Below are 69,706 nucleotides of genomic sequence, written 5' to 3' on the forward strand. Positions count from 1 at the left end.
ATGCAATGACTGATGAAAAAATAAATAATTATCTTGTTTATGATGACTATTTAAAGCCTTCTGTTTATATATTACTGTAGACACCCTCAAATACACTTTGAGGTAATAAATTAAAAGACACTTAAAAAAAGTTCCAAAGGCAATGTTTTATACTTGCAATACAAATCTGCATGAGCAAGTTTGCGAAATGCATTTCTGGAAAGTGTGAAAAAAATGTATTTCTTGGGAACAAGTAGATTGAGGTGCTCTTGTTGCTTTTTGTCTGTGTTCTGCTCTGTCGAGGGATGGAGGAAGGGCGGGACCGAGAGAACAGACAAGCCCCAACACGAGGCTTAAAGGATTAAGTTCATTCTCACTGCCAGTCCGTTCGTCACCTAACCGATGCCCTCCACCATGCAGCCTTCTCAATGTGCTACCGTGTTTTGTGATTGGCCGATCCAGTCCACTGAACAATAATAAGAAGGATGAGTGACTCCAGAGAGGGGCTCCAGAGGAAATATCCCCGGGCTAGGAGTAGATTCCTATTGAAACTTAGTTCAAGTTGCATCGGCCTTGTTCCCACATAGATGCACTTGGTGGCCGACATAGGTGGCATATGCGACTTATGTTACTTTTTTCACAACCATTGCTTGATTCTAAGCGTCTTGCATGGACACTTATGGATTACCAACCAAGGAAACGTTCTGGATGATGTCACAGACATCCATCCCAGACGGAACATTTGTTGACAATATGAAATGTCTATGACCTTGTATAGTAGACTTTTATAGAAGATTTTTTGATTTTTTTAATATCAGCCCATTCAAGTGTTAAATCAGTGAGCAAGTTGCTCTTATACACTGTAACTGTAACTGTTCAAACTCTTCAGGCATCAAGTTTATCTTTGTTCCTAAAGTCTTTGTTCAGACTCCCTTTTTATTTATTTTTTAACCCCGGGTACTTGTGATACAGCCAAGCTCCATGGAGGAGCCTGATCTTGTTAAGAGTCTTTCATGTCAAATCAACCTCTTCTTCCCCATGTTTGTCCTTCGTATTATCTCCTCAGAGGTCCACGTTGAGATGGTCAGTGGTTGGTTGATGATACACAATACAACTAGGGCCTCCAGAACTACAACTAGGGTCTCCTGAACTACAACTAGGGCCCCTGAATCCACAATACAGGACCTCCAGAACTACAACTAGGGCCCCTGAATCCACACTACAGGACCTCCAGAACTACAAATAGGGCCTCTGAATCCACACTACAGGACTTCCAGAACTACAACTAGGGCCCCTGAATCCACACTACAGGACCTCCAGAACTACAACTAGGGCCCCTGAATCCACACTACAGGACCTCCAGAACTACAACTAGGGCCTCTGAATCCACACTACAGGTCCTCCAGAACTACAAGTAGGGCCTCTGAATCCACACTACAGGACCTCCAGAATTACAACAGAGGGTGCCCAGAACTACAATACAGAACCTCCAGAACTACAATACCTCCAGAACTACAATACAGGACCTCCAGAACTACAATACAGGACCTCCAGAACTACAATACAGGACCTCCAGAACTAAAATATAGAACCTCCAGAACTACAATACAGGACCTCCAGAACTACAATACAGAACCTCCAGAACTACAATACAGGACCCCCAGAACTACAATACAGAACCTCCAGAACTACAATACAGGATCCCCAGAACTACAATACAGAACCTCCAGAACTACAATACAGAACCTCCAGAACTACAATACCTCCAGAACTACAATACAGGACCTCCAGAACTACAATACAGAACCTCCAGAACTACAATACAGAACCTCCAGAACTACAATACAGGACCTACAGAACTACAATACAGAACCTCCAGAACTACATTACAGGACCTCCAGAACTACAATACAGAACCTCCAGAACTACAATACAGGACCTCCAGAACCTAAATACAGGACCTCCTGAATTAAAATACAGGACCTCCAGAACTACAAATAGGGCCTCTGAATCCACACTACAGGACTTCCAGAACTACAACTAGGGCCCCTGAATCCACACTACAGGACCTCCAGAACTACAACTAGGGCCCCTGAATCCACACTACAGGACCTCCAGAACTACAACTAGGGCCTCTGAATCCACACTACAGGGCCTCCAGAACTACAACTAGGGCCTCTGAATCCACACTACAGGACCTCCAGAACTACAACTAGGGCCTCTGAATCCACACTACAGGACCTCCAGAATTAAAATACAGGACCTCCTGAATTAAAATACAGAACCTCCAGAACTAAATTACAGGACCTCCTGAACTCCAATACAGCACCTCCTGAACTACAATGCAGCACCTCCTGAACTCCAATACAGCACCTCCTGAACTACAATACAGGACCTTGGGAATCTCTCTGATGAGTAAACAGAGACACAGGGCTTGTTAAATCTGACTGACTAGGAGAGTGGCTCTGTGAATGGATCCCACAAGGATTCATTATGGCCATAGATAGCTGTAAGGACCAGAGTGGCTCTGTGAATGGATCCCGCAAGGATTCATTATGGCCATAGATAGCTGTAAGGACCAGAGTGGCTCTGTGAATGGATCCCACAAGGATTAATTAAGACCATAGATAGCTGTAAGGACCAGAGTGGCTCTGTGAATGGATCCCACAGGGATTAATTAAGACCATAGATAGCTGTAAGGACCAGAGTGGCTCTGTGAATGGATCCCACAAGGATTCATTATGGCCATAGATAGCTGTAAGGACCAGAGTGGCTCTGTGAATGGATCCCACAGGGATTAATTAAGACCATAGATAGCTGTAAGGACCAGAGTGGCTCTGTGAATGGATCCCGCAAGGATTCATTATGGCCATAGATAGCTGTAAGGACCAGAGTGGCTCTGTGAATGGATCCCACAAGGATTAATTAAGACCATAGATAGCTGTAAGGACCAGAGTGGCTCTGTGAATGGATCCCGCAAGGATTCATTATGGCCATAGATAGCTGTAAGGACCAGAGTGGCTCTGTGAATGGATCCCACAAGGATTCATTATGGCCATAGATAGCTGTAAGGACCAGAGAGGCTCTGTGAACTGAACTGGCCTTCTTCTCTGCAGAAGAAGAGTATTTTGCTCATAGGAGGAATCGTTTCCTATTACTTGTCCCTTGGTTAGGCTAATTAGGGGTTGCATAGGTTGGTTACTGTAAAGCACTTTGGAACAACTGCTGTTTTTAAAAGTGTTTATAAATATATTTGATTGATAACATATTTTGTATTGTCACACATGGTCATTTAAGTAGAACAGAAATTTGACTATGTGACTAGCAAAATTCATAACATTCAGCTATAGGTACACTACATTACCAAAAGTATGTGGACACCTGTTGGTTAAACATCTCTTTCCAAAATCATGGGTATTAATATGAAGTTGGTCTCTTCACTGCTACAACAGGCTCCACTACACTGGGAAGGCTTTCCACTAGATGTTGAAACATTGCTGCTATAACAGGCTCCACTACACTGGGAAGGCTTTCCACTAGATGTTGGAACATTGCTGCTACAACAGGCTCCACTACACTGGGAAGGCTTTCCACTAGATGTTGGAACATTGCTGCTACAACAGGCTCCACTACACTGGGAAGGCTTTCCACTAGATGTTGGAACATTGCTGCTATAACAGGCTCCACTACACTGGGAAGGCTTTCCACTAGATGTTGGAACATTGCTGCTACAACAGGCTCCACTCTTCTGGGAAGGCTTTCCACTAGATGTTGAAACATTGCTGCTATAACAACCTCCACTACACTGGGAAGGCTTTCCACTAGATGTTGAAACATTGCTGCTATAACAACCTCCACTACACTGGGAAGGCTTTTCACTAGATGTTGAAACATTAATGTTATTGTGGATGAATCTCAGCAGTGAGGTCGGGCACTGATGTTGGACGATTAGGCCCGGCTCTCAGTCGGCGTTCCAATTAATATCAAAAGTGGGTTGCGGTCAGGGCTCTGTACAGGCCAGTCAAGTTATTCCACACGGGTCTCGACCAACCATTTCTGTATGGACCTCGCTTTGCGCACGGGGGCGTTGTCATGCTCACACAGGAAAGGGTGTTCCCAAACTGTTGCCATGTTGTCATTGTATGCTGTAGCGTTAAGATTTCCCTTCACGGGAACTAAGAGGCCCGAACCATGAAAAACAGCCACAGACCATTATTCCTCCTCCATCAAACTTCACAGTTGGCACTATGCATTCTGGGAGGTAGTGTTCTCCTGACAACCCAGAATCATCCGTCAGACTGCCAGATGGTGATTCATCACTCCAGAAAATGCCTTTCCACTGCTTCAGAGTCCAATGGTGGTCAGTTTTACACCATTCCAGCCATTGCTTCCAGAGGCAGTTTGGAACTCGGTAGTGAGTGTTGCAACCGAGGACAGACGATTGTTACGCGCTACGTGCTTCAGCACTTCAGTCCTGTTCTGTGAGCTTGTTTCCACTTCACAATAACAGCACTTACAGTTGACCGGGGCAGCTCTAGCAGGGCAGGAATTTGACGAACTGACTTGTTGGAAAGGTGGCGTCCTATGATGGCGCCACGTTGAAAGTCACTGAGCTCTTCAGTACGGGCCATTCTACTGCAAATGTTTGTCTATGGAGATTGCATGGCTGTGTGCTCAATTTTATACACCTGTCAGCAACGGGTGTGGCTGAAATTGCCCAAATCCATTAATTTGAAGGGGTGTCACATACTTTTGTATATATAGTGTATATGGTTTAAGTTCATACTGGAGAAAAACAAACATCATCAGCCGCACACGCAGAAAAGCTCAGTAGTTCATTTAATGCAAGTGGCTACCCTGTTTTGGTAACACAAATGATTCTCCTTATTCCTAAAATCTCTGACAAAACATGGTACATAAAACTTTGATACTCACCCATGTAGACTAATCTGGAAATATTAACCCCAGCCTCCCCGTGGGATAATTAGCGTAGAATAATTGGTCGCTAATTTGTTTAGTGCAAAAGGAGAGGCCTACTAACACAAACAATTGCATTACAGTTAGCGGCCCCAATTATCTGAAACAACCCGGGATTTTGTTGTTCAGCATAGAGTTATGCAAATCTGTGCTGTGAGTTGCATTGTTGCACACATACATGACTGGAGAGGCCTGGCTGGCCTAGCCTGTAAACACCCTACCTGCATTCTTCTCCTGCCCCACATGTCCCCCAGCACCAGATCACTACATAAAGCCTAGGTTAAAGGGAATAATCCCATGGAAGACCTCGCTTTGTCACCTCACTTCTCTGAAACAGAGAGGGGGGACGGAGGGATAGAGGGGGAGAGGGGACCAAGAATAAGTAAACGCAGCTCCAAATTAAATCCACAACACTGAATGGACCTTTGACCTCTGGTTTCAAATGGAGAAGAGAGAGAGGAGAGAAGGAAACACTTTATAACTAGACTGAAACTCCTTACAGAACCAATCAGCCCCTCTTTTAGGCTTTCTAACTCTAGACTGAAACCCCAAACAGAACCAATCAGCCCCTCTTTAAGGCTTTATAACTCTAGACTGAAACCCCAAACAGAACCAATCAGCCCCTCTTTAAGGCTTTATAACTATAGACTGAAACCCCAAACAGAACCAATCAGCCCCTCTTTAAGGCTTTATAACTCTAGTCTGAAACCCCAAACAGAACCAATCAGCTACTCTTTTTAGGCTTTATAACTATAGACTGAAACCCCAAACAGAACCAATCAGCCCCTCTTTAAGGCTTTATAACTCTAGTCTGAAACCCCAAACAGAACCAATCAGCTACTCTTTTTAGGCTTTATAACTCTGGTTCTGGGGTTTCAGACTACAGAGTTCTTTTTAAAGCCTAAAGGAGTAGCTGATTGGTTCTGTTTGGGGTTTCAGTCTAATCAGCTACTCCTTTGGGCTTTATAACTCTATAGCCTGAAACCTCCACTAAAGGGCCCAGAGTGTTGTATTGCTAACTGTTCCTCTCTCTTCTCTTCCTCCGTACATTAATCTCCCCCCCCCCCGTTTGAGTCCGCGTCCTCCTCACCGGCTCCCCCTATTGTCACGCTCCTCATTGTAATGTGAGCCTCACTTCATCTCTATGCAACGGCAGGCAAGACTGTCTTCTCCTCTCCTTTTTCTCCCCTCCTCTCTTAATTGCCTGAGCTCAGACCACCAGTATGCTTCTCCTGCAGATGTCTCGACCCTTAATTTGCGTAGAGAGCACAATCAGACCCATCTGCTCTAGTTTTTCCTTTCTCCACTCCTACCTCCCTCCCTCCCTCCTCCCTCTATCCACCACCCTCCCTCTCTCTATCCCTCCTCCCTCCCTTCCCCCCAAAATCACCTCTGCACCCCCTCCCTAAATCTCCACAGTAAGCCCCTCGCCCCAACACCGAAAAAGCCACAACTCCTACTCCTCCCAATGAAAACCTTGTCAGCGTGGGGATTGAAAGCCTATCAAAAAGCTATAGAAGAGTAGTTCTGTGTTGAAGGGCATAATCAGAGGGTGGGTGTGAGACCAAGACCCCCTGCTAGCTTTAGGCTCTGTCAGGGGTGGGGAGGGGAAGAAAGAGGCCCAGGCCAGATAAACAGGGACAGATGGAGGGACTTTGGAAGGGAGGAATAATCAACGCTATGCACCGTGCACGATAAAGGTGCTGCGTGATGCCGCTGTTTATACAAAACAACATAAAATACATGGCTGTGAATCAGTGGATGCTCCTCAGAGGAGGAAGGGAAGGGTCATCCTCCATAGTGAATTTCATTTAAAAAAACTAAAAATAATGGAACATTAAAGTTATCTTTTTTTTAGATAAAACTATACTAAATATATTTACATCACCAAATATTTAAAACACTCCGTTTTGCAATGAATATCTACAGTAGCCTCAACATCACTCTGTAAGGTAGCACCATAGTGTAGCTGGAGGACAGCTAGCATCCGTCCTCCTCTGGGTACATTGACTTCAATATAAAACCTAGGAGGCTCATGGTTCTCACCCTCTTCCATAGACTTACAAAGTAATTATGACTTACGGAGGACGTTCTCCAACCTATCAGAGCTCTTGCGGCATGAACTGAAATGTAGTCCACCCAATCAAAGGATCAGATAATGAATCTTGTACTGAAAGCACAAATTACAGCCTACTCAAACACCTGGCTCAAACAGAGGGATGCTATGTTAGTTAGCTGGCTATGGCTATCAAACAGAGAGGGATGCTATGTTAGCTAGCTGGCTATGGCTATCAAACAGAGAGGGATGCTATGTTAACTAGCTGGCTATGGCTATCAAACAGAGAGGGATGCTATGTTAGCTAGCTGGCTATGGCTATCAAACAGAGAGGGATGCTATGTTAGCTAGCTGGCTATGGCTATCCATCAGAGAGGGATGCTATGTTAGCTAGCTGGCTATGGCTATCCAACAGAGAGGGATGCTATGTTAGCTAGCTGGCTATGTCTATCCAACAGAGAGGGATGCTATGTTAGCTAGCTGGCTATGGCTATCCAACAGAGAGGGATGCTATGTTAGCTAGCTGGCTATGGCTATCTAACACTGGAACTCTTCGAAGTCAATGTGGTTTTCTTCATTTATTGTCATCGGGGCCCACGGTTGTAACTGCTAAACTGCTTGCTGCTGACTGACTGACGTTAGTTCCAGTAACTATGGTGATTGTCTATGAATGTAGGCTGTGTGTAGCAGTTAGTGGTCGTGATATGAAGGTTTGGTTTGGAAAGGTTTTTTCGCCTGGTCACAGACATCTGATGTGAGGGGCACTGAAGTCCACAAGCGAAGGGGAAAGGTGAGAGGAAGAGTATGCATAGGTAGTTGCAAGAAGGAATTACATAATGAACTGTTAGTATGTGGCGGCTATGAAAGTGATCAGGGGTGTATTGATTCAGCCGATTCTGTTGAAAAATGTTTCTTAAACGGAATGAAACGGGGATAAACATATTTGAGTTTTTCCAATAGAACTACAATAGAGGACCTCCAGAACTAAAATACACACCTCCAGAACTACAATACCCCCCAGAACTACAATACAGAACCTCCAGAACTACAACACCTCCAGAACTACAATACAGGACCTCCAGAACTAAAATATAGAACCTCCAGAAATACAATACAGGACCTCCAGAACTACAATACAGAACCTCCAGAACTACAATACAGGATCTCCAGAACTACAATACAGGACCTCCAGAACTACAATACAGAACCTCCAGAACTACAATACAGAACAATAGTAAATAGAAACTTGTTTGCAACTGTTGTACCAATGAATACACCCTAAATCACCCTAAATCAGCTAGATGCAGGCAAGAGTGTGCAAGGCTGTATTGAATGTGTCACTGTCTGTCACCTTGGGTGTGTTCGCAAAAGTAATTGCCAGAGTGCGGCCATAATGTGCTGTCTTGTCAGACTGTCCGTGTCTCTTTTGAAGTGTTCAGTGAGGTTGATCAAGTGTTCTGACCTCACAACTTTAGTCAAGCACCCAAACTAATTGGCTAAAATTGTCTATCTACATCCAGAAACAAATGAGAGAACACCTCACTCTGACCATTGTACTCACCCTAGCAGAGCTGCTTAGGCTAATTTCACGTTACCCAGAGCGTTAGTGATTGTAATTGTGCTGCTGACAACAATTTAATTACGTTTTTTTTTTGCCAAAGTTTACTGACATCTGTCATATTCATAAATTCTTCAGTTATTCTGCTCTCTGGTACTCAGACGAGAGTGCTCTGAAATCGGAGTAGATAGCCAGAGTGAATTTTTCTCTCGAGCTATGCACCTACATTGTAAACTTTCTTTCATGAGCTAGGTAGTAGCAACCTCGTGGTTTGGATAGGGAACATTCTAGTATCATGTTGTAGCCTAAACCTATCCATGTTACACTGAACTGGGCGAATGGAATATGAATGACAGTCATCCAATATGCTGTAATAGAAATAAGGCCATGCTCATAAATATAAAACAAATCGCCCTCCCTCTTCTTAAACGCAACTGCTTGAAACAAGTGACACTTGGCCAAAGGATTCAGTGGAACCTCCCCTGCATGTGGTCTTCGGCTTGTGTCTATGACAACTACACAGATAACTACAAACTACAGACTAGATAAAGCCCATATACAGCAGAATGGTCTGTCTTTTCTTTTCAAAACTGGTTGAATGGCTATTTTCACCTATAGGCACCTGCAGCTTACCACAGGTGATATACATTACACAATAAATGACAATCATTACATCCAACCAAATTAATTAGGGTTTACAATAATTTATTTCCAGGCCATTTTCGAGACGTTGAAGTGAAAAATTATAATTTTTCGAATGCGTTTGGGTCCTGTGCAGTAAATAAACACAAACACAGGTGTAAACTAGACCAAACCTTTTTTTTAAACAATTTATATTGTTTGAAGAGGAAATAGTGACTCATGCAAAGTGCCAATGCATTGAACCACATCTGAACCATTCTTTTCCTATTTCGACCACTATCTGAAAAAATATATATACATTCTCAAGTAAAACACTCTATCTAATTTTATTGGTCACAAACACATATTTAGTAGATGTTATTGCAGGTGTAGCAAAATGCTTGTGTTCTTAGCGCCAACAGCGCAGTAGTATGTAACAACTCACAACAATATACACAAATCTAAAAGTAAAAGAATGGAATTAAGAAATATATAAATATTAGGATGAGCAATGTTGGAGTGGCATTGACTATAATACAGTAGTATAGAATACAGTATATACACATGACATGAGTAAAGCAGTATGTAAGGAACATTATTAAAGTGACTAGTTAGTAAATACAGTAGAATAGAATACAGTATATACACATGACATGAGTAAAGCAGTATGTAAACATTATTAAAGTGACTAGTTAGTAAATACAGTAGTATAGAATACAGTATATACACATGACATGAGTAAAGCAGTATGTAAACATTATTAAAGTGACTAGTTAGTAAATACAGTAGAATAGAATACAGTATATAGATATGAGATGAGTAAAGCAGTATGTAAACATTATTAAAGTGACTAGTTAGTAAATACAGTAGAATAGAATACAGTATATACACATGACATGAGTAAAGCAGTATGTAAACATTATTAAAGTGACTAGTTAGTAAATACAGTAGAATAGAATACAGTATATAGATATGAGATGAGTAAAGCAGTATGTAAACATTATTAAAGTGACTAGTTAATAAATACAGTAGAATATAATACAGAATACAGTATAAAGCAGTATGTAAACATTATTAAAGTGACTAGTTAGTAAATACAGTAAATAGAATACAGTATATAAACATTATTAAAGTGACTAGTTAGTAAATACAGTAGAATAGAATACAGTATATACACATGACATGAGTAAAGCAGTATGTAAACATTATTAAAGTGACTAGTTAGTAAATACAGTAGAATAGAATACAGTATATAGATATGAGATGAGTAAAGCAGTATGTAAACATTATTAAAGTGACTAGTTAGTAAATACAGTAGAATACAGTATATACATATGAGATGAGTAAAGCAGTATGTAAACATTATTAAAGTGACTAGTTAATAAATACAGTAGAATAGAATACAGTATATAGATATGAGATGAGTAAAGCAGTATGTAAACATTATTAAAGTGACTAGTTAGTAAATACAGTAGAATACAGTATATACATATGAGATGAGTAAAGCAGTATGTAAACATTATTAAAGTGACTAGTTAATAAATACAGTAGAATATAATACAGTATATAGATATGAGATGAGTAAAGCAGTATGTAAACATTATTAAAGTGACTAGTTAGTAAATACAGTAGAATATAATACAGTATATAGATATGAGATGAGTAAAGCAGTATGTAAACATTATTAAAGTGACTAGTTAATAAATACAGTAGAATACAGTATATACATATGAGATGAGTAAAGCAGTATGTAAACATTATTAAAGTGACTAGTTAGTAAATACAGTAGAATATAATACAGTATATAGATATGAGATGAGTAAAGCAGTATGTAAAGAACAGTAAAGTGACTAGTGTTTCATTATTAAAGTGGCCAGTGATTCCATGTCTATGTATATAGGGCAGCAGCCTCTACTAAGGTGCAGGGTTGAGTAACTGGGTGATAGCCAGTAAGTGATGGCTATTTAACAGTCTGATGGTCTTGAGATAGAAGCTGACTGAGTGGATTGATGCCCCCCCCAAAAAAGTGTTCATAATTACACACAAAAATAGCCCCCAAAAAGTCTGGATCGTGATTGATGAGTTCGACCAACATTTGCATCAGTTTTTTTTTTGACTCCAGATCTGAAATGATTGATGGTGTATTGAGATGGGACAGAATCCTATGAGTTGCTCTTAACTTGGAGTAGCTGCTTTGATTCTATCACTCACGGCACTCTCTGTTTTTATGCCTTTGTCTATCGTCCCAAAGTGGTGCAATGAGATGAGTGAATCCAGTGTTCCTCTCGCGAGCCGTTATTGTCCACTTTACAATGAGCGTTCATCTTTGTTGATGTGGGAATTTATCATCTACTCTTGCTGGTTTGACTGTCTAACAAAGACTAGTTTTAAAAAGATAAATAGGACACAAATAATAACCAATAACTTTGACATCTGGTTTGTCTTTTGTGATGTTATGTTGATTCTGTCTTCTGTTCTAATGAGCTGATGGCATAAACACCTTTGTTGCTCACATGATATGAACTGAAATAGAAATAGTCACATGCTGTAGTTTTGCTTGAATCCACCCACAAAGTGTGAGGGCCTCTATTGCTAGCTACTTAAACCTGTTGTAGACTCAATCACAATTGGTAACACCTACGTTTGGTTACATACCTATGTCACTACACAAATAAAATAAAATAAAATGTATTTATATAGCCCTTCGTACATCAGCTGATATCTCAAAGTGCTGTACAGAAACCCAGCCTAAAACCCCAAACAGCAAGCAATGCAGGTGTAGAAGCACATGTGTTCCATTTGGAATAAATGCTTCAACCTTGAGCAAATTCTCTGCTGCTCTGAAGGGAACTAACCGTCGCATGACTGCATTGGCAAAGAATTCAAAATGGCAGTCTTGTTGTAACATCCAATCATCACCATCTAATGCTATGCTGGGACCCAACAGTCTGATAATCACCATCTAATGCTATGTTGGGACCCTGCATATCAGAGATCAACTTCTACTGATTCTATAGACTGTTGAAAACCTCAAACCCAATTTCTGCAAATGTATCTTCTCCCTTCTTCACACTGAACAGTCGGATGCATTTGGGCTGTATCTGCTGGGATGGCCAGTGAAAGGGTATTGTCCAGGTCGGCTGGGCCTGTTAGCTATGGGGGCCTCTCCTGTCACTCAAAAGGATGGAGGAGACCAGGGACCACATAGAGACTAGGCCCCACTGGGGCCGTACCTTGCAGCCCTACACCGCCTTGTTACCCCGTCTGTCTGTCTGTCTGTTGCCCTGAGCGTAGCATTGGAGAAGAAGAAGAGGATGGCGTTCCCCTTCAGCCCACAGTCATGGTCTCCTCTCATTCAATGACAGTTTGTTCTCAATTAGCTTTGTGAAAATGTAAAGCCTTTTTAAGAGACTTCTCCACCACCGTCTGGGGAAGGCTTTATATTATATAATATTTATAAGGCTTTATATTATCTAAAAGATGGCACCCTACGCCATCATACCGATGTTTCAATTTTCTCCTCTCCTCGACTGTCTTTCTATTCTCATTTAAACTTCTCAATGACTTGCTTGTGTGGTTAAGTAGAAACTAACTAGCTTAGAAATCTCTCTAGATATCTAAAATCTTATTTAGCCTATATGGCCTATCGCCTACCGGCACAGATGAATCTAAATGTCACTATGTCCATACAATGGAACACTTACATCATGAGAGTACAACTGGTTAAACACAGCAGTAGTGATGCATTAAGCAGGCAGCAGATGGCACTGTGTTGTCGGTCTTACAAATGTCTTGGCTCACAAGTTGTGGACAGTCCATGCTTCTCCATTGTAGTCATAACCCTCTCTGAGTACATTTTTAAGATTATATATTGTCCCCAACATGATTGCCACATTACATTATTATTATTATTTTTTGCATTCGTTAGTTATGATGCACCGATTTCTAATTGTGAGGTAAAAATCGGAATAAAATATATAGATGACTGGACACCAATTGGTATGCAAAAGTATTTGTCAAAGTGATCTGTTCTCTGAATACTAAGGAACCTTAATAGGCTACAAATCGAGATTGATAAAAAAAATATCCATCATTCCTTATCAGCATTTTCAAGTATTTTCAAGTGAGGTCCTGGATTTCACAGATATGTCATTTCACTAAACCAATTCTGCCTTCAGAAGAAACAATTCTCCCCAAAAAACTGGTTCAATTCAGGCTCCTCTATTATCATAATCTCTTAAAAGTTGTCCTTTCAAAGGGCCTGTGGTGTGAGGGTAAGTGTGACGTGCTTTGGACCGCCACCACTCTTTGGCCTCTCTTGGCCTCTCGTGCCGAACAGGGGAGTAGTGTGGGTGGCTGGGTATAGGTGAGGGTGGTGCATAGCTAATAGGCACAGAGGGGACCAAACCAAGGGGGGGATCGAACCAAGGGGGGGATCGACCACGGTCGGTCGGTCGGTCGGTCGTGTTCTCTTCTCCTGTTCTCAGAGGCAGCCCCCCACAGAGCCCCCCCAACAGAGCCTGCTTCACTGTAAAGCACCGCCTTTTGTTGTCCATTTGTTTACCTTGCTTCCTCAAGTCCCCGGCGGCAGGACAATGACGCCTACAGCAACAGCTCATTCAATGCTCCTTCGGCTCCTTTATCCTCGGCCTCTGAACACTGGTTACCTCAGAGCCTCAGAAGAGTGAGTGATTAAGAACCCAACAGGCTATCTTACAGCTCACAGGCACAAAGGCACTCCACTTATCCAATAAAAAAAAGTGTTCCACACCAACTGACGTCCGTCAAACTGATGGTTCTGGTGAATTTGGCCAATGTGGCTAGTTCCCATAGTTTGTTGTTATCCTGACTGAAAGAAGAGGTACCTTGCATGATGTTGTTTCTGTTGTTGTTGGTGGTGGAGGTGGTGGTGGTGGTGGTGGTAGTAGTAGAGGTGGTGGAAGTATAGGTGGTAGTGGAGGTGGTAGTGGTAGTGGTGGAGGTGGTGGAGGTGGTGGTGGAGGTGGTAGTGGTGTAGGTGGTAGTGGTAGTGGAGGTGGAGGTGGAGGTGGAGGTGGTAGTGGAGGTGGAGGTGGTAGTGGAGTTGGAGGTGGTAGTGGAGGTGGTAGTGGTAGTGGAGGTGGAGGTGGTAGTGGAGTTGGAGGTGGTAGTGGAGGTGGTAGTGGTAGTAGTGGAGGTGGTAGTGGTAGTGGAGGTGGTAGTGGAGATGGTAGTGGTAGTGGAGCTGATAGTGGAGGTGGTAGTGGTAGTGGAGGTGGTAGTGGAGGTGGTAGTGGTAGTGGAGGTGGTAGTGGTAGTGGAGGTGGTAGTGGAGGTGGTAGTGGAGGAGGTGGTAGTGGTGGAGGTGGTATTGGTAGTGGAGGTGGTAGTGGAGGTGGTAGTAGTGGAGGTGGTAGTGGTACTGGTAGTGGAGGTGGTAGTAGTGGAGGTGGTAGTGGAGGTGGTAGTGGTAGTGGAGTTGGTAGTGGAGGTGGTAGTGGTAGTGGAGGTGGTAGAGTAGGTGGTAGTGGTGGTAGTGGTAGTGGAGGAGGTAGTGGTAGTGGAGGTGGTAGTGGAGGTAGTAGTAGTGGAGGTGGTAGTGGTAGTGGTAGTGGAGCTGGTAGTAATGGAGGTGGTAGTGGAGGTGGTAGTGGTATTGGTAGTGGAGGTGGTAGTGGTAGTGGTGGTTGTAGTGGAGGTGGTAGTGGTAGTGGAGGTGGTAGTGGAGGTGGTAGTGGAGGTGGTAGTGGAGGTGGTAGTGGTAGAGGTAGTGGTAGTGGAGGTGGTAGTGGTGGTGGTAGTGGTAGTGGAGGTGGTAGTGGTAGTGGTGGTGGTAGTGGAGGTGGTAGTAGAGGTGGTAGTGGTGATGGTAGTGGAGTTGGTAGTGAAGGTGGTAGTGATAGTGGAGGTTGTAGTGGAGGTGGTAGTGGAGGTGGTAGTGGAGGTGGTAGTGGAGGTGGTAGTGGAGTTGGTAGTGGTAGTGGAGGTGGTAGTGGTAGTGGAGGTGGTAGTGGAGGTGGTAGTGGTAGTGGTAGTGGAGGTGGTAGTAGAGGTGGTAGTGGTAGTGGAGGTGGTAGTGGTAGTGGAGGTGGTAGTGGTAGTGGAGGTGGTAGTGGAGGTGGTAGTGGTAGTGGAGGTGGTAGTGGAGGTGGTAGTGGTAGTGGAGGTGGTAGTGGAAGTGGTAGTGGAGGTGGTAGTGGAGGTGTTAGTGGAGGTGGTAGTGGTAGTGGAGGTGGTAGTGGTAGTGGAGGTGGTAGTGGAGGTGGTAGTGGTAGTGGAGGTGGTAGTGGAGGTGGTAGTGGAGGAGGTGGTAGTGGTGGAGGCGGTATTGGTAGTGGAGGTGGTAGTGGAGGTGGTAGTAGTGGAGGTGGTAGTGGTACTGGTAGTGGAAGTGGTAGTAGTGGAGGTGGTAGTGGAGGTGGTAGTGGTAGTGGAGGTGGTAGTGGAGGTGGTAGTGGTAGTGGAGATGGTAGTGGTAGTGGAGGTGGTAGTGGAGGTGGTAGTGGTAGTGGAGGTGGTAGTGGAGATAGTGGTGGTAGTGGAGGTGGTAGTGGAGGTGGTAGTGGAGATGGTAGTGGAGGTGGTAGTGGAGATAGTGGTGGTAGTGGAGGTGGTAGTGGTGCTGATAGTGGAGGTGGTAGTGGTAGTGGAGGTGGTAGTGGAGGTGGTAGTGGTAGTGGAGGTGATAGTGGAGGTGGTAGTGGTAGTGGAGGTGGTAGTGGAGGTGGTAGTGGTAGTGGAGGTGGTAGTGGAGGTGGTAGTGGAGGTGGTAGTGGTAGTGGAGGTGGTAGTGGAGGTGGTAGTGGAGGAGGTGGTAGTGGTGGAGGCGGTATTGGTAGTGGAGGTGGTAGTGGAGGTGGTAGTAGTGGAGGTGGTAGTGGTACTGGTAGTGGAGGTGGTAGTAGTGGAGGTGGTAGTGGAGGTGGTAGTGGTAGTGGAGTTGGTAGTGGAGGTGGTAGTGGTAGTGGAGGTGGTAGAGTAGGTGGTAGTGGTGGTAGTGGTAGTGGAGGAGGTAGTGGTAGTGGAGGTGGTAGTGGAGGTAGTAGTAGTGGAGGTGGTAGTGGTAGTGGTAGTGGAGCTGGTAGTAGTGGAGGTGGTAGTGGAGGTGGTAGTGGTATTGGTAGTGGAGGTGGTAGTGGTATTGGTAGTGGAGGTGGTAGTGGAGGTGGTAGTGGTGGAGGTGGTAGTGGTATTGGTACTGGAGGTGGTAGTGGAGGTGGTAGTGGTATTGGTAGTGGAGGTGGTAGTGGAGGTGGTAGTGGTATTGGTAGTGGTGGTTGTAGTGGAGGTGGTAGTGGTAGTGGTGGTGGAGGTGGTAGTGGTAGTGGAGGTGGTAGTGGTAGTGGAGTTGGTAGTGGAGGTGGTAGTGGTAGTGGAGTTGGTAGTGGAGGTGGTAGTGGTAGTGGAGTTGGTAGTGGAGGTGGTAGTGGTAGTGGAGGTGGTAGTGGTAGTGGTGGTGGTAGTGGAGGTGGTAGTGGAGTTGGTAGTGGAGGTGGTAGTGGTAGTGGAGGTGGTAGTGGAGGGGTAGTGGAGGTGGTAGTGGTAGTGGAGGGGTAGTGGAGGTGGTAGTGGTAGTGGAGGGGTAGTGGAGGTGGTAGTGGTAGTGGAGGTGGTAGTAGAGGTGGTAGTGGTAGTGGAGGTGGTAGTTGTAGTAGTGGTGGTGGTAGTGGAGATGGTAGTGGAAGTGGAGGTGGTAGTGGAGATGGTAGTGGTAGTGGTAGTGGTAGTGGAGGTGGTAGTAGAGGTGGTAGTGGTAGTGGAGGTGGTAGTGGTAGTAGTGGTGGTGGTAGTGGAGCTGGTAGTGGAGGTGGTAGTGGTAGTGGAGGTGGTAGTGGAGGTGGTAGTGGTAGTGGAGGTGGTAGTGGAGATGGTAGTGGAGGTGGTAGTGGTAGTGGAGGTGGTAGTGGAGGTGGTAGTGGTAGTGGTAGTGGAGATGGTAGTAGAGGTGGTAGTGGTAGTGGAGGTGGTAGTGGAGGTGGTAGTGGAGTTGGTAGTGGTAGTGGAGGTGGTAGTGGAGGTGGTAGTGGAGTTGGTAGTGGTAGTGGAGGTGGTAGTGGTGGTGGTAGTGGAGATAGTGGTGGTAGTGGAGGTGGTAGTGGAGGTGGTAGTGGAGGTGGTAGTGGTAGTGGTAGTGGAGCTGGTAGTGGTGGTGGTAGTGGAGATGGTGGTGGTGGAGGTGGTAGTGGAGGTGGTAGTGGAGGTGGTAGTGGAGTGGAGGTGGTAGTGGAGGTGGAGTAGTGGTAGTGGTAGTGGAGTGGAGGTGGTAGTGGAGATAGTGGTGGTAGTGGAGGTGGTAGTGGAGGTGGTAGTGGAGATGGTAGTGGAGGTGGTAGTGGAGATAGTGGTGGTAGTGGAGGTGGTAGTGGAGGTGGTAGTGGAGCTGATAGTGGAGGTGGTAGTGGTAGTGGAGGTGGTAGTGGAGATGGTAGTGGAGGTGGTAGTGGTAGTGGAGGTGGTAGTGGAGGTGGTAGTGGTAGTGGTAGTGGAGATGGTAGTAGAGGTGGTAGTGGTAGTGGAGGTGGTAGTGGAGGTGGTAGTGGAGTTGGTAGTGGTAGTGGAGGTGGTAGTGGAGGTGGTAGTGGAGTTGGTAGTGGTAGTGGAGGTGGTAGTGGTGGTGGTAGTGGAGATAGTGGTGGTAGTGGAGGTGGTAGTGGAGGTGGTAGTGGAGGTGGTAGTGGTAGTGGTAGTGGAGCTGGTAGTGGTGGTGGTAGTGGAGATAGTGGTGGTGGTGGAGGTGGTAGTGGAGGTGGTAGTGGAGATGGTAGTGGTAGTGGAGGTGGTAGTGGAGGTGGTAGTGGAGGTGGTAGTGGTAGTGGAGGTGGTAGTGGAGATAGTGGTGGTAGTGGAGGTGGTAGTGGAGGTGGTAGTGGAGATGGTAGTGGAGGTGGTAGTGGAGATAGTGGTGGTAGTGGAGGTGGTAGTGGAGGTGGTAGTGGAGCTGATAGTGGAGGTGGTAGTGGTAGTGGAGGTGGTAGTGGAGGTGGTAGTGGTAGTGGAGGTGGTAGTGGAGGTGGTAGTGGTAGTGGAGGTGGTAGTGGAGGTGGTAGTGGTAGTGGAGGTGGTAGTGGAGGTGGTAGTGGAGGTGGTAGTGGTAGTGGAGGTGGTAGTGGAGGTGGTAGTGGTAGTGGAGGTGGTAGTGGAGGTGGTAGTGGAGGAGGTGGTAGTGGTGGAGATGGTATTGGTAGTGGAGGTGGTAGTGGAGGTGGTAGTAGTGGAGGTGGTAGTGGTACTGGTAGTGGAGGTGGTAGTAGTGGAGGTGGTAGTGGAGGTGGTAGTGGTAGTGGAGTTGGTAGTGGAGGTGGTAGTGGTAGTGGAGGTGGTAGTGGTAGTGGAGGTGGTAGTGGAGGTAGTAGTAGTGGAGGTGGTAGTGGTAGTGGTAGTGGAGCTGGTAGTAGTGGAGGTGGTAGTAGAGGTGGTAGTGGAGATGGTAGTGGAGATGGTAGTGGAGGTGGTAGTGGTAGTGGAGGTGGTAGTGGAGATGGTAGTGGAGGTGGTAGTGGTAGTGGAGGTGGTAGTGGAGGTGGTAGTGGAGGTGGTAGTGGTAGTGGAGTTGATAGTAGTGGAGGTGGTAGTGGAGATGGTAGTGGAGGTGGTAGTGGTAGTGGAGGTGGTAGTAGAGGTGGTAATGGAGGTGGTAGTAGTGGAGGTGGTAGTGGAGGTGGTAGTGGTAGTGGAGTTGATAGTAGTGGAGGTGGTAGTGGAGATGGTAGTGGAGGTGGTAGTAGAGGTGGTAGTGGAGGTGGTAGTAGTGGAGGTGGTAGTGGAGGTGGTAGTAGAGGTGGTAGTGGAGGTGGTAGTAGTGGAGGTGGTAGTGGAGGTGGTAGTGGAGGTGGTAGTGGAGAGGGTAGTGGTAGTGGAGGTGGTAGTAGAGGTGGTAGTGGAGGTGGTAGTAGTGGAGGTGGTAGTGGAGGTGGTAGTGGAGGTGGTAGTGGTAGTGGAGGTGGTAGTGGAGGTGGTAGTGGTAGTGGAGATGGTAGTGGAGGTGGTAGTGGAGGTGGTAGTGGAGGTGGTAGTGGTAGTGGAGGTGGTAGTGGAGGTGGTAGTGGAGGTGGTAGTGGAGGTGGTAGTGGAGTGGTAGTGGTAGTGGAGATGGTAGTGGAGATGGTAGTGGTAGTGGTAGTGGAGGTGGTAGTGGAGGTGGTAGTGGTAGTGGAGATGGTAGTGGTAGTGGTAGTGGTAGTGGTAGTGGTAGTGGTAGTGGTAGTGGAGGTGGTAGTGGTGGTGGTAGTGGTAGTGGAGATGGTAGTGGAGGTGGTAGTGGAGGTGGTAGTAGAGGTGGTAGTGGAGGTGGTAGTGGTAGTGGAGGTGGTAGTGGAGGTGGTAGTGGAGGTGGTAGTGGTAGTGGAGGTGGTAGTGGAGGTGGTAGTGGAGGTGGTGGTGGTAGTAGAGGTGGTAGTGGTAGTGGTAGTGGTAGTGGAGGTGGTAGTGGAGGTGGTAGTGGTAGTTGTGGTGGTAGTAGAGGTGGTAGTGGAGGTGGTAGTGGTAGTGGAGGTGGTAGTGGAGGTGGTAGTGGTAGTGGTAGTGGAGGTGGTAGTAGAGGTGGTGGAGATGGTAGTGGAGGTGGTAATGGAGGTGGTAGTGGTAGTGGAGGTGGTAGTGGAGGTGGTAGTGGTAGTGGAGGTGGTAGTGGAGGTGGTAGTGGAGTTTGTAGTGGTAGTGGAGGTGGTAGTGGAGGTGGTAGTGGAGGTGGTAGTGGAGGTGGTAGTGGAGGTGGTAGTTGTGGAGGTGGTAGTGGTAGTGGAGGTGGTAGTGGAGGTGGTAGTGGAGGTGGTAGTGGAGGTGGTAGTGGAGGTGGTAGTGGTAGTGGAGGTGGTAGTGGAGGTGGTCGTGGTAGTGGAGGTGGTAGTGGTAGTGGTAGTGGAGGTGGAGGTGGTAGTGGAGGTGGTAGTGGAGGTGGTAGTGGAGGTGGTAGTGGAGGTGGTAGTGGAGGTGGTAGTGGTAGTGGTAGCGGTAGTGGTAGTGGAGGTGGTAGTGGAGATGGTAGTGATAGTGGAGGTGGTAGTGGTAGTGGAGGTGGTAGTGGAGGTGGTAGTGGAGGTGGTAGTGGAGGTGGTAGTGGTAGTGGAGATGGTAGTGGTAGTGGAGGTGGTAGAGGAGGTGGTAGTGGTGGTAGTGGTAGTGGAGGTGGTAGTGGTAGTGGAGGTGGTGGAGGTAGTAGTAGTGGAGGTGGTAGTGGTAGTGGTAGTGGAGCTGGTAGTGGTAGTGGTAGTGGTAGTGGAGGTAGTAGTAGTGGAGGTGGTAGTGGAGCTGGTAGTAGTGGAGGTGGTAGTGGAGGTGGTAGTGGTATTGGTAGTGGAGGTGGTAGTGGTAGTGGTGGTTGTGGAGGTGGTAGTGGTAGTGGAGGTGGTAGTGGAGGTGGTAGTGGTAGTGGTAGTGGTAGTGGTAGTGGTAGTGGTAGTGGAGATGGTAGTGGTAGTGGTGGTGGTAGTGGAGGTGGTAGTGGAGTTGGTAGTGGTAGTGGAGGTGGTAGTGGTAGTGGAGGTGGTAGTGGAGGTGGTAGTGGTAGTGGTAGTGGAGGTGGTAGTAGAGGTGGTAGTGGTAGTGGAGGTGGTAGTGGTGGTGGTAGTGGTAGTGGAGGTGGTAGTGGTAGTGGTGGTGGTAGTGGAGATGGTAGTGGAGTGGTGGTAGTGGTAGTGGTAGTGGAGGTGGTAGTGGAGGTGGTAGTGGAGAGTGGTAGTAGAGGTGGTAGTGGTAGTGGAGGTGGTAGTGGAGTGGTGGTGGTAGTGGAGGTGGTAGTGGAGGTGGTAGTGGAGGTGGTAGTGGTAGTGGAGGTGGTAGTGGAGATGGTAGTGGTAGTGGAGGTGGTAGTGGTAGGGAGGTGGTAGTGGTAGTGGTAGTGGAGGTGGTAGTGGAGGTGGTAGTGGTAGTGGTGGTGGTAGTGGAGGTGGTAGTGTAGGTGGTAGTGGAGGTGGTAGTGGAGGTGGTAGTGGTAGTGGTAGTGGTAGTGGAGGTGGTAGTGGTAGTGGAGGTGGTAGTGGTAGTGGTAGTGGAGGTGGTAGTAGTGGTAGTGGTAGTGGAGGTGGTAGTGGAGGTGGTAGTGGAGGTGGTAGTGGAGGTGGTAGTGGTAGTGGAGGTGGTAGTGGTAGTGGAGGTGGTAGTGGTAGTGGAGGTGGTAGTGGAGGTGGTAGTGGTAGTGGTAGTGGGAGGTGGTAGTGGTAGTGGTAGTGGAGGTGGTAGTGGTAGTGGAGGTGGTAGTGGAGTAGTGGTGGTAGTGGAGGTGGTAGTGGAGGTGGTAGTGGTAGTGGAGGTGGTAGTGGTAGTGGAGCTGGTAGTGGAGGTGGTAGTGGTAGTGGTGGTAGTGGAGGTGGTAGTGGTAGTGGAGATGGTAGTGGAGGTGGTAGTGGTAGTGGTAGTGGTAGTGGTAGTGGAGGTGGTAGTGGAGGTGGTAGTGGAGGTGGTAGTGGAGTGGAGGTGGTAGTGGAGTGGAGTGGTAGTAGTGGAGGTGGTAGTGGTGGAGGTGGTAGTGGTAGTGGAGGTGGTAGTGGAGGTGGTAGTGGTAGTGGTGGTAGTGGGAGGTGGTAGTGGAGGGTAGTAGTGGAGGTGGTAGTGGTAGTGGTAGTGGAGGTGGTAGTAGTGGAGATGGTAGTGGAGGTGGTAGTGGTAGTGGAGGTTGGTAGTGGAGGTGGTAGTGGTAGTGGAGGTGGTAGTGGAGGTGGTAGTGGTGGTAGTGGTAGTGGAGGAGGTAGTGGTAGTGGAGGTGGTAGTGGAGGTGGTAGTAGTGGAGGTGGTAGTGGTAGTGGTAGTGGTAGTGGGAGGTGGTAGTGGTAGTGGTAGTGGTAGTGGAGTGGTAGTGGTAGTGGTAGTGGTAGTGGTGGTAGTGGAGGTGGTAGTTGTAGTAGTGGTAGTGGTAGTGGAGATGGTAGTGGAAGTGGTAGTGGAGGTGGTAGTGGAGGTGGTAGTGGAGTTGGTAGTGAAGGTGGTAGTGGAGGTGGTAGTGGAGGTGGTAGTGGAGGTGGTAGTGGAGGTGGTAGTGGAGGTGGTAGTGGAGGTGGTAGTGGTAGTGGTGGTGGTAGTGGAGATGGTAGTGGTAGTGGAGGTGGTAGTGGTATTGGAGGTGGTAGTGGTAGTGGTAGTGGAGGTGGTAGTGGAGGTGGTAGTGGTAGTGGTGGTGGTAGTGGAGATGGTAGTGGAAGTGGTAGTGGAGGTGGTAGTGGAGGTGGTAGTGGAGGTGGTAGTGGTAGTGGAGGTGGTAGTGGTAGTGGAGGTGGTAGTGGTAGTGGTAGTGGAGGTGGTAGTAGAGGTGGTAGTGGTAGTGGAGGTGGTAGTGGAGGTGGTAGTGGAGGTGGTAGTGGAGATGGTAGTGGTAGTGGAGGTGGTAGTGGTAGTGGAGGTGGTAGTGGTAGTGGTAGTGGAGGTGGTAGTAGAGGTGGTAGTGGTAGTGGAGTGGGAGGTGGTAGTGGTAGTGGTAGTGGAGGTGGTAGTGGTAGTGGAGGTGGTAGTGGAGATAGTGGTGGTAGTGGAGGTGGTAGTGGAGGTGGTAGTGGAGGTGGTAGTGGAGATGGTAGTGGTAGTGGAGCTGATAGTGGAGGTGGTAGTGGTAGTGGAGGTGGTAGTGGAGGTGGTAGTGGTAGTGGAGATGGTAGTGGAGGTGGTAGTGGTAGTGGAGCTGGTAGTGGTAGTGGAGGTGGTAGTGGAGGTGGTAGTGGAGGTGGTAGTGGTAGTGGAGGTGGTAGTGGTAGTGGAGGTGGTAGTGGAGGTGGTAGTGGTAGTGGAGGTGGTAGTGGAGGTGGTAGTGGAGGAGGTGGTAGTGGTGGAGGTGGTATTGGTAGTGGAGGTGGTAGTGGAGGTGGTAGTAGTGGAGGTGGTAGTGGTACTGGTAGTGGAGGTGGTAGTAGTGGAGATGGTAGTGGAGGTGGTAGTGGTAGTGGAGTTGGTAGTGGAGGTGGTAGTGGTAGTGGAGGTGGTAGAGTAGGTGGTAGTGGTGGTAGTGGTAGTGGAGGAGGTAGTGGTAGTGGAGGTGGTAGTGGAGGTAGTAGTAGTGGAGGTGGTAGTGGTAGTGGTAGTGGAGGTGGTAGTGGTAGTGGAGGTGGTAGTGGTAGTGGTAGTGGTAGTGGTAGTGGTAGTGGTAGTGGTAGTGGAGGTGGTAGTTGTAGTAGTGGTGGTGGTAGTGGAGATGGTAGTGGAAGTGGTAGTGGAGGTGGTAGTGGTAGTGGTAGTGGTAGTGGTAGTGGTAGTGGTAGTGGTAGTGGAGGTGGTAGTAGAGGTGGTAGTGGTAGTGGAGGTGGTAGTGGTAGTAGTGGTGGTGGTAGTGGAGCTGGTAGTGGAGGTGGTAGTGGAGGTGGTAGTGGAGGTGGTAGTGGTAGTGGAGGTGGTAGTGGAGGTGGTAGTGGTAGTGGAGTTGGTAGTAGAGGTGGTAGTGGAGATGGTAGTGGTAGTGGAGCTGATAGTGGAGGTGGTAGTGGTAGTGGAGATGGTAGTGGAGGTGGTAGTGGTAGTGGAGGTGGTAGTGGAGGTGGTAGTGGTAGTGGAGGTGGTAGTGGAGGTTGTAGTGGTAGCGGAGGTGGTAGTGGAGGTGGTAGTGGTAGTGGAGGTGGTAGTGGAGGTGGTAGTGGTAGTGGAGGTGGTAGTGGAGGTGGTAGTGGAGGTGGTACTGGAGGTGGTAGTGGTAGTGGAGGTGGTAGTGGAGGTGGTAGTAGTGGAGATGGTAGTGGTACTGGTAGTGGAGGTGGTAGTAGTGGAGGTGGTAGTGGAGGTGGTAGTGGAGGTGGTAGTGGAGGTGGTAGTGGTAGTGGTAGCGGTAGTGGTAGTGGAGGTGGTAGTGGAGATGGTAGTGATAGTGGAGGTGGTAGTGGTAGTGGAGGTGGTAGTGGAGGTGGTAGTGGAGGTGGTAGTGGAGGTGGTAGTGGTAGTGGAGATGGTAGTGGTAGTGGAGGTGGTAGAGTAGGTGGTAGTGGTGGTAGTGGTAGTGGAGGAGGTAGTGGTAGTGGAGGTGGTAGTGGAGGTAGTAGTAGTGGAGGTGGTAGTGGTAGTGGTAGTGGAGCTGGTAGTGGTAGTGGTAGTGGTAGTGGAGGTAGTAGTAGTGGAGGTGGTAGTGGAGCTGGTAGTAGTGGAGGTGGTAGTGGAGGTGGTAGTGGTATTGGTAGTGGAGGTGGTAGTGGTAGTGGTGGTTGTAGTGGAGGTGGTAGTGGTAGTGGAGGTGGTAGTGGAGGTGGTAGTGGTAGTGGTAGTGGTAGTGGTAGTGGTAGTGGTAGTGGTAGTGGAGATGGTAGTGGTAGTGGTGGTGGTAGTGGAGGTGGTAGTGGAGTTGGTAGTGGTAGTGGAGGTGGTAGTGGTAGTGGAGGTGGTAGTGGAGGTGGTAGTGGTAGTGGTAGTGGAGGTGGTAGTAGAGGTGGTAGTGGTAGTGGAGGTGGTAGTGGTGGTGGTAGTGGTAGTGGAGGTGGTAGTGGTAGTGGTGGTGGTAGTGGAGATGGTAGTGGAAGTGGTAGTGGAGGTGGTAGTGGAGGTGGTAGTGGAGGTGGTAGTGGAGGTGGTAGTAGAGGTGGTAGTGGTAGTGGAGGTGGTAGTGGTAGTGGTGGTGGTAGTGGAGATGGTAGTGGAGGTGGTACTGGAGGTGGTAGTGGTAGTGGTGGTGGTAGTGGAGATGGTAGTGGTAGTGGAGGTGGTAGTGGTATTGGAGGTGGTAGTGGTAGTGGTAGTGGAGGTGGTAGTGGAGGTGGTAGTGGTAGTGGTGGTGGTAGTGGAGATGGTAGTGGAAGTGGTAGTGGAGGTGGTAGTGGAGGTGGTAGTGGAGGTGGTAGTGGTAGTGGAGGTGGTAGTGGTAGTGGAGGTGGTAGTGGTAGTGGTAGTGGAGGTGGTAGTAGAGGTGGTAGTGGTAGTGGAGGTGGTAGTGGAGGTGGTAGTGGAGGTGGTAGTGGAGATGGTAGTGGTAGTGGAGGTGGTAGTGGTAGTGGAGGTGGTAGTGGTAGTGGTAGTGGAGGTGGTAGTAGAGGTGGTAGTGGTAGTGGAGTGGGAGGTGGTAGTGGTAGTGGTAGTGGAGGTGGTAGTGGTAGTGGAGGTGGTAGTGGAGATAGTGGTGGTAGTGGAGGTGGTAGTGGAGGGTAGTGGAGATGGTAGTGGAGATGGTAGTGGTAGTGGAGCTGATAGTGGAGGTGGTAGTGGTAGTGGAGGTGGTAGTGGAGGTGGTAGTGGTAGTGGAGGTGGTAGTGGAGGTGGTAGTGGTAGTGGAGCTGGTAGTGGTAGTGGAGGTGGTAGTGGAGGTGGTAGTGGTAGTGGAGGTGGTAGTGGTAGTGGAGGTGGTAGTGGAGGTGGTAGTGGTAGTGGAGGTGGTAGTGGAGGTGGTAGTGGAGGAGGTGGTAGTGGTGGAGGTGGTATTGGTAGTGGAGGTGGTAGTGGAGGTGGTAGTAGTGGAGGTGGTAGTGGTACTGGTAGTGGAGGTGGTAGTAGTGGAGATGGTAGTGGAGGTGGTAGTGGTAGTGGAGTTGGTAGTGGAGGTGGTAGTGGTAGTGGAGGTGGTAGAGTAGGTGGTAGTGGTGGTAGTGGTAGTGGAGGAGGTAGTGGTAGTGGAGGTGGTAGTGGAGGTAGTAGTAGTGGAGGTGGTAGTGGTAGTGGTAGTGGAGTGGTAGTGGTAGTGGAGGTGGTAGTGGTAGTGGTAGTGGTAGTGGTAGTGGTAGTGGTAGTGGTAGTGGAGGTGGTAGTTGTAGTAGTGGTGGTGGTAGTGGAGATGGTAGTGGAAGTGGTAGTGGAGGTGGTAGTGGTAGTGGTAGTGGTAGTGGTAGTGGTAGTGGTGGAGTGGTAGTGGAGGTGGTAGTGGTAGTGGAGGTGGTAGTGGTAGTAGTGGTGGTGGTAGTGGAGCTGGTAGTGGAGGTGGTAGTGGAGGTGGTAGTGGAGGTGGTAGTGGTAGTGGAGGTGGTAGTGGAGGTGGTAGTGGTAGTGGAGTTGGTAGTAGAGGTGGTAGTGGAGATGGTAGTGGTAGTGGAGCTGATAGTGGAGGTGGTAGTGGTAGTGGAGGTGGTAGTGGAGGTGGTAGTGGTAGTGGAGGTGGTAGTGGAGGTGGTAGTGGTAGTGGAGGTGGTAGTGGAGGTGGTAGTGGTAGCGGAGGTGGTAGTGGAGGTGGTAGTGGTAGTGGAGGTGGTAGTGGAGGTGGTAGTGGTAGTGGAGGTGGTAGTGGAGGTGGTAGTGGAGATGGTACTGGAGGTGGTAGTGGTAGTGGAGGTGGTAGTGGAGGTGGTAGTAGTGGAGATGGTAGTGGTACTGGTAGTGGAGGTGGTAGTAGTGGAGGTGGTAGTGGAGATGGTAGTGGTAGTGGAGTTGGTAGTGGAGGTGGTAGTGGTAGTGGAGGTGGTAGAGTAGGTGGTAGTGGTGGTAGTGGTAGTGGAGGAGGTAGTGGTAGTGGAGGTGGTAGTGGAGGTAGTAGTAGTGGAGGTGGTAGTGGTAGTGGAGGTGGTAGTGGAGGTGGTAGTAGAGGTGGTAGTGTAGTAGTGGAGGTGGTAGTGGAGGTGGTAGTGGTAGTGGTGGTAGTGGAGGTGGTAGTGGAGGTGGTAGTGGAGGTGGTAGTGGAGCTGGTAGTGGAGGTGGTAGTGGAGGTGGTAGTGGAGGTAGTAGTGGAGGTGGTAGTGGAGGTGGTAGTGGTAGTGGAGTGGTAGTAGTGGAGGTGGTAGTGGAGGTGGTAGTGGAGGTGGTAGTGGAGTGGTAGTGGAGGTGGTAGTGGAGGTGGTAGTGGTAGTGGAGGTGGTAGTGGAGGTGGTAGTGGAGTGGTAGTGGTAGTGGAGGTGGTAGTGGTAGTGGAGGTGGTAGTGGAGGTGGTAGTGGAGGTGGTAGTGGTAGTGGAGGTGGTAGTGGAGGTGGTAGTGGTAGTGGTAGTGGTAGTGGAGGTGGTAGTGGTAGTGGAGGTGGTAGTGGAGGTGGTAGTGGTAGGTGGTAGTAGTGGTAGTGGAGGTGGTAGTAGTGGTAGTGGTAGTGGAGGTGGTAGTGGTAGTGGAGTGGTAGTGGAGGTGGTAGTGGAGGTGGTAGTGGAGGTGGTAGTGGAGTGGTAGTGGAGGTGGTAGTGGAGGTGGTAGTGGTGGTAGTGGAGGTGGTAGTGGTAGTGGAGGTGGTAGTGGAGGTGGTAGTGGTAGGTGGTAGTGGTGGTAGTGGAGGTGGTAGTGGAGGTGGTAGTGGTGGTAGTGGTAGTGGAGGTGGTAGTAGGAGGTGGTAGTGGAGGTGGTAGTGGAGGTGGTAGTGGTAGTGGAGGTGGTAGTGGAGGTGGTAGTGGAGGTGGTAGTGGTAGTGGAGATGGTAGTGGAGTGGAGGTGGTAGTGGAGGTGGTAGTGGTAGTGGTAGTGGTAGTGGAGGTGGTAGTGGAGGTGGTAGTGGAGGTGGTAGTGGAGGTGGTAGTGGTAGTGGAGGTGGTAGTGGAGGTGGTAGTGGAGGTAGTGGTAGTGGAGGTGGTAGTGGAGGTGGTAGTGGAGGGTGGTGGTAGTGGTAGTGGAGGTGGTAGTGGAGGTAGTGGAGGTGGTAGTGGTAGTGGAGATGGTGGTAGTGGAGGTGGTAGTGGAGTGGTAGTGGAGTAGTGGTAGTGGAGGTGGTAGTGGGTAGTGGAGGTGGTAGTGGTAGTGGAGGTGGTAGTGGTAGTGGTGGTGGTAGTGGAGGTGGTAGTGGAGGTGGTAGTGGTAGTGGTAGTGGAGGTGGTAGTGGAGTGGTAGGTAGGTGGTAGGAGGTGGTAGTGGAGGTGGTAGTGGAGGTGGTAGTGGTAGTGGTAGTGGTAGTGGTAGTGGTAGTGGAGGTGGTAGTGGTAGTGGAGATGGTAGTGGAGGTGGTAGTGGTAGTGGAGGTGGTAGTAGAGGTGGTAGTGGAGGTGGTAGTGGAGTGGTAGTGGTAGGTGGTAGTGGAGGTGGTAGTGGTAGTGGAGATGGTAGTGGAGTGGTAGTGGTAGTGGAGGTGGTAGTGGGAGGTGGTAGTGGAGTGGTAGTGGAGGTGGTGGTGGTAGTGGAGGGTAGTGGTAGTGGTAGTGGTAGTGGTAGTGGTAGTGGTAGTGGAGGTGGTAGTGGTAGTGGTAGTGTGGTAGTGGTAGTGGAGGTGGTAGTGGTAGGTGGTAGTGGAGGTGGTAGTGGTAGTGGAGTGGTAGTGGTAGTGGTGGTAGTAGGTGGTAGTGGTAGTGGAGTGGAGGTGGTAGTGGTAGGTGGTAGTGGAGGTGGTAGTGGTGGAGTGTGGTAGGTAGTGGAGGTGGTAGTGGTAGTGGAGGTGGTAGTGGAGGTAGTGGAGGTGGTAGTGGAGGTAGTGGTAGTGGAGGTGGTAGTAGTGGTAGTGGTAGGGAGGTGGTGGTAGTGGAGGTGGTAGTGGAGATGGTAGTGGTGGTAGTGGAGGTGGTAGTGGTAGTGGTAGTGGAGGTGGTAGTGGTAGTGGAGGTGGTAGTGGTAGTGGAGGTGGTAGTGGTAGTGGAGTGGTAGTGGAGGTGGTAGTGGTGGTAGTGGAGGTGGTAGTGGAGGTGGTAGTGGAGGTGGTAGTGGAGGTGGTAGTGGAGATGGTAGTGGTAGTGGAGGTGGTAGTGGAGGTGGTAGTGGTAGTGGAGTAGTGGTAGTGGAGGTGGTAGTGGTAGTGGAGGTGGTAGTGGAGGTGGTAGTGGTAGTGGAGCTGGTAGGTGGTAGTGGAGGTGGTAGTGGAGGTGGTAGTGGAGGTGGTAGTGGAGGTGGTAGTGGTAGTGGAGGTGGTAGTGGAGGTGGTAGTGGTGGTAGTGGAGGTGGTAGTGGAGGTGGTAGTGGAGGAGGTGGTAGTGGTGGAGGTGGTATTGGTAGTGGAGGTGGTAGTGGAGGTGGTAGTAGTGGAGGTGGTAGTGGTACTGGTAGTGGAGGTGGTAGTAGTGGAGATGGTAGTGGAGGTGGTAGTGGTAGTGGAGTTGGTAGTGGAGGTGGTAGTGGTAGTGGAGGTGGTAGAGTAGGTGGTAGTGGTGGTAGTGGTAGTGGAGGAGGTAGTGGTAGTGGAGGTGGTAGTGGAGGTAGTAGTAGTGGAGGTGGTAGTGGTAGTGGTAGTGGAGGTGGTAGTGGTAGTGGAGGTGGTAGTGGTAGTGGTAGTGGTAGTGGTAGTGGTAGTGGTAGTGGAGGTGGTAGTTGTAGTAGTGGTGGTGGTAGTGGAGATGGTAGTGGAAGTGGTAGTGGAGGTGGTAGTGGTAGTGGTGGTAGTGGTAGTGGTAGTGGTAGTGGTAGTGGTAGTGGAGGTGGTAGTAGAGGTGGTAGTGGTAGTGGAGGTGGTAGTGGTAGTAGTGGTGGTGGTAGTGGAGCTGGTAGTGGAGGTGGTAGTGGAGGTGGTAGTGGAGGTGGTAGTGGTAGTGGAGGTGGTAGTGGAGGTGGTAGTGGTAGTGGAGTTGGTAGTAGAGGTGGTAGTGGAGATGGTAGTGGTAGTGGAGCTGATAGTGGAGGTGGTAGTGGTAGTGGAGGTGGTAGTGGAGGTGGTAGTGGTAGTGGAGGTGGTAGTGGAGGTGGTAGTGGTAGTGGAGGTGGTAGTGGAGGTGGTAGTGGTAGCGGAGGTGGTAGTGGAGGTGGTAGTGGTAGTGGAGGTGGTAGTGGAGGTGGTAGTGGTAGTGGAGGTGGTAGTGGAGGTGGTAGTGGAGGTGGTACTGGAGGTGGTAGTGGTAGTGGAGGTGGTAGTGGAGGTGGTAGTAGTGGAGATGGTAGTGGTACTGGTAGTGGAGGTGGTAGTAGTGGAGGTGGTAGTGGAGATGGTAGTGGTAGTGGAGTTGGTAGTGGAGGTGGTAGTGGTAGTGGAGGTGGTAGAGTAGGTGGTAGTGGTGGTAGTGGTAGTGGAGGAGGTAGTGGTAGTGGAGGTGGTAGTGGAGGTAGTAGTAGTGGAGGTGGTAGTGGTAGTGGTAGTGGAGCTGGTAGTAGTGGAGGTGGTAGTAGAGGTGGTAGTGGTATTGGTAGTGGAGGTGGTAGTGGAGGTGGTAGTGGTAGTGGTAGTGGAGATGGTAGTGGAGGTGGTAGTGGAGGTGGTAGTGGAGCTGGTAGTGGAGGTGGTAGTAGAGGTGGTAATGGAGGTGGTAGTAGTGGAGGTGGTAGTGGAGGTGGTAGTGGTAGTGGAGTTGATAGTAGTGGAGGTGGTAGTGGAGATGGTAGTGGAGGTGGTAGTGGAGTGGTAGTGGAGGTGGTAGTGGAGGTGGTAGTGGTAGTGGAGGTGGTAGTGGAGGTGGTAGTGGAGATGGTAGTGGTAGTGGAGGTGGTAGTGGTATTGGAGGTGGTAGTGGTGGTGGTAGTGGAGGTGGTAGTGGTAGTGGAGGTGGTAGTGGAGGTGGTAGTGGAGATGGTAGTGGTAGTGGAGGTGGTAGTGGTATTGGAGGTGGTAGTGGAGGTGGTAGTGGAGGTGGTAGTAGAGGTGGTAATGGAGGTGGTAGTAGTGGAGGTGGTAGTGGAGGTGGTAGTGGTAGTGGAGTTGATAGTAGTGGAGGTGGTAGTGGAGATGGTAGTGGAGGTGGTAGTGGAGTGGTAGTGGAGGTGGTAGTGGAGGTGGTAGTGGAGATGGTAGTGGAGGTGGTAGTAGAGGTGGTAGTGGAGGTGGTAGTAGTGGAGGTGGTAGTGGAGGTGGTAGTAGAGGTGGTAGTGGAGGTGGTAGTAGTGGAGGTGGTAGTGGAGGTGGTAGTGGAGGTGGTAGTGGTAGTGGAGGTGGTAGTGGAGATGGTAGTAGTGGAGGTGGTAGTGGAGGTGGTAGTGGAGGTGGTAGTGGTAGTGGAGGTGGTAGTGGAGGTGGTAGTGGAGGTGGTAGTGGTGGTGGTAGTGGAGATGGTAGTGGTAGTGGTAGTGGAGGTGGTAGTGGAGGTGGTAGTGGAGGTGGTAGTGGTGGAGATGGTAGTGGAGGTGGTAGTGGAGGTGGTAGTGGTAGTGGAGGTGGTAGTAGAGGTGGTAGTAGAGGTGGTAGTGGAGGTGGTAGTAGTGGAGGTGGTAGTGGAGGTGGTAGTGGAGGTGGTAGTGGTAGTGGAGGTGGTAGTGGAGGTGGTAGTGGAGGTGGTAGTGGTGGTGGTAGTGGAGATGGTAGTGGTAGTGGTAGTGGAGGTGGTAGTGGAGGTGGTAGTGGAGGTGGTAGTGGTAGTGGAGATGGTAGTGGTAGTGGAGGTGGTAGTGGAGATGGTAGTGGTAGTGGAGATGGTAGTGGTAGTGGAGGTGGTAGTAGAGGTGGTAGTGGAGGTGGTAGTGGTGGTGGTAGTGGAGGTGGTAGTGGTAGTGGTAGTGGTAGTGGTAGTGGAGGAGGTAGTGGTAGTGGTAGTGGAGGAGGTAGTGGTAGTGGAGATGGTAGTAGAGGTGGTAGTGGAGGTGGTAGTGGTGGTGGTAGTGGTAGTGGAGGAGGTAGTGGTAGTGGTAGTGGAGGAGGTAGTGGTAGTGGAGATGGTAGTAGAGGTGGTAGTGGAGGTGGTAGTGGTGGTGGTAGTGGTAGTGGAGGAGGTAGTGGTAGTGGTAGTGGAGGAGGTAGTGGTAGTGGAGATGGTAGTAGAGGTGGTAGTGGAGGTGGTAGTGGAGGTGGTAGTGGAGGTGGTAGTAGAGGTGGTAGTGGAGGTGGTAGTGGTGGTGGTAGTGGAGGTGGTAGTGGTAGTAGAGATGGTAGTGGAGGTGGTAGTGGTAGTGGAGGTGGTAGTGGAGGTGGTAGTGGTAGTTGTGGTGGTAGTAGAGGTGGTAGTGGAGGTGGTAGTGGTAGTGGAGGTGGTAGTGGAGGTGGTAGTGGAGGTGGTAGTGGTAATGGTAGTAGAGGTGGTAGTGGTAGTGGAGATGGTAGTGGAGGTGGTAGTGGTAGTGGAGGTGGTAGTGGAGATGGTAGTGGAGGTGGTAGTGGAGGTGGTAGTGGTAGTAGTGGTGGTAGTAGGAGGTGGTAGTGGAGGTGGTAGTGGTGGTAGTGGTAGTGGTAGTGGAGGTGGTAGTGGAGGTGGTAGTGGTAGTAGAGGTGGTAGTGGTGGTGGTAGTGGTAGTGGAGGTGGTAGTGGAGGTGGTAGTGGAGGTGGTAGTGGTAGTGGAGATGGTAGTGGAGGTGGTAGTGGTAGTGGAGATGGTAGTGGAGGTGGTAGTGGAGGTGGTAGTGGAGATGGTAGTAGAGGTGGTAGTGGTAGTGGAGATGGTAGTGGAGGTGGTAGTGGAGGTGGTAGTGGAGGTGGTAGTGGTAGTGGAGATGGTAGTGGAGGTGGTAGTGGTAGTGGAGATGGTAGTGGAGGTGGTAGTGGAGGTGGTAGTGGAGGTGGTAGTGGTGGTGGTAGTGGAGGTGGTAGTGGTGGTGGTAGTGGTAGTGGAGGAGGTAGTGGTAGTGGTAGTGGAGGAGGTAGTGGTAGTGGAGATGGTAGTAGAGGTGGTAGTGGAGGTGGTAGTGGAGGTGGTAGTGGAGGTGGTAGTAGAGGTGGTAGTGGAGGTGGTAGTGGTGGTGGTAGTGGAGGTGGTAGTAGAGGTGGTAGTGGAGGTGGTAGTGGTGGTGGTAGTGGAGATGGTAGTAGAGGTGGTAGTGGAGGTGGTAGTGGAGGTGGTAGTAGAGGTGGTAGTGGAGGTGGTAGTGGTAGTAGAGATGGTAGTGGAGGTGGTAGTGGTAGTGGAGGTGGTAGTGGAGGTGGTAGTGGTAGTTGTGGTGGTAGTAGAGGTGGTAGTGGAGGTGGTAGTGGTAGTGGAGGTGGTAGTGGAGGTGGTAGTGGAGGTGGTAGTGGTAATGGTAGTAGAGGTGGTAGTGGTAGTGGAGATGGTAGTGGAGGTGGTAGTGGTAGTGGAGGTGGTAGTGGAGGTGGTAGTGGAGGTGGTAGAGGAGGTGGTAGTGGAGGTGGTAGTGGTAGTGGAGATGGTAGTAGAGGTGGTAGTGGAGGTGGTAGTGGAGGTGGTAGTAGAGGTGGTAGTGGAGGTGGTAGTGGTAGTGGAGATGGTAGTGGTAGTGGAGGTGGTAGTGGAGGTGGTAGTGGTAGTGGAGGTGGTAGTGGAGGTGGTAGTGGAGGTGGTAGTGGTAGTGGTAGTGGAGGTGGTAGTGGAGGTGGTAGTGGTAGTAGAGGTGGTAGTGGTGGTGGTAGTGGTAGTGGAGGTGGTAGTGGAGGTGGTAGTGGAGGTGGTAGTGGTAGTGGTAGTGGAGGTGGTAGTGGAGGTGGTAGTGGTAGTGGAGATGGTAGTGGAGGTGGTAGTGGAGGTGGTAGTGGAGGTGGTAGTGGAGGTGGTAGTGGAGGTGGTAGTGGTAGTGGTAGTGGTAGTGGTAGTGGAGGTGGTAGTGGTAGGTGGTAGTGGTAGTGGAGGTGGTAGTGGAGGTGGTAGTGGTAGTGGTAGTGGAGGTGGTAGTGGAGGTGGTAGTGGAGTGGTAGTGGTGGTAGTGGTAGTGGAGGTGGTAGTGGTAGTGGTAGTGGAGGTGGTAGTGGAGGTGGTAGTGGTAGTGGTAGTGGTAGTGGTAGTGGAGGTGGTAGTGGTAGTGGTGGTGGTAGTGGAGGTGGTAGTGGAGGTGGTAGTGATAGTGGAGGTGGTAGTGGAGGTGGTAGTGGAGGTGGTAGTGGTAGTGGAGTGGTGGTAGTGGAGGTGGTAGTGGAGGTGGTAGTGGTAGTGGTAGTGGAGGTGGTAGTAGAGGTGGTAGTGGTAGTGGTAGTAGTGGTGGTGGTAGTGGAGATGGTAGTGGAAGTGGTAGTGGAGGTGGTAGTGGAGTGTGGTAGTGGTAGGTGGTAGGTGGTAGTGGAGGTGGTAGTGGAGGTGGTAGTGGAGGTGGTAGTGGTAGTGGAGGTGGTAGTGGAGATGGTAGTGGTAGTGGAGGTGGTAGTGGAGGTGGTAGTGGAGATGGTAGTGGTAGTGGTGTAGTGGAGGTGGTAGTGGTAGGTGGTGGTAGTGGAGGTGGTAGTGGAGTGGAGTGGTAGTGGAGGTGGTAGGTGGTAGTGGAGGTGGTAGTGGTAGTGGAGGTGGTAGTGGTAGTGGAGGTGGTAGTGGAGGTGGTAGTGGAGGTGGTAGTGGTAGTGGAGGTGGTAGTGGAGGTGGTAGTGGTAGTGGAGGTGGTAGTGGAGGTGGAGGTGGTGGTGTGGAGGTGGTAGTGGAGGTGGTAGTGGAGGTGGTAGTGGAGTGGTGGAGGTGGTAGGTGGTAGTGGAGGTGGTAGTGGGTGGAGGTGGTAGTGGAGGTGGTAGTGGTAGTGGTAGTGGAGGTGGTAGTGGAGTTGGTAGTGGAGGTGGTAGTGGAGGTGGTAGTGGAGGTGGTAGTGGAGATGGTAGTGGTAGTGGAGGTGGTGGTAGGGTAGTGGTAGTGGAGGTGGTAGTGGTAGTGGTAGTGGTAGTGGAGGTGGTAGTGGAGGTGGTAGTGGAGGTGGTAGTGGAGGTGGTAGTGGAGGTGGTAGTGGAGTGGTAGTGGTAGTGGTAGTGGTAGTGGTAGTGGTAGGGTGGTAGTGGTAGTGGTAGGTGGTAGTGGAGGTGGTAGTTGGTAGTGGAGGTGGTAGTGGAGGTGGTAGTGTGGAGGTGGTAGTGGTAGGTGGTAGTGGAGGTGGTAGTAGTGGAGGTGGTAGTGGAGGTGGTAGTGGTAGTGGAGTTGGTAGTGGAGTGGTAGTGGTAGTGGAGGTGGTAGTAGTAGGTGGTAGTGGTGGTGGAGTGGTAGTGGTAGTAGTGGTGGTGGTAGTGGAGGTGGTAGTGGAGGTGGTAGTGGAGGTGGTAGTGGTAGTGGAGGTGGTAGTGGAGAGGTGGTAGTGGTAGTGGAGATGGTAGTGGAGGTGGTAGTGGAGATGGTAGTGGTAGTGGTAGTGGTAGTGGTAGTGGAGGTGGTAGTGGAGTGGTAGTGGGTAGTGGAGGTAGTGGAGGTGGTAGTGGTAGTGGAGGTGGTAGTGGAGGTGGTAGTGGTAGTGGAGGTGGTAGTGGAGGTGGTAGTGGAGTTGGTAGTGGTAGTGGAGGTGGTAGTGGTGGTGGTAGGTGGTAGGTGGAGGTGGTAGTGGAGGTGGTAGTGGAGGTGGTAGTGGAGGTGGTAGTAGTGGAGGTGGTAGTGGAGGTGGTAGTGGTAGTGGAGGTGGTAGTGGAGGTGGTAGTGGAGGTGGTAGTGGAGGTGGTAGTGGTAGTAGAGGTGGTAGTGGAGGTGGTAGTGGTAGTGGAGATGGTAGTAGAGGTGGTAGTGGAGGTGGTAGTGGTAGTGGTAGTGGAGGTGGTAGTGGTAGTGGAGGTGGTAGTGGAGATGGTAGTAGTGGTGGTGGTGGAGGTGGTAGTGGAGGTGGTAGTGGAGGTGGTAGTGGAGTGGTGGTAGTGGTAGTGGAGGATAGTGGAGGTGGTAGTGGAGGTGGTAGTGGTAGTGGAGAGGTAGTGGAGGTGGTGGTAGTGGAGGTGGTAGTGGAGGTGGTAGTGGAGGTGGTAGTGGAGGTGGTAGTGGTAGTGGTAGGTGGTAGTAGAGGTGGTAGTGGTAGTGGTAGTGGAGGTGGTAGTGGAGTTGGTAGTGGAGGTGGTACTGGAGGTGGTAGTGGTAGTGGAGGTGGTAGTGGAGGTGGTAGTAGTGGAGGTGGTAGTGGTACTGGTAGTGGAGGTGGTAGTGGAGGTGGTAGTAGTGGAGGTGGTAGTGGAGGTGGTAGTGGTAGTGGAGTTGGTAGTGGAGGGTGTGGTAGTGGAGGGAGGTGGTAGAGTAGGTGGTAGTGGTGGTAGTGGAGGTGGTAGTGGAGGTGGTAGGTAGTGGTAGTGGAGGTGGTAGTGGAGGTAGTAGTAGTGGAGGTGGTAGTGGTAGTGGTAGTGGAGCTGGTAGTCGTGGAGGTGGTAGTGGAGGTGGTAGTGGTATTGGTAGTGGAGGTGGTAGTGGAGGTGGTAGTGGTAGTGGTAGTGGTAGTGGTAGTGGAGGTGGTAGTGGAGATGGTAGTGGAGGTGGTAGTAGAGGTGGTAGTGGTAGTGGAGGTGGTAGTGGAGGTGGTAGTGGAGGTGGTAGTGGTAGTGGAGGTGGTAGTGGAGGTGGTAGTGGAGGTGGTAGTGGTAGTGGTAGTGGAGGTGGTAGTGGTAGTGGAGGTGGTAGTGGAGGTGGTAGTGGAGGTGGTAGTAGAGGTGGTAATGGAGGTGGTAGTAGTGGAGGTGGTAGTGGAGGTGGTAGTGGTAGTGGAGTTGATAGTAGTGGAGGTGGTAGTGGAGATGGTAGTGGAGGTGGTAGTGGTAGTAGAGGTGGTAGTGGAGGTGGTAGTGGTAGTGGAGATGGTAGTAGAGGTGGTAGTGGAGATGGTAGTGGTAGTGGTAGTGGAGGTGGTAGTGGTAGTAGAGGTGGTAGTGGAGATGGTAGTAGTGGTGGTGGTAGTAGAGGTGGTAGTGGAGGTGGTAGTGGAAGTGGTGGTGGTAGTGGAGGTGGTAGTGGAGGTGGTAGTGGTGGTGGTAGTGGAGGTGGTGGAGGTGGTAGTGGTAGTGGAGATGGTAGTAGAGGTGGAAGTGGAGGTGGTAGTGGAGGTGGTAATAGAGGTGGTAGTGGAGGTGGTAGTGGTAGTGGTGGTGGTAGTAGAGGTGGTAGTGGTAGTGGTAGTGGAGGTGGTAGTGGAGGTGGTAGTGGTAGTTGTGGTGGTAGTAGAGGTGGTAGTGGAGGTGGTAGTGGTAGTGGAGGTGGTAGTGGAGGTGGTAGTGGTAGTGGTAGTGGAGGTGGTAGTAGAGGTGGTGGAGGTGGTAGTGGAGGTGGTAATAGAGGTGGTAGTGGTAGTGGAGATGGTAGTGGAGGTGGTAGTGGAGGTGGTAGTGGAGTTTGTAGTGGTAGTGGAGGTGGTAGTGGAGGTGGTAGTGGAGGTGGTAGTGGAGGTGGTAGTGGAGGTGGTAGTAGTGGAGGTGGTAGTGGAGGTGGTAGTGGAGGTGGTAGTGGTAGTGGAGGTGGTAGTGGAGGTGGTCGTGGTAGTGGAGGTGGTAGTGGAGGTGGAGGTGGTAGTGGAGGTGGTAGTGGAGTTGGTAGTGGAGGTGGTAGTGGAGGTGGTAGTGGTAGTGGTAGTGGTAGTGGAGATGGTAGTGGAGATGGTAGTGGAGGTGGTAGTGGTAGTGGTAGTGGTAGTGGAGGTGGTAGTGGTAGTGGTAGTGGTAGTGGAGGTGGTAGTGGTAGTGGTAGTGGAGGTGGTAGTGGTAGTGGTAGTGGTAGTGGAGGTGGTAGTGGTAGTGGTAGTGGAGGTGGTAGTGGTAGTGGTAGTGGAGGTGGTAGTGGAGGTGGTAGTGGAGGTGGTAGTGGTAGTGGTAGTGGTAGTGGTAGTGGAGGTGGTAGTGGAGGTGGTAGTGGTAGTGGAGTTGGTAGTGGTAGTGGAGGTGGTAGTGGAGGTGGTAGTGGAGGTGGTATCTCATCAATAAAAACTATGTACACTTTCACTTTTGTGTACTCTCACGTATAATTCTCCTAGGGAAGACTAAAAGCTCTTTTTTGGTATGGTGTCGGTGGGAACATGGGGTAACTGGGGTAAAGCTGGTGGGGTATCTGGGAGTGAAGGGAGGTTTGGGAACAGACAGGCCTTCTATACCAGCTGCATGGTAGATACACCGCCCATTCTTCCCCGTTCTCCTCTCGGCTACAAAAGATAAAAGCCACATCCTGCTGGGTGGCAAAGACACCAGGTGACCGTAGCAACCTGAAGGGTTAGTCAAGTGCTCCCTAATGTGTAAAACCATACCACGCTGTATAGGGACCATTTAAGGGAGGAGTGGGTTGGAGTGGGGTCTTCTCCCTTGGTTTTAACCCGGACCACATAATCTTTGCCTCTGAGTTAGGGACAATAGAATGGGTTTGAAGGTGGCACCACAGTGGCCAACTCTTAAGAAGGGGCCAGGCACTCTGGGCTAGTACTGCACTCGGGTCAGGTTACCTAAGAGGAACAGGACATCTTTAATGAATGGCTGTTGGCCTCACAGGAAACATTGCCCCTCCTCTATTCTGTTTTTTGACAGTCCAATTAGTGGCCAGTGGACACCTCTTGGCTATAGAGTGGGGTAAGCATGAATATTTATTTAGGGGGGAAATAATTGGTTGCTGTGGCTGCCTCTCACAGTTAGGCTACTGCTCACAGCCTGCTAGCAAACTGATGGCCTCCAAGGTACAAACACATCTTAGACCAAAAAGAAGTGTGATTTTGAACATGTCCTCCAAGATGTATAGTTTTGTGTAGTCTGCTAGCTAGAATTTCTAATTTAGCCTACAGCTAGCAGATATGGTTAGCATAGCACTTGCTATAGTTGGCTAGCTACCTGCCTTTATCTTTGGTTTTCTTCAATCTATGAAGTGTTGTTTGTAAATTCATGAGCTCTCATGCCTTATCAAGATAACTGACATAATTAGTTATAGTTCATCATTGTTGCTGATCACAAAATATCCATATAAAGCAACCTTTTTACAGTTCATGTCTAAAACTGATGTCCTATTTAAAGAATTCAACAGCTCTTTTCACAGCCGCTATAAAATGTAACTAGTGTCCTTAGAATCCAGAATTATTCCATGTTTCTACTGACACAAAATATGAATTTGTAATTGTTCTAGGAGAGAAATGGGGCACATTTTACTGTTCTCCATATTATTTGTCTTGGCTTCACAATGGTTTACAATCATTGTAACCAAGGTCCTAAATAAATAAATACAAATCATTGAACTGGCGCTCACAATTTAAAAAGTTAGGAGCAAAACATAAAATCTAGGAGCATCAGAAGATATATAGTACCAGTCAAAAGTTTGGACACACCTACTCATTCAAGGGTTTTTCTTTATTTTTACTATTTTCTATATTGCAGAATAATGGTGAAGACATCAAAACTATGAAATAACACATATGGAATCATGTAGTAACCAATTTTTTTTTAAACAATACAAATACATTTGAGATTTGAGATTTTTCAAAGTAGCCAGCCTTTGCCTTGATGACAGCTTTGCACACTCTTGGCATTCTCTCAACCAGCTTCATGAGGAATGCTTTTCCAACAGTCTTGAAGGAGTTCCTGTTACGCCTGTCGTCGGAAGGCATGGACCAAAGCGCAGCGTGGTAAGTGTTCATGATTTTTATTTATCAAAACACTCGAACAAAATAACAAAGTGAAAGACGAACAGTTCTGTAAGGCAAATCAACTATACAGAAAACAACTACCCACAAAACACACGTGGGAAAAATGCTGCCTAAGTATGATTCCCAATCAGAGGCAACGATAGACAGCTGCCTCTGATTGGGAACCACACTCGGCCAAAAACAAAGAAATAGAAAACATAGAAATAAAGAAACTAGAATGCCCACCCTAGTCACACCCTGGCCTAACCAAAATAGAGAATAAAAAGCTCTCTTTGGCCAGGGTGTGACAGTTATCACATATGCTGAGCACTTGTTGACTGCTTACTCTGCCGTCCAACTCATCCCAAACCATCTAAATTGGGTGGAGGCCAGGTCATCTGATGCAGCACTCCATCACTCTCCTTCTTGGTAAAATAGCCCTTATACAGCCTGGATGTGTGTTGGGTCATTGTCCTGTTGAAAAACAAAGTATAGTCCCACTAAGCGCAAACCAGATGGGATGGCGTATCCCTGCAGAATGCTGTGGTAGCCATGCTGCTTAAGTGTGCCTTGAATTCTAAATGAATCACTGACAGTGTCACCAGCAAAGCACCCACACACCATCACACCTCCTCCTCCATGCTTCACGGTGGGAACCATGGAGATCATCCAAGTAAGTCTCTTCTACTTATTGGCGTCCTTAAGTAATGGTTTCTTTGCAGTAATTTGACCGTGAAGGCCTGATTCATGCAGTCTTCTCTGAACAGTTCATGTTGAGATGTGTCTGTTACTTGAACTCTGTGAATCATTTATTTGGGTTGCAATTTCTGAGGCTGGTAACTGTAATGAACTTATCCTCTGCAGAAGAGGTAACTCTGGGTCTTCCTTTCCTGTGGCGGTCCTCATGACAGCCAGTTTTATCATAGCGCCTCATGGTTTTTGCGACTGTACTTGAAGAAATGTTCAACGTTCTTGAAATGTTCCGTATTGACTGACCTTCATATCTTAAAGTAATGATGGACTGTTGTTTCTCTTTGCTTATTTGAGCTGTTCTTGCCATAATATGGACCACCAAATAGGTATATCTTCTGTATTCCACCCCCTACCTTGTCACAACACAACTGATTAGCTCAAACGCATTAAGAAGGAAAGAAATTCCACAAATGAACTTTTAAGCAGGCACACCAGTTAATTGAAATGCATTCCAGGTGACTACCTCATGAAGCTGGTTGAGAGAATGCCAATAGTAAAGCTGTCATCAAGGTAAAGGGTGGCTACTTTGAAGAATCTCAAATATAAAATATATTATGATTTGTTTAACACTTTTTTGCTTGCTACATGATTCCATATGTGTTATTTCACAGTTTTGATGTCTTCACTATTATTCTACAATGTAGAAAATAGTAAAAATAAAGAAAAACCCAGGAATGAGCAGGTGTGTCCAAACTTTTGACTGGTACTGTATATTTTTTAATTGATTGAGATAGAGTATTGGACCTACATATATGAACACGTTCTAGCTACTTTTGAAGCACATGTTGTGTTCTAGAATCTAATATTTAACCCTGTAAAGACAATTGTTTATTGTAAAAATCTAAAACGTTGATACAAAAACCTGCCATTGAAATGACAAATTAATTTGTGGAATATTATGTTTCTCTATTGTGTAAAACCACTACCTATAGAGATCTATTACATAGAAAATTCCACGCTGTCTTTTTAAGGGCGCCAAGTTTTTGAGTAAAGAAGCTATCCTTTTTCCTTTATTTCTGTGCTGCCAGCTGTTTAGATATATTGGTAAAATTCCATGTTGTTAGCTAGCTAGCTAATGAGGTAACATGACTGAGGTTTAGATATACTGGTAAGATTTCCATGATGTTAGCAAGCTAGCTAATGAGGTAACATAACTGAGGTTTAGATATACTGGTAAAGTTACCATGTTGTTAGCTAGCTAGCTAATGAGGTAACATGACTGAGGTTTAGATATACTGGTAAAATTTCCATGATGTTAGCTAGCTAGCTAATGAGGTAACATAACTGAGATTTAGATATACTGAGAAAGTTACCATGTTGTTAGCTAGCTAGCTAATGAGGTAACATAACTAAGATTTAGATATACTGAGAAAGTTACCATGTTGTTAGCTGGCTAGCTAATGAGGTAACATGACTGAGATTTAGATATACTGAGAAAGTTACCATGTTGTTAGCTGGCTAGCTAATGAGGTAACATAACTGAGATTTAGATATACTGAGAAAGTTACCATGTTGTTAGCTGGCTAGCTAATGAGGTAACATGCCTGAGGTTTAGATATACTGGTAAAGTTACCAGGTTAACATGACTGAACAAGTTGTAAGCAAATGTCTGCGAGGGGGTTGTTTTGGAACGACCCACGACATAATTTATGAATAGGGCCTAAAAACAAACTTTTTGGTCCACCAGCCTCTGAGGCAGATAGATCTACCAGACACTCAGAATTCTTACCAGTCAGTCAATACATTTAATAATAATACCCCCACCCAGGTTTCTACTCTCAAAATAATGCTTGTTTTATTAGAAAAACAACCAGATTGGATGTTTTAAGTCCACAACAATGCTTAAACCACATGTAGAGACCACTTTTGAGGTCTGGGGAAGAAAAATACAAAATTTAGTTTTTGGAGGGTAAAGTTGCCCTTTAATTAAAATGGACACCACAACAGAGCAGAGTAGCAGAGTTTGCAAAACAAACATCACCCAATTAATACAAATCATCATGATATCATGTCATTCTTCCTGCTAAGCCTACTTTGCAGTTATCATTTCATTTGGAAGGTTTTATGGGAAATCCTTGAGAAATGACTGGTTTTGGCGTCACTAACTGGCGACACAAAGCAGCAGACAGGCATTCCCATGCCATTACATCTTCAGAAAGATGTAGGAAATACAAAATCCCTAATTCATTATTTCATTTTCTTTATACGTGGGTTTTTTGTCTCTCCAGGGCTCTTGGAAACAACTGCACAGCAAAGCTTATTAATTACAACAATTAGCATTTGGGTATTTATTTTTTCCTGATCGCAACTGGTGCTGCCAAAATACATGTTCAGGTCGCACAGCAAAATATCTAGGAGCATATGCAACCAAAATGTTGCACTTTAGAGCCCCGAAAGCGTTGTTTTATGACAGTCATTATAACGGACACTAGAATGGACCCTTCTCCTTTTAGTATGGGATCCTGAGTGGCCCAGTGGTCTAAGGCACTGCATCTCAGTGCAAGAGTCACTGGTTTGACTCAAGGTTGCATCACATCCGGCCGTGATTGGGGAGTCCAGTAGGGCGGCGCACAATTGGCCCAGCGTCGGCCCCGGGGTAGGCAGTCACTGTAAATAAGAATTTGTTCTTTAACTGTCTTTCCATGTTAAATAAAGGTTAACAAAAACAAATTGTCCATACAACATTTCTGGTCTTTGTCGTCCCCACTAGTTATTGTATACAGTTCATTTACCATTCATCAACATGTTCCATTGAGTTCTGACAAGAACTATGTCAATAAACCAAACCTTTATCAGTAGTGTCACCCTTTGGTATTCTTCAAACGTATTACCTCAGCCTTCTTGAGATATTCTGTTTCATGATTTCAGTGTCTCTTGTGAACTCTCTACTTATTCAGTAATAAAGCCACCATTCAGGAACATCTTTAAGAATATGCGTCTGGAATCTGGATGGCATAGAAAGATGACCCTTCCTCTTCCAGGTCATTTCCTCCTGCCGTATTGACATCCCCCCCCCACCTGCTCCCTCCTACTGTATTTCACTGTGAAAGAGGAGAGTCCTGCCTGGCCTGGCTGGGGATATTAGTCTGTTTGGTAATCATTCTATTGTCAGGCTGATAGCGACAGCCTATCTGCTACCTCCTCCCACTGACAGGTCCTCAGGAGCCATGATGGACCATGATGGATGCCCAGTGGCCCAGTGGCCCTACTTAAACCATCCCACCACTACTGCTACTGCTGCTGGATCAACGTCAGACCAAAGCCCCACTGGAGTCAGTGATCAATTGTCTCCTCTGGTCCTCTGATAATGAGAAACAGGAAACTGTAGGATTTGAGGATCTGCCAGAGTAGCATTACGTCAAGTGTTAGAGTGGGCCGCTGCTGCCCATGCATCCACGCATAAGAAAAGGAGAGCAGTGATTGGTCAACAGGACTAGTTGATCATTTATCTGGCATACTCTGGAGAGTTGGAATGTCAGTTTGTGACAGCTGAAGCGTGACACACAGCCCACAACGTTGTAATGCTCTCCTGGTCCTTGTTTCCTCCAGGCTCTTTAATATGCATATTAACAGAAAATCACTAATGTTTTCAAGGATTCTTGTCAAGGATGGGAGTACTTTTAAAATGTTACTACAGTTACATTGTTATTATCATTAGGTAGCATGTTCAATGTTTTGTTTCATTTTTTTCATCTTGCTGTTTCTGTCCGTCTGTCTGTCTTTCTCCAGATGTATTGAATCCCACCAAAGGAATCTTCCAGATAAATTTTCATGCTCTGCCTCAATATATATATATTTTTTGAAGCATCAAGAACTAACAACAAATCTCCCCTATTGAACAGATACCCCGCCACCCTCTACCCACCCCACCCTGCAGCACCCCCACCCCACCCTGCAGCATCGCCACCCCCTACCCACCCCACCCTGCAGCACCGCCACCCTCTATCCACCCCACCCTGCAGCACCGCCACCCTCTACCCACCCCACCCTGCAGCTCCCCACCCACTACCCACCCCACCCTGCAGCACCCCCACCCCGTACCCACCCCACCCTGCAGCATCGCCACCCCCTACCCACCCCACCCTGCAGCACCCCCACCCCACCCTGCAGCACCTCCTACCCACCCCACCCTGCAGCACCTCCTACCCACCCCACCCTGCAGCACCCCCACCCCCTACCCACCCCACCCTGCAGCACCCCCACCCCACCCTGCAGCACCGCCACCCCTACCCACCCCAATCTGCAGCACCGCCACCCTCTATCCACCCCACCCTGCAGCAACCCCACCCCTACCCACCCCACCCTGCAGCACCCCCACCCCACCCTGCAGCACCTCCTACCCACCCCACCCTGCAGCACCCCCACCCCCTACCCACCCCACCCTGCAGCACCCCCACCCCACCCTGCAGCACCGCCACCCCTACCCACCCCAATCTGCAGCACCGCCACCCTCTATCCACCCCACCCTGCAGCAACCCCACCTCCTACCCACCCCACCCTGCAGCACCCCCACCCCACCCTGCAGCACCTCCTACCCACCCAACCCTGCAGCACCCCTACCCCACCCTGGAGCACCCCCACCCCCTACCCACCCCACCCTGCAGCACCGCCACCCCTACCCACCCCACCCTGCAGCAACCCCACCCTGCAGCACCCCCACCCCTACCCACCCCACCCTGCAGCATCCCCACCCACTACCCACCCCACCCTGCAGCACCCCCACCCCCTACCCACCACACCCTGCAGCATCGCCACCCCCCTGCCCACCCCACCCTACAGCACCTCCTACCCACCCCACCCTGCAGCACCCCCACCCCACCCTGGAGCACACCCACCCCTACCCACCCCACCCTGCAGCACCCCCACCCCACCCTGCAGCACCCCCACCCCTACCCACCCCACCCTGCAGCACCCCCACCCCCTACCCACCCCACCCTGCAGCACCCCCACCCCTACCCACCACACCCTGCAGCACCCCCACCCCCTACCCACCACACCCTGCAGCACCCCCACCCCTACCCACCCCACCCTGCAGCACCCCCACCCCCTATCCACCCCACCCTGCAGCACACCCACCCCCTACCCACCCCACCCTGCAGCGTGCCCCTTTGCCCCCGTCCCCTCCGTCTTTGACAGCATCACAGAACGCGTAATTATTGCCGATTTCCAGCTCACCCTGGAACTAATGTGATAAAATCTATGAAAAAGACAAGGTGCACAAAGAGTAGCCCAGGGCAGGCCAGGCCGGCCAGGCTAGTCAGAGCCAGAGGTCTAAGCCAAGGCAACAAGTGCCTTTTGAGAGCTAACAGGATTTTCAGGGGGCTTGCATTGATCTCCTGCTTGGCTCTTTCAGGGAGGCTTTTGGCTGCCAGGCGGCACACTTCTGCAGCCCCCCACATCCCGTACCCATCCCATCTCAGTCCACCCTTGGTCTGTCCTGTGTGCACAGTGGGGGGCCCCCAAACCCAAAGATGGACGGAGGGATCAGATGAGTTGGGTTTAGAAGTTACCGCTACAGGTAATACTAAGTCCCCATTCCAAGTCCCAAAGGTGGGGGGGAAGAGGGAACGGAGTGGGTGACATTAGGATAGGAGTACAGGGGATGAGGGAACGGAGTGGGTGACATTAGGATAGGAGTACAGGGGATGAGGGAACAGAGTGGGTGACATTAGGATAGGAGTACAGGGGGAAGTGGGAACAGAGTGGGTGACATTAGGATAGGAGTACAGGGGATGAGGGAACAGAGTGGGTGACATTAGATGAGGGAACAGAGTGGGTGACATTAGGATAGGAGTACAGGGGATGAGGGAACAGAGTGGGTGACATTAGGGGAAGGGCCTGTTCTCTCCTGGCTTACAGGTTGGTCTGTGTGGCTACTTGTCATCAGCTGGGACATTTTAGGAAAAACAAATAGAATTGATCTGAATTCATTTGTTTCAAAAAGATGCAGATCATGAGAGAGAATTTTTTTTCTTCTTCTCACAATGAAACAAATTATTTGAAAATTAAAATCTAGAAATGTTTACGATACTCAAAATGTGATTACTTGGAAGAACGTGAGCCAATCAGAATGGTATAAAGAAAAGATATTGAATTTAAGATAGCACAAAGATTAAACCAAAATGGAAAAGTTTATTGCAGTCGCCAAGCTTGGGCTAAATATCTAAGAGTAAGCTGATACACCACAGCAGTAGAGGTCACAGAACCGTGACTACTGCCAGTTGTTGAGGCGCTCTCTGACCCTGGAGGGGAGGGCTGGATTGGGGGGGGGGGTATTTTCTTATACCACCAAGAATTAGAGATCAAATCTGAAGACTGTACTTTTCATGACCGACACACTATCCACAATTACTGTTTGTACCATAGCCACCATTGCCATGTCTATTGTTATGAGGGTATTGAGGAGCTTGCGGAGTGCAGCCTTAGGAGCGTTCTGCAGTGAGGGGCTCTCTTTGTGTTGGTAGCTGGACATGGACAGAAACAGCTCCAGGCTACAGGACCTGATGTGAGTGAGGGTGGGCCAATCTGACAGGCAACACTTTGAGCCTCTCTGTGAGGGAGGAAGGGGAGGAGGGGGACTGGGCCAGGGGGTTCCGTCAGGCGATCTTCAAGTGGCGAAGCTTTTCAAAGCTTTGTTATCCACTTTGGGATGCCCCTTGTGACCCCTGTGTGGACGTGCTTATAGCTTTGCAAGGAAATGGAGAGGGGCCTCGGGTGGGCTGTATTGTGGAGGGAGGGAAGCAGAGTTCAAACGCACATGAGCGCCATTCCCCAAGGAGCTGTCGAGGGTGAGGGCAAGGTACAAAGGTGAACCAGGGAAGATGTTGTTGGACGCATGAGAGGGCTGGAGGAACCAGGAAGATTTGATGTCCACAGACGACCTCCTTGTTTTGCAAGTCTGTAATACACTGTTTCCATTCACCCCTTTGCCTCTTTGTGTGCTATGTATCCCTGAGGTAAAGAAACCGTTCTTGGAGCAGTAGTACTGTCGTAACAAAGATAATGTTATACCGATCAAGCTTTTTACTCCACAACAAACACTTTAAACCATTTCAATGAAAACTTCTTATTAAAAACACTGTGAAAATCCCTCTCTCTCTCTCTCTCTCTCTCTCTCTCTCTCTCTCTCTCTCTCTCTCTCTCTCTCTCTCTCTCTCTCTCTCTCTCTCTCTCTCTCTCTCTCTCTCTCTCTCTCTCTCTCTCTCTCTCTCTCTCTCTCTCTCTCTCTCTCTCTCTCTCTCTCTCTCTCTCTCATTGTTGAAATCCTATTGCATACTATAGAGGTTAATGAGATGGCCTGTGGATCATGTCTGTCTGTCTGTCTGCCTTCTGCTAACAATGTGATTGATGCAGCTCCAGTTGAGTGAGTCTCCCAGCCAGGGAGAAGCAGGTGCTAACACATTATCCAATATGTGCCAATGCAAATAACTGTACAAATCCACAAATTCACCAAGCCCAATCCACTATGTTCAGTAAAGAGATCATGACAAATAAAGTTGGAAGAATTGGTCAGTTTACAACATCTTTGGCAGGTGTGAGGAGTATTACAGCCAAGACTGATGGCTATAGATTCCGAAATATCTTTGAAGATTAGGACTCAATCAAAATGTCACCAAATGTGCACAGTGCTGACTGTATCATTTAATATAGAGACAGTGGAAGTGTGGGTCTCACATCAACACCACTGTTGTCACTCACTCTGCAGCCTGCAACGCTGCACGGAACCCCCCACTCGTCTCAGCCTGCAGCGTTACACGGGACCCCTCACTCGGACCCCACTCTCAGCCTGCAGCGTTACACGGACCCCACTCCTCAGCCTGCAGCGTTACACGGGACCCCCACTCGTCAGCCTGCAGCGTTACACGGACCCCTCACTCGCCTCAGCCTGCAGCGGGGACCCCCACTCGTCTCAGCCTGCAGCGTTACACGGACCCCCACTCGTCTCAGCCTGCAGCGTTACACGGGACCCCTCACTCCTCTCAGCCTGCAGCGTTACACGGGACCCCTCACTCGTCTCAGCCTGCAGCGTTACTGCACGGGACCCCTCGTCTCAGCCTGCAGCGTTACACGGGACCCCTCACTCGTCTCAGCCTGCAGCGTTACACGGGACCCCTCACTCGTCTCAGCCTGCAGCGTCACGGACCCCCACTCCTCTCAGCCTGCAGCGTTACACGGGACCCCCACTCAGCCTGCAGCCCCTCACTGTTAGCACGGACCCCTCACTCGTCTCAGCCTGCAGCGTTAGCACGGGACCCCTCACCTGCAGCGTCTCAGCCTGCCTGCAGCGTTACACGGGACCCCTCACTCGTCTCAGCCTGCAGCGTTACACGGGACCCCCACAGCGCCTCAGCCTGCAGCGCTGCCCCCCACTCCTCAGCCTGCAGCGTTACACGGACCCCTCACTCAGCCCCTGCAGCCTGCAGCGTTACACGGGACCCCCACTGCAGCGTTCTCAGCCTGCAGCGTTACACGGGACCCCTCACTCCTCTCAGCCTGCAGCGTTACACGCTGCACGGCGTTCACCCCCCCCACTCACTCGTCTCAGCCTGCAGCCTGCGCAGCCTGCAGCGTTACACGGACCCCTCACTGGACCTCAGCCTGCAGCGTTACACGGGACCCCCACTCCTCTCAGCCTGCAGCGTTACACGGACCCCCACTCGTCTCAGCCTGCAGCGTTACCCCCGCACTCGTCTCAGCCTGCAGCCTGCAGCGTTGCACGGACCCCTCACTGCCTCAGCCTGCAGCGTTAGCCTGCAGGGACCCCTCACTCGTCTCAGCCTGCAGCGTTACACGGACCCCTCACTGTCAGCCTGCAGCGTTACACCCCTCACTCGGACAGCCTCAGCCTGCAGCGTTACACGGGACCCCCACTCCCTGCCTGCAACGCTGCACGGACCCCCACTCGTTCAACCTGCAGCGTCTCTCGGACGAGTGACTGATCCGTTGTTGTCTCACGTGCCCAGTGGCGGTCTCAGCTATTAACACGAGATGTACTCAGATGGAGAATGGGGCTCCACGATGATTCAAGGTCATTAATTGCGCTGCCTCCAAGACCAACATGTGGGTCGATAGTTTGTCTGTTGTCGGGGGGGGGGGTGTCATCACAATATCATTAAATAGTTCAACGGTTTGTTTCGCTTTGGTGGCTTCCTCGCTCAAAATCCCAAAATGAGTTAGTACTATCTATCAGCATCCGTATACATGGAGGATCAAAGATTAGCAATATGACAATATCTTTAGTTGCTGTATTTCAAGATTAAGCAACAAGAAAAAAATATATACCTTCACTGCTTCGTAACAGGTGTTTGAATGAATTACACCACAGTGAAATAGGTGAGCATTCCCCCTCCTCTGGCAGATCAAAATGAGGCTAAATAAATACCATTGAATGAGAAATCTCCAAACGTGTTTTGTGTAAATTATTTTTCAGAAGCTTTTTTGAATGCGGTATAGGTGCGTTATTAGCAACATTAGTTGTTCAATGTGATTATAATGCATGAGTTCACACAAACACACACACACACGGACGCACACATTCAGAAACGTATTCTCACATTTCTTTGAGTGTTAGATATTTCAACCAACCATTCACAGATCTAGTTTATACTTCTCCTTTTTACATCATTTCTTTATTTTCTTAAAAGCACTTATTTTTTGGGAGTGTTGTTAACATGAATGGGCAACGACAACAGTATAGAAACAGTGAAAAAGCTATTAACAGAATATTTTTTTCTCTCTCTTTGTTATAATTTCTTTCTGACTCTCTCCAAGTGCTCCTCAACATTCACCCGGGACACACAAACAAATGCAAATGACTGTGAAAAACTTTCCATAATGTAACTTGGAGCCATGTTTGAGAGATGGTCTGAATAGACTCTAGAAGAAACCCTAATTAATCTAAGTACAGACCGAATGGGCCCACTTGGAAGTTTTTCACTCCTTTATCCGAAGGACAAGAAAGAAAAGGGATCAAGACTTCTTTTCTGCCCAGAGAGAGAGAGAGAGAAGAGGGCCGGATCCGCCTCCATCTCATTCAGACCTCAGTGTTAACATTACCGACCACTATGTTAGCTCTGTCTACCCCATTGGTGAGGAGAAAGAAAATTGATCCATTAATTTTTTTATATTCAGTTTTTTCATGCAAAAATAATAATAAAAGATAAGAGAGAAGGTGAAAAAATATATATAGCAAAATTGTACAATTATTTTGGGCCTATACGTTTTAAGTAGCAGTTGAGAAGCCTGGTTCTAGAGTTGTCAGGTGCTGGGGTGGCGAGGGGAGAACAATGGGTCTGTGAGAAGCAGAAGGCCTGAGATGAATGCTCTGGGTAAATCAGTAATGGACCTAAAGGGCATACGCCTGTGGGGAATTTGCTGGCTTATAAAAGAGCTTTAAGAGGCCTTCATTCATATGGGTCCAAAGAGATTTGAATTGCCCCCTTCACAATCACTTGAAAGGCCGAGCTCAGGGTGTTCCGAAACAAAGTGGAAATCAGGCCGCCCTTCAATGGCTCTAATAAGCTTTTAACTATTTTACATTATGGCGTTAGCCTTCTTTTCCTCTTCTTCCAGCAGCATTGTTTGGCCCCACCGTGCAGTAGACCCAACTTACATGTCTGATTTATACTTGTCTTCATGGTGAATTTAAACTTTTTTTTAAAAACTAAAAGAAAGATCCAAATGAATGGAGGATTCAGCTGTATTGTATGAGCTGGAAAACGGGCCTCCTCATTCAACCAGCAACAGGGAGCCAGCGACTGTAGAAAGTGACAACTGTTACAAAAAATAGGAAACGTTTATTGTACTGCAATGCTGCTGAAATTATATTTATGCAACATTGCACCTTTAAAAATTGTACTCTTCGAAGCTTACGAAAATATGATATACTTTTTTAAATTTCGTTTTTTTATTTACATTTTCTCTCAATTAATTCCAGAAAGTCAACATGAGCTGTAGATGACCTCTCCTCTTCACTTAACTTGTTATTTTACGAACAGGATATTGACAAATGCTCCATCTAAAGACTAAATACATTTAAATATCCCACTGATTATGGATGGATAGTCAACGTCAACGCACAACACAGGAGACATAAAAGTAGCATTCTAGAAGGGTCGCTATTGCAGTAGCTGTTGCCATGGTACTCTTTATTGCCCTGGAAATTGCTTCTTCTCCTCAAACTACAGAGGTCATGGGTTCAGCTCAGCCCCACTGAACGCAGCACCCTAAATATCCCTACGCTGTAGTGTTGTCCTAGTTCAGCTCAGCCCCAATGAACGCAGCACCCTAAATATCCTTACGCTGTAGTGTTGTCCTAGTTCAGCTCAGCCCCACTGAACACAGCACCCTAAATATCCCTACGCTGTAGTGTTGTCCTAGTACAGCTGCAGCCCCACTGAACGCAGCACCCTAAATATCCCTACGCTGTAGTGGTGTCCTTGTTCAGCTGCAGCCCCACTGAACGCAGCACCCTAAATATCCCTACGCTGTAGTGGTGTCCTAGTTCAGCTGCAGCCCCACTGAACGCAGCACCCTAAATATCCCTACGCTGTAGTGGTGTCCTAGTTCAGCTGCAGCCCCACTGAACGCAGCACCCTAAATATCCCTACGCTGTAGTGGTGTCCTAGTTCAGCTGCAGCCCCACTGAACGCAGCACCCTAAATATCCCTACGCTGTAGTGGTGTCCTAGTTCAGCTGCAGCCCCACTGAACGCAGCACCCTAAATATCCCTATGCTGTAGTGGTGTCCTAGTTCAGCTCAGGCCCACTGAACGCAGCACCCTAAATATCCCTACGCTGTAGTGGTGTCCTAGTTCAGCTCAGCCCCACTGAACGCAGCACCCTAAATATCCCTACGCTGTAGTGGTGTCCTAGTTCAGCTCAGCCCCACTGAATGCAGCACCCTAAATATCAGCTGCACCTAGTTCAGCTCAGCTCAGGAGGGTTGGTAGGAAAGAAATGTAAGGGGGAAGGAGAGGGGTGGGGGCACACACAGCCAGAGTCCTCGCCCTCTGCTTGACACTTGTGAAACGTGGGGTTTCTGTGGGCCGTGTGGACATTTAGAATTTCATGGTAATTGTTGAAGACAAGGAGGGGGGCCTGCCTTCCTCAGTCCTGATTAAGTTCTCATAAAAACCTCACAGCCTGACCTCAGTAATGGCCCCAGCCCAGACAGTAAAACACACAATAGAAATAGATGGATCTTCCTAGGGCTTCAGGAACTATATACCGCCACCTCAGGTCACAGTCCACCTCAGGTCACAGTTCACCTCAGGTCACAGTTCACCTCAGACCACAGGCCACCTCAGGTCACTGGCCACCTCAGGCAACATGCCACCTTAGGTCACTCGCCACCTCAGACCACAGTCCACCTCAGACCACAGTCCACCTCAGACCACAGTCCACCTCGGGTCACTCGCCACCTCAGACCACAGTACACCTCAGGTCACTGGCCACCTCGGGGTCACAGGCCACCTCAGGTCACTGTCCACCTCAGGTCACTGGCCACCTCAGGTGACTCTCCACCTCAGACCACAGTCCACCTCGGGTCACTGGCCACCTCGGGTCACAGTCCACCTCAGGTCACAGTCCACCTCAGGTCACTGGCCACCTCAGACCACAGTCCACCTCAGGTCACTGTCCACCTCAGGTCACTGGCCACCTCAGACCACAGTCCACCTCAGGTCACTCGCCTTCTCAGACCACAGTCCACCTCAGTCCACCTCAGGTGACTCTCCACCTCAGACCACAGTCCACCTCAGTCCACTTCAGGTCACTGTCCACCTCGGGTCACAGGCCACCAGTGTTATTTTTCCCTCCTATTCTCACTTTGACTTGAAAGAAAGCCAATCCATTTGGCATTTGTAAATACATTTCTACAAATGAATTGTATAGGTATGCATTATAAAACACAGTACAGAATGAGGTTTGTATATTCAGAACACCTCTTTTCCCAGTGTATAATCCATTCTAGCATCCACAGTGGAATTAATAAATGATTAAACAAATATAGAGATTGAATCAGCGTAGTGCAACTATAATGATCTTCTATAATCTGGTGCTTGAGGCGTGGGTACAGGTGCATGTGCCGGCAGTAAAAGATGGGAAGAGAGGGGAAGAGGTTATCTTCTCGTGATTTGAGAAGAAACATCCCATCTGTTTATCCTGAGTACTGGGATGGAGATCTGGTTTCTCTGATGTTTATCTCTCTGGTCTCTGAGGACCTCCTCTCTTCTCAGGGTGGGGAAGGGCAGGGGGTTAGGTTAGACAGACCTCTATTTTGGAGAGGAATAAAACTGAATATGGGCAGCTAGCTGGATGGCTAACCTCTTGATTGACACTTTCCTGTGGCTCTGTTCTGCCTCTGTGGACACCTGGTCGCCCCCCCGTTTGCCTAGGCATAGGTGACAGTGCGTATCCATTCAGGTAGGTGTACCTCCACCCTTCTATCGTCTTGCCACTCCTCCTTCTCTCTCTCTCTCTCTCTCTCTCTCACACTCTCTCTCTCTCTCTCTCTCTCTCTCTCTCTCTCTCTCTCTCTCTCTCTCTCTCTCTCTCTCTCTCACACACTACCTCTGTCTCTCTCTCTCTCTCACACACACTATCTCTCTCTGTCTCTCTCCAGCCACTCTAGACTAATTAGGCAGCACTTATCATGGTCAAGAGCACTTGTTACCTGGCCTGACAGACACTTACCTTCAATGCTAACCACTTACCTTCAAGTGTGTGTGACATCCGTTCCCTAACAATTTGAATACTGTATTATTCCTGAGCATAATAACAAATTAACAAGATCTTCATTGATTTGATTTCAATGACTTTGAAGCGTATTTTGTAACAATTATATTACAGTACTACATTACATGACAGTACTACATTATATGACAGTACTACATTTCTGTGACTGAAAAGGTAATTAATTTTCTCAGCTTTTTTAAACGAAAAGTAAAAAGACTTATTAAAAACGCAGCTATGTGTGTATTCGTCTGTATGCATACACGTGTGTGAGTGCTGTGATTCTGTGTTTAGTGGGCGGGGCATATGACTGTAGATGTGTGTTTAGTGGGCGGGGCATATGACTGTAGATGTGTGTTTAGTGGGAGGGGCATATGGCTGTAGGTGTGTGTTTAGTGGGCGGGGCATATGACTGTAGATGTGTGTTTAGTGGGAGGGGCATATGGCTGTAGGTGTGTGTTTAGTGGGCGGGGCATATGACTGTAGATGTGTGTTTAGTGGGCGGGGCATATGACTGTAGATGTGTGTTTAGTGGGAGGGGCATATGGCTGTAGGTGTGTGTTTAGTGGGTGGGGCATATGACTGTAGATGTGTGTTTAGTGGGAGGGGCATATGGCTGTAGGTGTGTGTTTAGTGGGCGGGGCATATGACTGTAGATGTGTGTTTAGTGGGAGGGGCATATGGCTGTAGGTGTGTGTTTAGTGGGCGGGGCATATGACTGTAGATGTGTGTTTAGTGGGAGGGGCATATGGCTGTAGGTGTGTGTTTAGTGGGCGGCGCATATGACTGTAGATGTGTGTTTAGTGGGAGGGGCATATGGCTGTAGGTGTGTGTTTAGTGGGCGGGGCATATGACTGTAGATGTGTGTTTAGTGGGAGGGGCATATGGCTGTAGGTGTGTGTTTAGTGGGCGGGGCATATGACTCTAGATGTGTGTTTAGTGGGAGTGGCATATGGCTGTAGGTGTGTGTTTAATGGGAGGGGCATATGACTGTAGATGTGTGTTTAGTGGGAGGGGCATATGGCTGTAGATGTGTGTTTAGTGGGAGGGGCATATGGCTGTAGATGTGTGTTTAGTGGGCGGGGCATATGACTGTAGATGTGTGTTTAGTGGGAGGGGCATGTAAGTGTTTGTTTAGTGGGAGGGGCATATAGCTGTAGATGTGTGTTTGGTGGGAGGCGCATATGGCTGTAGGTGTTTGTTTAGTGGGAGGGGCATACGGATGTAAGTCGCTCTGGATAAGAGCGTCTGCTAAATGACTTAAATGTAAATGTAAATGTAAATGTAGGTGTGTGTTTAGTGGGAGGGGCATATGACTGTAGGTGTGTGTTTAGTGGGAGGGGCATACGGCTGTAGGTGTGTGTTTAGTGGGAGGGGCATATGACTGTAGGTGTGTGTTTAGTGGGAGGGGCATACAGCTGTAAGTGTTTGTTTAGTGGGAGGGGCATACGGCTGTCGGTGTGTGTTTAATGGGAGGGGCATATGGCTGTAGATGTGTGTTTAGTGGGCGGGGCATATGACTGTAGGTGTGTGTTTAGTGGGAGGGGCATACGGCTGTAGGTGTGTGTTTAGTGGGAGGGGCATATAGCTGTAGGTGTGTGTTTGGGAGCTTATGTTTCAAATGAAGACAAGACATGTTCCCATACTGAAAACAGTCAGTTGGAACAGCCAGTGCCTAGGGCTAGGACCCTCTTTGTCGTTGTTTCCTCCCCGTTCTAAAGTGAACATTCTCCCCCTAAATGAGGTTGGCCTGTCTCTACCGCAGGTTATGGGTGGCATATGCCTAATCTAGCCTGGTGAACATCTGCACTCACAGTGTGTCTTTCACTACAGCTGTATGTGTTCCATCTCAAATGACCAGGACATCAGTGTAACTACAGGGACAAGGAATTAAGGTGTTTATGGCCTCCCACAAAAAGATGAAATAGAGTAGCTGTCTTCTTAAAAATGATTTTCTGAGGAATAGAGTTATTTTATTAGACCATACAGTTTCTGCATTATGAAGATACAACTGATCAATATTACACTTCACACACCTGCCAAATAAAAGCCTATATTGATATCTAGTCAGTGAGCTCAGTTATCCTGTCCGCTCATTTCACAAAGGGCCTTATGAAGAGTTCATATTATAACCAATGTTATGGCATTATAACCTCCTTATGAAGAGTTCATGTTATAACCAATGTTATGGCATTATAACCTCCTTATGAAGAGTTCATGTTATAACCAATGTTATGGCATTATAACCTCCTTATGAAGAGTTCTAGTTATAACCAATGTTATGGCATTATAACCTCCTTATGAAGAGTTCTAGTTATAACCAATGTTATGGCATTATAACCTCCTTATGAAGAGTTCATGTTATAATCAATGTTATGGCATTATAACCTCCTTATGAAGAGTTCTAGTTATAACCAATGTTATGGCATTATAACCTTCTTATGAAGAGTTCATGTTATAACCAATGTTATGGCATTATAACCTCCTTATGAAGAGTTCTAGTTATAACCAATGTTATGGCATTATAACCTCCTTATGAAGAGTTCATGTTATAACCAATGTTATGGCATTATAACCTCCTTATGAAGAGTTCATGTTATAACCAATGTTATGGCATTATAACCTCCTTATGAAGAGTTCTAGTTATAACCAATGCTATGGCATTATAACTCTGTGTAACAGTGCCCTCCATCAACTTCACTCACTGCTAGTCTTTATCTCCACCTCAACTGGTATAAAACAGTCATTGACCTATATCCCCTGCCGTAAACAGTGAGAGGTCTAAGAACAGCCAGTCAGAGTGCTTGGAGGAACACAGTCAATAACAGTAGCTCAGAGCAGAGTCTGTGGCATAATGCTCATGTGATAGAAAGCTAGTTATCTTACCTTTTCACTCAGAGGCCAGAGGGAACTAACTTTAGGCTTCTGTTGACAAATTCCTCTCTCTCTCCCTCCCTCACACTGTGTGGTTGAAGAACTGATACAGGGAACTAACTTTAGGCTTCTGTTGACAAATTCCTCTCTATCTCTCCCTCACACTGTGTGGTTGAAGAACTGATACAGGGAACTAACTTTAGTCTTCTGTTGACAAATTCCTCTCTCTCTCTCCCTCACACTGTGTGGTTGAAGAACTGATACAGGGAACTAACTTTAGGCTTCTGTTGACAAATTCCTCTCTCTCTCTCCCTCACACTGTGTGGTTGAAGAACTGATACAGGGAACTAACTTTAGGCTTCTGTTGACAAATTCCTCTCTCTCTCCCTCACACTGTGTGGTTGAAGAACTGATACAGTGGGAAGACAAAAAGGATGTCACCCCTTCGTAAAACTGGCAGTGAAATGTACACTGCAGAGCCTTTGGTTTCATCAGACAAAAGCACGTAAAATGGGCTTTAAGTTGAGAACAATGTTAAGGAATTTACAATTTAGATCAATACTATTCTGATGAAGACCGGCACTTTTTAAATCAGACTAATGTCTTGATAAGACTGTTCCTAGGCCGTCATTGTAGATAATAATTTGTTCTTAACTGACTTGTCTAGTTAAATAAAGGTTCAATAAAAAATAAAAACATGTAAAATGCTACTCTGTTGAATACCGACACTTTTTAATGAGACTAATGTCTTGATAGGAGCAGCTCTTCTGACTGTAGTCTTCATTAGAGTACTTCTCGACTCCGTAATAAGAGCATAGTATACTGTAAATCTGGAATACTTTAATGTACGTGTACTAGTACTGTTATTTATCATTTGATTGGGACATACTGTATGTATTAGTTCTTATCTTAACGACTCCATAATGATTTATTTATGTATACTGTCAACGTGTTGGCTAAGTATAATAATAATAATAATAATAATATATGCCATTTAGCAGACGCTTTTATCCAAAGCGACTTACAGTCATGTGTGCATACATTCTACGTATGGGTGGTCCCGGGGATTGAACCCACTACCCTGGCGTTACAAGCGCCATGCTCTACCAACTGAGCTACAGAAGGACCACAAGTATCACATGCTGTCAAGACAACTAGGTGCTAAGAAGGAGTTTGTGATACTTAGACCTGGTGACAACACCAATTAGACAGAAAATAAGCCTCTATTTTACCAACAAGTCATTAACCCTCCTAATCATCCAGCCAAGCTGCCAGCTAACCTCAGGTCTTCAGGAACCATCCTGGTGATGACAGACTGACAAGGTGTGAGGGGTTAGAGTCTGTCTGATGGGTCCTGATGAGTCCTTAGGGGAGGCTTGCAACCTGGGGATCATTCCCCTCCCTGACCTTGAGGTGGTGTGGGTTGAGACAGACAGGGGTATCTGCATGAGTAGTAGAGGGCAGGTGGAGGGTGTTGTTGTTAGCAAGCTTTAGCTAATCCCTGTGTTTGGGATGAGACTACTGATAGACTTAAACTCACATGATCTTCAAAGAGAGGTGACAACCCAAAACAACCAATCAGGGGAGGAGGGTTGGGAATATTATCTGGATGGGTGTATCCAAAGGTATATTTGAATTAAACCTGATTAGAGTGAATTTATGTATTTGATCAGACCTTTTCAACGGCTTCTGTGCTCCCTGGATATATTGTATACAAAAAAAGATGTGAGTACTCCATTGTAGTCCTGAGTACACAATAATCACTTTTATTCCTCTTATATTGCATTTAATTGCATAATTGCGAATGTAAATATCATGCTATCCCTCTCATCTGTTTATCATGACCTGGATGTTATTGTTCACAGCTACATTATGACTCACTAGGTGTCCAGTTTAAATGTTCCAGTTGACGCTCATTCATCTCTCCCTGTCTGCCCCAAGTGAGCCCATTTCTCCACTCCTCCCTGGGGTGACAGTCCTTAATGCTCTGAGCCAGAGGCCCTTTCCTGGGCAAATACGAGCCTTGGGGGTTGGCAACCTGCTGCTACTACCATCTTGACGCAATCAATATGTAATGGCTGTTGTTAAATGATGTATGAAATAGAGGTACCACTAAGTAGACCTAAAACCATCCAGAAATGTCCCTCTGTTGTCTCCGAACATGTATAAAAGCTTCCTTTACAACATTGGTCTGTTCAATAGTTCAAGACAAACCATCTATAACACAGTTTAAATATCAAATCATTTCAGAAAATAAGATTGCAGTTGTGTCTTAGAAGTTGAGTAAGTGAGACCAACGTAGCAGACAGAAAAAAGCATACATACTGTGAAAAGGTTTGGTGCTGAAGCACATATCTCTTATTTTCTATTCTACTAAGACAACCTGTATGGCTGAAGGTCTAGAATGTTAAGATGTGTGATGGCTGAAGATCTAGAATGTTAAGGTGTGATGGCTGAAGATCTAGAATGTTAAGATGTGTGATGGCTGAAGATCTACTAGGATGTTAAGATGTGTGATGGCTGAAGATCTAGAATGTTAAGGTGTGTTGGCTGAAGATCTACTAGGATGTTAAGATGTGTGATGGCTGAAGATCTAGAATGTTAAGATGTGTGATGGCTGAAGATCTACTAGGATGTTAAGATGTGTGATGGCTGAAGATCTAGAATGTTAAGATGTGTGATGGCTGAAGATCTAGAATGTTAAGATGTGTGATGGCTGAAGATATAGAATGTTAAGGTGTGTTGGCTGAAGATCTACTAGGATGTTAAGATGTGTGATGGCTGAAGATCTAGAATGTTAAGGTGTGTTGGCTGAAGATCTAGAATGTTAAGATGTGTGATGGCTGAAGATCTACTAGGATGTTAAGATGTGTGATGGCTGAAGATCTACTAGGATGTTAAGATGTGTGATGGCTGAAGATCTAGAATGTTAAGGTGTGTTGGCTGAAGATCTAGAATGTTAAGATGTGTGATGGCTGAAGATCTACTAGGATGTTAAGATGTGTGATGGCTGAAGATCTAGAATGTTAAGAAGATCTACTAGGATGTTAAGATGTGCTGAAGATCTAGAATGTTATGGTGTGTTGGCTGAAGATCTAGAATGTTAAGATGTGTGATGGCTGAAGATCTACTAGGATGTTAAGATGTGTGATGGCTGAAGATCTAGAATGTTAAGATGTGTGATGGCTGAAGATATAGAATGTTAAGATGTGTGATGGCTGAAGATATAGAATGTTAAGGTGTGTGATGGCTGAAGATCTAGAATGTTAAGATGTGTGATGGCTGAAGGTCTAGAATGTTAAGGTGTGTTGGCTGAAGATCTACTAGGATGTTAAGATGTGTGATGGCTGAAGATCTAGAATGTTAAGGTGTGTTGGCTGAAGATCTAGAATGTTAAGATGTGTGATGGCTGAAGATCTACTAGGATGTTAAGATGTGTGATGGCTGAAGATCTACTAGGATGTTAAGATGTGTATGGCTGAAGATCTAGAATGTTAAGGTGTGTTGGCTGAAGATCTAGAATGTTAAGATGTGTGATGGCTGAAGATCTATAGGATGTTAAGATGTGTGATGGCTGAAGATCTAGAATGTTAAGGTGTGTTGGCTGAAGATCTACTAGGATGTTAAGATGTGTGATGGCTGAAGATCTAGAATGTTATGGTGTGTTGGCTGAAGATCTAGAATGTTAAGATGTGTGATGGCTGAAGATCTACTAGGATGTTAAGATGTGTGATGGCTGAAGATCTAGAATGTTAAGATGTGTGATGGCTGAAGATCTAGAATGTTAAGATGTGTGATGGCTGAAGATATAGAATGTTAAGGTGTGTTGGCTGAAGATCTACTAGGATGTTAAGATGTGTGATGGCTGAAGATCTAGAATGTTAAGGTGTGTTGGCTGAAGATCTAGAATGTTAAGATGTGTGATGGCTGAAGATCTACTAGGATGTTAAGATGTGTGATGGCTGAAGATCTAGAATGTTAAGGTGTGTTGGCTGAAGATCTAGAATGTTAAGATGTGTGATGGCTGAAGATATAGAATGTTAAGATGTGTGATGCCTGAAGGTCTAGAATGTTAAGATGTGTGATGGCTGAAGATCTAGAATGTTAAGATGTGTGATGGCTGAAGATCTAGAATGTTAAGATGTGTGATGCCTGAAGGTCTAGAATGTTAAGGTGTGTTGGCTGAAGATCTAGAATGTTAAGATGTGTGATGGCTGAAGATCTAGAATGTTAAGGTGTGTTGGCTGAAGATCTAGAATGTTAAGATGTGTGATGGCTGAAGATCTACTAGGATGTTAAGATGTGTGATGGCTGAAGATCTAGAATGTTAAGATGTGTGATGGCTGAAGATCTAGAATGTTAAGATGTGTGATGGCTGAAGATCTACTAGGATGTTAAGATGTGTGATGGCTGAAGATCTAGAATGTTAAGGTGTGTTGGCTGAAGATCTACTAGGATGTTAAGATGTGTGATGGCTGAAGATCTAGAATGTTAAGGTGTGTTGGCTGAAGATCTAGAATGTTAAGATGTGTGATGGCTGAAGATCTACTAGGATGTTAAGATGTGTGATGGCTGAAGATCTAGAATGTTAAGGTGTGTTGGCTGAAGATCTAGAATGTTAAGATGTGTGATGGCTGAAGATCTACTAGGATGTTAAGATGTGTGATGGCTGAAGATCTAGAATGTTAATGTGTGTTGGCTGAAGATCTACTAGGATGTTAAGATGTGTGATGGCTGAAGATCTAGAATGTTAAGGTGTGTTGGCTGAAGATCTAGAATGTTAAGATGTGTGATGGCTGAAGATCTACTAGGATGTTAAGATGTGTGATGGCTGAAGATCTAGAATGTTAAGGTGTGTTGGCTGAAGATCTAGAATGTTAAGATGTGTGATGCCTGAAGGTCTAGAATGTTAAGATGTGTGATGGCTGAAGATCTAGAATGTTAAGATGTGTGATGGCTGAAAATCTAGAATGTTAAGATGTGTGATGCCTGAAGGTCTAGAATGTTAAGGTGTGTTGGCTGAAGATCTAGAATGTTAAGATGTGTGATGGCTGAAGAGCTAGAATGTTAAGATGTGTGATGGCTGAAGATCTAGAATGTTAAGATGTGTGATGGCTGAAGAGATAGAATGTTAAGATGTGTGATGGCTGAAGAGCGAGAATGTTAAGATGTGTGATGGCTGAAGATCTAGAATGTTAAGATGTGTGATGGCTGAAGATGTTAAGATGTGTGATGGCTGAAGATCTAGAATGTTAAGATGTGTGATGGCTGAAGAGCGAGAATGTTAAGATGTGTGATGGCTGAAGATCTAGAATGTTAAGATGTGTGATGGCTGAAGAGCGAGAATGTTAAGATGTGTGATGGCTGAAGATCTAGAAAGTGAAGATGTTTAATGAAGCTTGTAGACTAGAGAGTTCTGTCTCGTTGGGAGGTTAGGTTGTGGGTCTGGTTAGGGGTCTCCCTGCCTGACCCTGGTGAAATGTGGCCTTTTGTGCATCTGAAAGAAGAATCATGAAGCCAGCCAAACAGGCAGGGAGGGAGGGAGGGAATAAGAAGAAGAAGAATGTTCAAAGGTGGCCATTTTCTACTCAATCTATCTGGGATGAGCTGAAAACCAGAATGGAAATAATTCAGACATGAATCCCCCTTCTCTATCTTTCACATTATGTAACACCATATTCAGGTAAACAACTAATATTGTATAAGGATAAATAGTAATACCAGTGCATACTAAGTTGTTTTTTTGGTTTGATAATGATAATTACAATAGCCTACCAATCCAATTCAAATGTCTTTTGAACTGCATGGGGCTGACTGGTGGCAATTAGCTGGCAGGTGCACGAGCTCTGCATCAGTTAATCCCGCTCGTCCTATTGCTTATGGCCTCGTGCATATGAACAAAGCGCCATATTCATATAGAGTGTACACAATAACACGTCACCACTGATGCAACGCACTAACCCATTATTATAGGACACAACCGAGAAACAGGTGGCATTGCATTACATACAGTAGTCCAACTAACTAGACACGAATCTACAGAAAATAACTTGGTCACAAGATGTTTATTTAAAAACAATGTTTTTAAACGGTTGAATTAAATTCAAGTTAGTGGTAGAAAGGTGACGCCTACAGTGTCTGGGTGAAATAAGTAAATTGGATAACTACTCCATGAGAAGACCTGAATAGCTCGATGATTGTATTTGGTCCTTGGCAGGTTTCTTTCTATTTTTCTTCGTGTAAGTTGGCATGTGCTTGTCCCCCTGGGGATCGCAGCTCTCCTATTATCCTCGTCTATCCCCGACACGTGCAGATACAAGAGCCTTGGCAGGACCTCACGCCGCCGAACCCCCAACTGGAGAATTCAACCTGAATCCCTTTAGAAATAAAAATCATCCCGGGCGGGATGGATGATCACAACAACAACAACAAACTCGAAGGAAAATCTCTTTAAATGCATATATGGGTTGAGAGAAGACAGTTCTATAGAAACTTTCAAAATAAAATGTTATAAACTGGTCCCACTCATACAAAGGCTTCAATACATTTTCCTAACGGGATGAAATGTAATTTATCAATGTAAATAGTGTAACAAGTTGAATATTTATTTTAATCTGCTTTCTACAATATATATACAGACAAAATAGGAAATTCTGAGATTGTTAATGTGGCCAAAGAAATCTGAAATATTTATCAGATTTTTTGGGTCACATTAAACCATTTCAGATGTTCCTATTTTGTCTGTTGAAAGTCCCCAAAGATGATGTATTCAACAGTGTTGATGGTCATCGGTGATGAGCTGCAATAAAACCTCAACTGATGGATGCACCTGCTGTGCTCTCTCTCCCTAGAACCGTTATCTTATTAATCACACCCTTTTGTTTCATGAACAGGCCACGCGAGGACACTAACTGCCCCTGTTATGATTTGTATTATTAAGACAATGATTGTTGTGTTCATGGGGCTTGCAACGCGCTTTATCAGTGTGATAATCAGCACGCTTTGAGTGCTCAACTCTCAGCAACTAAAACATTCGAAGAGTCCAAAAACTGAGAAATATATATATTTTTTTAAGTTATATTTTTATTTGTAGAAAAATTATTCACACACTTTTCATGTAAATAGAATAGAAATCTATTTATATACAAAATACATTATGACAGGCGAAACTTGAATAAATAAAATAAAAAAACGTCGTAGAAGGGTCCTCTCTAGCCTCTTCTTGGGATTGAGTCATTCTATTGAACAGGATTGCCGTTTTCAGGGGGTCAATCTCCATAATGTATGAAGCCAGCTCCTTGTCTTCAGACGGCCTTTCACTCTATTGTCAGAGCGGCGAAACTGAATTTCCACGCTCGTTTTTCTGCATTATCGCTCTACTAATTGTAAAATTGACTTTTCACCTCAGTCTACAAAAGCAAATCGGTCTCCTTTTTTAAATGATAATACTCTTGTAATAGAGGTTGAGGTTAAGATCTGTGAAGTGGACTTCTAGTAGGCGTCGTATGCGCTGGAAAAAGTGCAAATGTTTCGGAGGAATTACAAAACGTGAGGCAAAACAATCATACTCAACTTGGAAAAGTCGACCAAATTAAATTAATGTTCAATCCGAATGTAAAATAGAGCATGTAAAAATAGGAAAACAAACAAACTGTATAAAACACACCCACAGAGACATGGGTTAAGGCAAACAGTGAATAATATCATTCCTTTTTTTCCCTTTCAACAGACTAACTGAAGAATGCATTCAGTCATTATTCTGCTATCGCTCTATTGTAACAATCTCGCAGTCTACAAAAGTTTGTGGTAAGGCTTTAGTTCAGTTAGTAGGACATGCCTGGTACAAAGTTGTGATAGCTGTACTGTAGAACATCAGTCTGGAAACATCCATAGTCATCATGGGTGGCTGGGCTGCTGGGGCTTGAAGTGCAATAAGACGGAGAGGAGGAAGAGGAGGACGCGCTGGAGCTCCAGGAGCATGCATCGCTGCCCGGACTCGGGGCGTCAATCACGCACGGGCTGGGAAGCAAGTGAGACGAATCAGCCCGTGATTTGTTTTGGCGCTGTTCAATGTCCGCGATGCGTATGGTCTCGGAGAGCGCCCAGATGTAGTTGTGAGCGAAACGCAGAGTCTCGATCTTGGTGAGTTTGCTGTCATCGGGGAACGCCGGTAGAACGGTCCGGAGGGTCTCCAAAGCGTCATTCAGGCTGTGCATTCTGTTTCTCTCGCGGTCGTTTGCCTTTACGCGCCGGTTCTTCTTGACCACGTGCACGGTGGCTTCATTCCTCGCTCTGCCTCTGCGTCTCTTCTTCTGTCCCATATCGGTAGCGCACGGGCCCTGGCTGTCGCTGGCCGGGGAGGCGGGCTTGCCGATCGAGGATGACGGGGAGGAAGCGTGCATGCTGCTGCACGAGTCTTCGTCATCGTGCGTAAAGTAGTCGCAGCTCGAACTGTCCATGTCAGAGTAAACGGTCTCCATTGCGGTGCACATGATGTTTTTCCTGCAGAAATAAGAGGAGAGGGAATAGGTTAAACATTGAAAATGCAAGAGCGCATGGTCAAGTTTGGAAAGCAGGCCTAGTCAAGGCAATGGCGAAGGACTCTGGGAGCAGAACGAAACCCACCTTAGTAATCTGGTTGGAGAAGGTACAGTATCAGTTGTCTTTCAGGGAGCCAAAGTCCGAAAAGTAGTTTGTATGATGAGTACAAGGCACGCGTCTTTCTCTTGCGCTTGAATCAGCTCGTGTGAGCGAATGAGCCTGGCACACGACTGGCCTCAGATACCTTATATACCCTGGTCAGACAATGGTCGTACCCCTCTCGCGCTGGCATTTGTGTGAAGGATGGATGAATGGGGTGCATCAGGTCTGCCCCGTGCCGCACTGCCATCTCATTAGCATAATGTATGCCTGTTGTTTGTTCGAGCTCCGAAGCGTGCCTGTAATCACGACCGTCCAATGAGAGCAGGGGACCGCTGCCCAGCCACGCGAGCACTACTGTTGCTGTCCATCCCTGGACCAAAGACCAAGCCCACTTTAAGTTAAACCTTTAAAGTTAAATGAAAGAAGAAAAGGAGCAAATGACAGAACGCTTAGCCCCGGAGGCAAGGTCACGCTCCAAAAATAAATGAGCCTATCTTCTGTCCAAGATTCGGTCTATATACCTATAAACCTGCATGAGTATCAGCTAAAATCGAACATATAAAAACAATAGGCATATCCACTACCATATTTGTCAAACATGGACAATTTCTTATACATCGAAATTAAATGGAAAATTAGATTTAGTAAATGTTGGAAAATGGGACTGTTTTCCAAGTTATCGAACAAAACACAAAACTTGCTGTAAAAATTAGATAGACATAACAAGGATACCAAATATTTAGACAGTGTATTCAAAACGTTTATACACAGAAAAACTGATTAAAGATAAGGAAATCCACCACGCCAACATATTTGAACTAGTGTGCGTCATTACGCACAATGTTGCACGCATGCACAAGCATTCACATTTTAGATCTATAGGCTATCTAGCCTATCTAGCATCTAAAGCAGGACAGGTTACTTCATCTTCACAACTTTCTCCACAAATCCACAGTCAAACCCTGGCTAATTAACATTCAAAACATGAAGGGCGCAGCAGTAAAAACGTCTAGCGCATGCAAAGGGCAATTTTTAAAAGGGTTTTTAAAGACATCTTTATGAGACAGGCATACCAATATCCATTAATTATTCTATTTATTCCATGTCCAGGATCTCGCCTCTCCTTTGAAAAAGTGGATGGGGGCACTATTTAGAAATAGTTTGGCCAGGGACCTGCAGTGCCTTTCTGCTGGCGGTATAATGAGGGTAGAGGGACAGTCATTTATAAATAATTACACAATGTTTAGAGTCTTCGGCCATGTATAATATATCAAAGCGATTATAAGGTGAATTGTTCCATTGTACGCGTCTCCCCTCACTTCTTTTCACTCCTTATACGCGTTGTCCCTCGTCCAAATTCGGGCTCCTCTGGGCTTTTGTCACACTTTTTTTCAGCCTGAGCCACTCTATTGGCGTTATTCTTATTCAAATAGTCTCAGCAGGAGCAAAACATAGCCCGTCTCTGAGGCATGTTCCCCGGTTCCATATCTCATCATTTCGTTGTATTTACCTGCCCATCTGCTTAATATCTGCTGGACTAAATTGGTGCACGTCAACGTCATATATTTGACTTATTTCGATAGGCCAGACTATATGATCATTATTTCGATAGGCCAGACTATATGATCATTATTTCGATAGGCCAGACTATATGATCATTATTTCGATAGGCCAGACTATATGATCATTATTTCGATAGGCCAGACTATATGATCATTATTTCGATTTAGTAGAAGGCTGAAGTTGCGACACGCTGACTATTGGTGATGTTGCCACACGCCGGAGGTTGGTTTATGAGGTAAATAAAATGTTAAACCCTTACAGACCAATCCTGTGGTCGGAAGTGCCAAACGACAGGGATTGGGATCGATGTTATTATTACAACACCAAACTGTCGGTAATAACATCAACGAGGAGGAGCAGCTTGAAGGACTATTCTGGTTTTAGTTAGGACATTAGTAGGTGGTCATACGTTATTGCTCTTATAAAGTGATAAAAGATAACATTTTTACAATATGACTTAGTTGGTTTGCACTAGAAGCGTGAGCCTGCATGGAGACCAGGCTTGTAATTGCGGTTAGGACAAATCGGCCGGGGTGTAGAGAAAGCAGAGTTTTCTGCCCACACTTGAGAGAGGTTGCCTGGGTGATGTTGTGACAGGATTAGCCACAAGTGCACGAGATGTGATTACATTTCAATAGCAGAAACACGTGAGAAAATAAAACAACCGAATTAACCAAAGTAGGGTCTCAAGCCGAAACAAATGACAACGAAAAAGTTATTCAATTGAGAAAATAAAAACAATTCAATTGTATTATTAGACCACCGCTGTGATCAAATTGTTGTATTATTCGATTTGATTTGAAATATTATAGCATTAATTATGTTGAATCAGTGTTGATTTATTTAAAGAGTAGGCTGTAATATCACGTTTGCACGGTAGGTGCTAAACTCGTAGTTAGGAATATATACATGCCTTGTGCAAGGTGTTATACTGGTGAGGTCATAATACCTCTATTGACACTAGAGCAAAGGAAGTGTGGGGGGATAGACTCTCTCTATTCTCTAGCGGAATATTCCTCCATTTATTTTATATCTATTTATACAACCTGAATTAAAATTAAATTTAGTATTTTTGCAAAAGCATTAATCCCCGGGTATTAACGCGATTACTGTCTGCAAAAGATCTTTGAGTCAGAAAGTCTGAACGGAGTTTTCAGATGTTAATCCGTTGTTTAATCCCTTCCCTTGTCGTTCAGGCAGCAGCCCAGGCCAGCAGAGCTTTTTTTCTCCTTGTTAAAAACTCACGCAGGGCAGAATAGGGCCATTACTTTTTTCAATGGTAATTCATTCCTTACTCCAGTGCATCAATTGTACCCCAGACACTACTCTCCACATCTCAAAGATTCCCTTCATCTTTTTAAAGGCATTAGCCAGAAAGAGAGAAAAATAAAATAACGTTCCCTTTGCTTTTACAACCGTGATGGAAACAAATGTATTTGTTGTAACTACGGATTCACGGTTTCTTGGACAGTTCGGTTCCGTTTTATTCCCACTGTGTTCATTTCTAAAGAAACGAAATACGTTTAATATTCTCCTGGGAAAAACCACAGCTTCCATACCCTTCCTTCCAAAAAATCAGGCAGGATAATGCCCCTAACCTTAAAATGAATGACATCTTCCATGCAACATATCTGGAGAACAATTATGTTAGAATAAACTCTAGATCATGTTTTTTTTCTTTCAGGTCAAGTGTTGATTGGTGCACATCACAAATTAACACATCATTAGTTGACTTTGATTGGCCAATTAGTCAGATTGCCTTATTTTATGATACAACGAGGTAGTGTGTCCTTCATTACTACTCTTATAAATAAATAAATAGGTGTTTAATTCTGTTTTTGGTGATTCTCCTTCTCCCACATAATCTATTCTGTTGTAGGTTATGCTACTTCGCCAACACAATCATTCAAACGTTACATTTAATAGTTGTTGTTTTGTGTGTACATTTTCCATAATTAGAGTGAAAAACAATTTATGCAAATGAAATGTTTTTGTTTCAATAAATATTTATTTTCTATTAGTCTTATGTGAAAGCATATATAACTACTTCCAAAGCAAGTATGCTGAACACGTAAACGGGGCGTGCTGTCTGTGCATGATGTTATTGTTTGCCTACGGGTAGCCTATGTATATGCACCCACCGTCCTCTATTTAACCGTAAACCTGCTTGTTTGTGTTTTGCGAGAGAGTCAGCCATCCCTCAATTATGCTTCTATCTGTGATACCCGTCTGTTCTGATTTGGTAACATCTTAGCTCAATTAGATTTCCAAACAGGTGCTATTATTATAATGTAATGGAATCTCATTTAGGGTAGTCTGAATGCTAATGGCGTGGCCTCACTGTGAAGCGGTTTCTAGACTGCAGCAGTTCGTGAACCTGCTGCTATCAATCACATGTTCTGGTCTAAATACAAATCCTATTCACTTGTCTTCGTGTATTTACACAAAGGCATAATTTACCTCTAGTTTACCCTGAATTAGGGTCCACAGTGAGCATGGTGTCTCTAAACGCGTTCTAATTCTAAAGATCCATGGCAACGATTGAGCAGATTGAGGAAACGGTTTGCTGCAGGTTTAAACAAGTGTTAAAAGAAGAACAAATATACAGCAATACTTTACTGTGATGTAGAACCTGACCTCATCAGCAGAGTAAACACCACCGTATGGCCATAGGCCCCTGGAAGGGATGTGGGTCCCTAGAGCTGTTGGCAACACCACGTCTATGTGCTGTACACCCAGGAGATGGCTTTCTGTTATTTAACACTAGTTTATTATGGTAGGATTCTAGTTGAATGGTGTGTTATCACCTTTTACATGACTTCATATGATTCATCTGAGTAATAATGCTGATCATGGTTATAATATAGTAATAACAGTATTAAAATACATTTTTGGAGTTTCAACCGTTATGTTACATTTGACCGTAGCCCGGTATGTTGACAATGGTTGACTATATTCCTATATGTTTCTATACCACAACTCTTGGTGCTAGCCTGTCTAGTATCCTGATCTGGACTTCTCTGGTAGGGTTCTGATGCAGAGATGGCATCACTTGTGGCGTCTTGACTGAGCCATATGGTTTGGAGTGCAATAACTTGAAGCCGGTGCCAACAATGGAGTAATTGAGAAGGGGAAAGGATCTGAGCTTGACTCGACAAAGC

The 69,706-nt window shown here is 47.2% G+C and overlaps 5 protein-coding genes across 5 annotated transcripts; all 5 read right to left on the reverse strand.

Annotated features, from left to right (window-relative positions):
- Positions 1-14,123: 14,123 nt before the first annotated feature.
- On the reverse strand, positions 14,124-16,685 carry LOC123992402 (mucin-5AC-like; the record flags this gene model as incomplete). Its single annotated transcript, XM_046293542.1, has 1 exon — positions 14,124-16,685. A coding segment is annotated over one exon (2,562 nt), but the record flags the coding sequence as incomplete, so codon positions are not given.
- A 351-nt stretch (positions 16,686-17,036) lies between these two features.
- Positions 17,037-19,822, reverse strand: LOC123993801 (mucin-2-like; the record flags this gene model as incomplete). The annotated part of the gene is made up of 2 exons (XM_046296277.1): positions 17,037-19,241; positions 19,274-19,822. Coding segments are annotated over 2 exons (2,754 nt in total), but the record flags the coding sequence as incomplete, so codon positions are not given.
- Positions 19,823-22,133: 2,311 nt separating this feature from the next.
- LOC123993800 (mucin-5AC-like) lies at positions 22,134-24,911 on the reverse strand (the record flags this gene model as incomplete). The annotated part of the gene is made up of 1 exon (XM_046296276.1): positions 22,134-24,911. A coding segment is annotated over one exon (2,778 nt), but the record flags the coding sequence as incomplete, so codon positions are not given.
- A 1,675-nt stretch (positions 24,912-26,586) lies between these two features.
- On the reverse strand, positions 26,587-36,546 carry LOC123993793 (mucin-2-like; the record flags this gene model as incomplete). Its single annotated transcript, XM_046296274.1, has 5 exons — positions 26,587-26,746; positions 29,005-29,855; positions 30,919-31,619; positions 32,263-33,299; positions 36,446-36,546. Coding segments are annotated over 5 exons (2,850 nt in total), but the record flags the coding sequence as incomplete, so codon positions are not given.
- A 26,960-nt stretch (positions 36,547-63,506) lies between these two features.
- Positions 63,507-65,156, reverse strand: LOC123993735 (neurogenin-1-like). The gene is made up of 2 exons (XM_046296170.1): positions 64,965-65,156; positions 63,507-64,841 (listed from the first exon to the last, which is right to left on the reverse strand). The coding sequence occupies exon 2, from the start codon at positions 64,829-64,831 to the stop codon at positions 64,163-64,165; it is 669 nt and encodes a 222-aa protein (XP_046152126.1). The 5' UTR covers positions 64,832-64,841; positions 64,965-65,156; the 3' UTR covers positions 63,507-64,162.
- Positions 65,157-69,706: the final 4,550 nt, after the last annotated feature.

This window comes from Oncorhynchus gorbuscha, linkage group LG13, assembly GCF_021184085.1.
Source record: "Oncorhynchus gorbuscha isolate QuinsamMale2020 ecotype Even-year linkage group LG13, OgorEven_v1.0, whole genome shotgun sequence".
Lineage (NCBI taxonomy): Eukaryota > Metazoa > Chordata > Actinopteri > Salmoniformes > Salmonidae > Oncorhynchus > Oncorhynchus gorbuscha.

What these genes read in the sequence shown, in the direction of transcription:
- LOC123993735 (XM_046296170.1), bottom strand. Translation starts at nt 64,831, where the DNA reads ATGTGCACCGCAATGGAGACCGTTTACTCTGACATGGACAGTTCGAGC.